This window comes from Sorex araneus, chromosome 2 (assembly GCF_027595985.1).
Source record: "Sorex araneus isolate mSorAra2 chromosome 2, mSorAra2.pri, whole genome shotgun sequence".
Lineage (NCBI taxonomy): Eukaryota > Metazoa > Chordata > Mammalia > Eulipotyphla > Soricidae > Sorex > Sorex araneus.
The window spans coordinates 79,511,619-79,583,707 of NC_073303.1; positions in this window are offsets into that span (position 1 = coordinate 79,511,619).

Consider the following 72,089-nt stretch of genomic DNA (forward strand, 5'->3'; position numbering starts at 1 on the left):
AATTCCATTACCTTCCTATGCTTTAAAAAGGCTAAGATAAGACAATTTTGAAAAGAAATAAGTTCAAGCTATTGAATTTTCCCTGATGAAAAATCATGCCCATTTATAAAATTCTAGTCCATATTAGAGCATTTAGCCAGCACAATTAAAGAAATTATTTGAAAGTATTAGTAGAAGCTATTACCATTTTCAAAAAGGAGTAGCAACAGAGAATTGATCAAAGACTTTTTATCTCTGTGAGAGCTATTACATTTTTTAAAATGTTGACTTATACTTACTAGTTATAATGTTTATAATATACTATTATATAATATATGATATGATATAATATATAATATAATATAATATACTATTTATAACATTTACAAATACTTGCCAGGCTCTGCTGTGCAGGCGAGATACTCTCAGTAGCTTGCCGGGCTCTCTGAGAGGGGAGGAGGAATCGAACTCAGGTCAGCCGCATGAAAGGCAAATGCTCTACCTACTGTGCTATCCCGTTCGAGCAAATCGATGACCAATGGGATTACAGTGATACAGTGATATAAATACTATTTATAACATGTGTAGATACATTTTATTTATTTAATGTACTTTTATTTTATCGTTTGGGGGCCACTCCTGACTGCATTCCGGGCTTACTTCTGACTCTGTGCTCAGGGCCCTGGTGTTGTTCAGGGGATCTTACTTGATACCAGGAATCAAACCTATGGCACCTGTGTACAAGGTAAGTGCCTTACCTGCTGTACTTTTTGGTGATATGTTAAAGGATTTTTTCAAAAAGTTCCTAGAGAAAAGCTCACTTGAAATTAATGGAAAATTTCCCAAGCCTAATATCTATCCAGGTATGTGCCACTAAAACCACTTGTCAATGACAAGAGTTAAGTGGACCTTTTGTATCTCTTTTAGAAGATAATCTTTTAGGATCAAGAACCTACTGAGCAAAAATGACACTCTTATTTCTTTGCAACATATCATATTACTATACCATTAGAATCACTCAAGTTTTAGTTCTGTAAATATATACCCATTTCTCAAACCTTACTCTTAATAATTACTCTTTAGTTAAGGGGAAATTAAATTATTATAGCAGAATTGACTAAAACTCCCATGTTACTGTAAGAATAGTATGCCAACTGCCAGATGTCTTCAGCACCACTGCTCTTATTGAACAGTTCCTTATAGTTCATTTAGGTTTGTCTTTGCAGAGCTGCAGGACCAAGCAAACAGGAGCTTCCTGTCAGAGACAGTTTTTATCCACTGCTCAGCGCTGGATAAAAACGTTTAGCTTCTGATTGCACTTGCCCTCATGCCGCTGTTCTCCAAAAGTCTCTGAAAGGCTGTGTTGTCTGTCAATCGTGCCTTCTGTGTTCTCTGCATTGCAGTCCTCTTCTTGTGTATGGCTGCGGACATGTGTTGTCTGTCCAAGTTGTCTGTCCATGCTAACTGCCAAGATTGTCTCTCTCTCCAGTCACACTGTCTGCCAGTCAGCATCATCCGTTTGCACCATCTGCAGAGCTCAAAAACCTTCTTTCCCTGTTGATCTGCTTGATCTTTGGTCTTGTTATCTGATTGATGTCCTATGTGCAGGTCAATGTTTATACAGACTACCTCTCCCCAGACTTTGGTATTTCTGCTGATTGGTCTTTTAAAAAGCAAGGCTTAACATAACCAATCAGATGGTCTTGGTTGTCTGCCACCACCACCCCTTGCCTTTGCTGCCATTTTTGCATTTTCAAATTCTGTGGTGCTAATGACTTTCACAATGTTGCAAAAGCAATTTCTGTGTCCAAAAGCTTTTCAAAATCACCGCAACAAGGGCTGAAGCAATAGTACAGGGGGTGAGGCGCTAGCCTTGCACACGGCTGACCCAGTTTTAATTCTGGCAACCAATATGATCCCAAGTCCTGCCAGGAGTGATCCCTGAGCCCAGAGCCAGAAGTAAGCCCTGATTGTGGCCCCCCAAATTCTTTCAGTACCTGTGTTGCAAACCATAATAAGGAGAGAGAGACAGAAAGAGAGAGAGAGAGAGACAAAAGAGAGAGAGAGCCTGCCTTAGAGACAGGCTTGTGGAGTTGGGTGGCAGGAGTGAAACTGGGGACATCAGTGGTGGGAAATGTATTCTGGTGAAGAGACAGGTGTTGGAATATTACATGACTGAAAGCAATCATGAGCAACTTTGTAACTGTGCATCTCATGGGAATTCAATTAATAAAAGAAAACACCATAAATGTGGAATTATTCTCTATGTCTTTTTTCACTTAGCATGACATTTTAAAGGATCACCCATGTTGTAGCAGCATGTATTGTAACTTTATTCCTCTTTATGATTTAAAACTTACCCATTTAAAAATAAACCTAAGAGACTAGGATACCCACCTATGGATGGATTAGAGGGGAGGGGGAGAGGGGAACAAATACTAAGAAGTAACCTGAGAATGTAAGTGGGAGGTCTCTAGCACATGTACTATGTTAAGAGCAGTACAATAGGACAGAACTATAATAGGACAGAAACCATAATTGTTAATTAAAAATGGGGATAGCGGTAGGAGGGAAAGAAATCGATAGAAGTGGATACAGGGATGGACAGGGAGGGTTATGGGCAATTCGGTAGCAGGGAGTCAGCAGCATACTTAACATCAATATCAACAATTTAAACACTATCATAGCCCTGTTACTTATGCTCTAATAATAATAGTAAAATAATAATAATATAATAATAATAATAATAATAATAATTGCATGTATGTACCTCACCTTATTTTCTGTTCCACCATTGATAGATACTTTGGTTGTTTCCACAATAAGACTGCAATGAACACTGTGAGTATCAAGTACAAGTATTGTTTGAGCCTATTTTAAAAATGTATTTATTATTATTGTTTTGGGACCACACCTAGCAGTATTTACTTCAGTCAGGGCTTACTACTGGGTGTGCTCAGAGATCACTCGTGGAGGTTTCAGGGAACCAAATGTGGTGCTGGGGTGCAAGGCAAATGCCCCATCTCTGAACTATCTCTGTGGTCTGAGCCTCAGTTTGAAAGATTTGGGACCTATACTTAGGAATGCAATTTCTGGATCTTTCCATAAATCTAGATTTTTTTTAGGAACCATACCGCTCTCTTACACAGAAATTGTGCTAATTAACATTAATAGGAATTGTTTTGGTGAGATTGTGGAGAGGGCAAGACACTTGCCTTGTATGTGGCTTATCCAGATCTGCTCCCCAGTGTGACATATGGCCCCCCACTTTAAGGAGTGATGCTTAAGCAGAAATAAAGAATCGTCATTCCATTTTGATCATAGCACCGTAGCACTGTCGTCCCATTGTTCACCAATTTGCCTGAGTGGACACCAGTAACATATCCATTGTGAGACCTGTTGTTACTGTTTTTGGCATATCAAATACGTCACGGAGAGTTTGCCAAGCTCTGGCGTGCGGGCGGGATACTCTCGGTAGCTTGCCTGACTTTCCAAGAGGGACAGCCTGGGACGGCCTCGCGCTAGCAAATACCCTACCCGCTGTGCTATCTCTCCAGTCCATAATGACTAGTAATGTTAAGCATCTTTTTATCTGTTTATACATAAAATATATTTGGTGCCCATTTTTGCTAGGTAAATATATTTTTATTACCTTTACATTTATTTTTGTTGCAAATATTTGTGTGTGAGAATGTAAGTGTTCATATGTTTACAAATACAATGTGACCTCATCTACCACACTCGTGTCATTATCTCTCCATTGTAGCTTTTATGACTTTTGGATCTTCCCCCAACCACTGCCAATCCATGGATTTATTGAGGAAGAAGAAGCTCAGGGGCTATTCGTAACTCTGCTCAGAAGTGATGCTTGTGTATCCTGGATATTAATACCCTATCTGACGGGTATTGGATAAATTTTCTTTCCCGTTCCATGGGCTGTCTCTGTATTTTGGTCACTGTTTTATTTGAGATGCAGAAGATTCTTACTTTAATGTAGTCCCATTTGTTTATGTTTGTTTCCACATGCTTGGTCAGTGGGTTTCATCCTTAAAGATGCTTTTAGCTTCAATGTCATGGAGGGTTCTGCTACATTTTCCTCCATGTACCTTATGGATTCAGGTCTGATATTGAGGTATTTAATCTACTTTGATCTGACTTTTGTACTTGGCATTAGACAGAGGTTAGAGTTAATTTTTTTTTTGGCAGGTAGCTGTCCAGTTTTCCCAGTACAACTTGTTGAAGAGGTTTTTCTTGTTCCATTTCCCATTTCTTGCTCCTTTATCAAAGATTAGGTGATCATATATTTGAGAGTCTGTGACAAAATATTCAACTCTGTCCCATTGATCTGCGGGTCTGTTTCTAGCCCAATACCATGCTGTTTTAATTACTACTGCTTTGTAGTACAGTTTGAAGTTGGGGAAGGTGATGCTACCCATTTTATTTTTCCCAAGGATTTCTTCAGCTATTTGTGAGGGGTTTATTGTTCTATATGAATTTCAGGAGTATTTTGTCTATTTCTTTGAAAAATTCCATGGGCATCCTGATAGGGATCTCATTAAATTTATATAGTGCTTTGGGGAGTATTGCCATTTTGATACTGTAAATCCTCCCTATCCATGAGTAGGGGATGAGTATCCATTTCCTATTGTTCTATTTTATTTCTTGAAATAGTGCTTTGTAATTTTCCTTGTATATGCCTTTCACCACTTTAAGTTAAGTTGATTCCGAGGTACTTGATTTTCTGAGGTACTGTTGTGAAAGAGACTTTTTAAAATATCTCTTTCTTCTCTTTCTTTATTTTCATATAGGAAAACCATGGACTTTTGGGTGTTGATTTTGTAGCCTAAAACTTTACTATATAAACCAATTGTTTCTAGGAGTTATTTTACAGAGTCTTTAGGATTTTCTAAGTATGGTATCATATTGTCTGCAAATAGTGATAGCTTGACCTTTACCTTACCTATCTGTATAACCGGGATATCTTTTGTTGCCTAATTGCTATGGCCAGATCTTCCAGTACTATATTGAATAGGAGTGGTAAGAGCAGGCGACCTGTCTTGTCCCCTATCTTAGAGAGAAGACTTTTAGTTTCTCCCCATTGAGAATGATGCTTGCCTTGGGTTTGTGGTAGATGGCTTTGACTATATTAAGGAAAGTTCCTTGAATTATACAAGAAAAAAATCTCCAATCCCATTATAAAATGGGGAAGAAATGAACAGAAGCATCTTCAAAAAAGAAATACAGTGCTACAGTGCTATGACTGAAACTCAAACATGAAAGTTTTGTAACTGTATTTCAGAATGATTCAAAAAAATGAAAAAGAAGTGATGCTTACAGAGCTGTATGCAGTGCCAAAGATCAAACCACTGCATGCAAAACAAATGCAAAACACCCCTGTACTATGTCTTCTGACCCTATTTTTGAAGATTATGACAAAGTTTGGAGAATGAGAGTGAGGTTTCTCCCAAACACAGAAAAAAAATATCTCTATTCAGTGGGATGTCTAGGGTTAATCAAAACTGGAGATAAAGAGAGTAATAAAGTGGAAAAGTTAAGAATGCTAGCTCCTTTCTCATGCAAATGACTAAATATAAATTGGAAATTTCGGTCTGCTAAAACTTTCATTCCCTGATACTGATAACATACCATTTTCCTTATATTTGTTAAAATGCTTTAAGCTGAAGAGTCAAGGACAAGAAGAGAGATTTTAGACCAGGGAGGGTCCCAGAGAAAGGAGTTCTATACTCACCTGCCAGATGATTTCTAGTAAATAATTTTACTAGACAGATGATTTTATAAATTGTTTATAAATTTATAAAGTTATTATATAACTTTATAAATTCATAAAGTATTATACTAGACAGATTATTTTATTTTTAGACAGGCTATTTTATATTAATGGTATTTGAAAGTAGAGAGGAGAAAAATATTCTTCCTGACTGTAAACCCCTCGGAAAGTTTCAGCTACCCTCATAATGAAAAATAGTGCACACATGACTGTATAGAGTATCATATATGTATACATATGGGTCAGAGAGGAGTCCCAGAAATATTTTCTAAGTCTTCTACACATAAGGCATGGGAAGCTGTCAAACTTCTTTACATAATACAGTGCCAATTATCTTGTGAATGAAGTTTCTGCTATAATTACTTTGAAATCAAGCTCAAAATTATTCAGTACAATAATTCAACAGAGAGCTCTTATATTATTCTTGCATGCAAAGAAAATAAAGAGAGTTCTATATTCCTCTTATCTAACTCTGTGACCAGAAGCTCATAAAACCCACTACTCCCCCCAGATTTGGAGGATTAACCAAATAAAATCATTCTACAGTACCTGGTAACTAAATGCTGCTGCATGCATTGGTAAAGAATTGTGTTTTAGAATACCAATATTTTCATATGATGCTTTTATACTCATAATATTACTTGAGGCTATTTTATTAAAAAAAAACTCTAATCTGCCTTTCCATCTCCAAAGCAATTTGACACAAAGATACAGACAAGAGTGAGGGATGAGAGGCTAAGAAAAATTTGGCAACTGTTAGAAGTCTCACAGGTCACATCATAGGTTTATGGATGTCAAGATAAAAGGACAGGACCTGGTCTGTACTCTCACTTCAAAGAAGCCCAGACATTAATTCTCTAGTACTCAGAGGTCTTTGGCACAAGGTTTATGAAGATAGGAGAATGACTCCCAGGGGAGGAAAGGTGATTTTCTCCACAACAACACAAATCATTGTGATAGATCTTAACAAGTCCAATATGAGGGAAAAGTATGTCAAGATAATGTAGAAAATGCTGCAACGTACTGAGGAGGATGAAAGCAGAATGCAGAGTTGAGCATTCCCTTTGGAAGGCATTTGAAAGAAAAGTCAGAGGTGAGATCTCCTTCTGTGCTTGTAGAAACTAATTATATTTTCAAATTCAAAGGCGAAACTGACAGGTTTTGAATCATTGTTTTTGTCTTTTAAAAAGGTACTAGTACAAGGGTGGTGGAGCTAGCTCAGAGGGCTAGTGTGCATGCTCTGCGTGAGGGAGGCCTTGGGTTGATGCCTCCATACCATGTGCACCACCGGGAGCCACTGCTGAACACCATAAAAAGTCCCCGAACACCAACTGGTATGGACTAAGCCCCCCAAACCTCAGAAGGAAAGGACTAGTGCAGAATATAATTTTATAATTAACAGTATTTCTCTGCAGTCAAGAGATAGGCAAAGAAGCAAAACAATCCCTACTGTAAGATGTAACTTGACAAATGTCCAAGTGTTTTCTTATTAAATAACCAGCAGATGACAATATAGTTAGTTGTCATTCAGCACAATAACTGCACACCAAGCATGTACTGTGTGTCGGAAACTAAACTTTTTGTTTTATCCCACCAAATTCCTGCCAGAACAAGAGACAGCTCCCTTGCAGAAAGGAGACAGAAAGATCCCATCACCACGAATGAACCTCACTGTGGGACAACTTTGCAATGGGAAGAGATTTTTAGGTTGCAGATATTTACTCTGAGGAGCAGGAAGAGTGAGTTTGCTGAACAGCTATCCAGTTCTAATACTACAACCCAGCACAGTGGAGATGAACCCTGGCCTGAAGTAAGGGATTCAAGAAAGATTAAGTAGGCACTAAGATCCAGCCCTCAACGAATCTCTAAGCACTGACAGGGTCCCAAAGCATTGACAGACAACTCTCTAGTGTCAAAACACAGAAGAAGTAATTCTGGATCCTCTACTTATTCCACAACTGGAACTGGAGCAATCAATGGCACATCAGCAACTGCCTTTACTGGTGGAGGCTACATTGGAACCATCTTTCACACTAAGACTTTCAGGAAAAATCCCTGATTACCTCAACCGACTGCTAGCAGACAGTTGATCTAGCCAGGGCCTGAGAGACAACTATGGGGTATATTTCTACCTTCTAGACAAACAGATCTCTCTTATTCTAAATAGTCACCATCTGCCTGCCAGGAAGCAAAACTTCCATACAGCCAGTAAGAAGACAGAGGAGCACCCAAAAACACAGCTACTTAGGAAGGGCACTCCATAGTCCACGGTGCGCTCCTGCAGGGCTGTGCACTTGGCATTGCTTCTGGCAGCATGGTATATCTCCAACTGAAAGTGAAGCCCCATGTGATCTCCAGACCCTCCCTCAACTCCTGTTCACTCCTACAACCTAGCTGGGTTTCCCTGCCACCATCCAGGCCCCTGTGACTATGACACTTTTCCTATGATGATGGTGATTAACCAAGGCATCACAGCCAGGTCCTCACAATTGTGGCCCCAGATCTGACATCCAGACAATGTTATCTTGGTATCATTTGTCTGTCTCAAATTTGTCTGTCTCAGATCTCAGTCTTGGCCCTGGTTCACTTGACCTTGGTAGTGTAGACACTGCCATGCCTATTCAATGTTTCAGGGGTGCTTCCAGGCATTCAGTATTGTGAATTCCTGCTGCTCCTAATATTTCTCAGTTATAGACCTACAGCCCCCACTAGGCTTTTGTAGAACATCAGACATAATGATGAGACAGAGAAGCTCACCAACACTAATAAATCAAGATGGAGTACTGCAAAAATCCCTAACACAGGGATGGAGAGATTGTACCACTGAAATAGAAGACCAATGAAAGAGTATTTCAACAACAAAATTATTAAAGTTCAAACAAATTATGAATATAAATATATAATAGATAAACTAAAAGCCATATTAGAAGGACTCAAATTTAAACTAGCAGAAGCAATTTTGATTTTAATAAAGATAAAATCAGTAGGATTAAGGATAAGAAAGATAATCATGCAAGGAGACCAGCAAAAAGGAAAAAATAATGGAAAAAATAAGATGACATAAAAGAGTTGTGGGATAATAATAAAAGATATATGATTGGGTTTTGAAATAAGGCATGAGATAAAGGGAAAAATTCTTTCTAAAGAAAAAAATATCTGACAATTTGATAATATCTGATAACCTTTGCAAACTTGGAAGAAGACAGACACAATCTCAAAAAATTCAAAGTGCACACCAGTACATTCTAATTAAATGGTAAAAATAAAAGGTAATGAGAGAACCTTGAAGGCACAGCAACGTAAAGATTAAATATAAGAGAACCATCATAAAACTATCAGCAGGTTTTTCACAGAAACTCTACAAGTTAGAAGAAAATTCCATGATATATTTAAAGTACTGAATGAAAGACAGCTCTAACCAATAATTTCTACTGAGATATCATTTATATTTGAAGCAGCGATAAAGTGAATTTTCTAACAAAATAGTTAAAATATTTTATTCAGCTGGTTATGTTAAAGGGACTTAATAAAAGGAAAACAAATCCTACTAGAAATCAGCAAGATACCTAAAAAACAAAGTATAACAGAGAATGAGAGTAAAAAATGGAAACATGGGGCTGGAGCGGTAGCACAATGGGTAGGGCGTTTGCCTTGTACTCGGCTGACCCGGGTTCGAATCCCAGCATCCCATATGGTCCCCTGAGCACCGCCAGTAGCAATTCCTGAGTGAAGAGCCAGGAGTAACCCCTGAGAATTGCCGGGTGTGACCCAAAAAACAACAAAAAAGAAACATTTAGGTAATTTGCAATTTACATGCATTTCATGTAAAATAAAACTTGAGCTTAAAACCTTAGATGCAAGCCTCATCTTAACAACTAAATTAAAATACCTAAAAGAAAAAAGAAGAAGAAAATTGGGGCTGGATAGTGGGGAAGACATTTTGCCTTGCATGGGACCGACCCAGGTTCAATTCCCAGCATCCCATATGGTCCCCCGTGCATTGCCATGAGTAATTCCTGAGTGCAAGTCCAGGGGTAACCCTTTTGCATCACTAAGATTGACCCCAAGAGCCAAATAAATAGAATAAATTGAATTTGACCTATATACAAAAAACAGATGACCAATATATGCGAAGATAGTATGAGAAGATAGTAAGAGAAATGCTAAAACATAAAGACCCAAACCTTATCACCTAAAAAACCAATCACCTAAAGAACCAACACCAATGTAGAATACATGTAGAGAAATAGTATAGCAGGTAGCACATTTGCCTTGCACACTATCTACCCAGGTTTTATCCCTTGGATCCCATATGGTCCTCGTAGGTGAGCCTGACAGAAGTGATCCCTGAGCACAGAGCCAGGAATAAGGCCTGAAAACCACCAGGTGTTACCCCAAAACAAAAACAAAAACAAATTCACTATGTGAATAACATGAATTAATCAACCTCGAGACACAGAGTGATTCAAGGGATTAGAAAACAAAGTTTTAACATTTGTTTTTTCTATGACACACTTGTGCTCCAATAATAAACACAAAATAAAATGCTCACAGTAAAAATAAAGAAGATTTCATATAGGAAGTTGATAGTATAAAAAAGTATGATGGTCATACTTACTGAAATAGACTTCAACTTATAGAGACACATTTGATGATAATGAAGATCTCAATATATTAGGAGGAATTAATACTCATAAATATATACGCAACAAAGGAGCATTGAAATACATCAATGAGAGACATAGACAGAAACCTAATAGAAATTGAGAAACTAACAACTTTCACACACCAGTGGCTATTCAACCACAAAGAAAATTAACAAGATTTCACTGGGGCAACTCAGAGGAGGAAGGGTGAATTTCCCTCCCTTGTCCAACAGAGTTCCGGCAGCCAAAAACCTCTGGAATTCAATCAGTGCCATGCTCACAGCCACTCTCCAGAGGTTCAGATTAGCCTCACCTATGAGTTAATCTGCTGTATAATTATTCTAAATTTTAGAATTCCTGGAGCTCTCATACTCTACACCATTGATGGAAAGAGTAGCGCATACAAGGGCTTAATGGCTCCAGGATAAAACACAACAATCTCCACATACTTTCCTCTAAGGAAATTATTTTGGGAACATTTTTAGCAGATTATTCATAACAAGCAGTACAAAATTAATTGTTTCAGTTATGCTTTGGAGGGCAAGTTTTTGGATTTGGGCTGGAAATATTCGAAATATGGTGGTGGGAAGATGCAATAGTGGTGGTATTGGTGTTCGAATGTTAAATGTAATGAATTACTGAAAACAACTTTATAAAAATAAAAATAACCCATTTCTCCACGCCCGCACCCCCAGAATGACTGACGAAGAGGATGGAGCTGCTTGGGACACCGGCAGCCCACCAGCAACCTGCAGTATGTGACTTGAGAGTTTCCGCCAGGTCCCCCGAGCGGGGGCCTGGCGTTTCTCTTTTTTTTTTTTTTCTTTAATCTGTCTCTCTTCCCCTCAACCTCTGGGCACAGCACAGCATCTACCCCACTTCTGAGCACAAAATGGAGAGACGCACCCAAGTGCGCTGCGCGGCTGGCGGGGGATCCAGGGCGGGGAAGTACCGGTCTCCGCCCACATCGGACACTTAAAGACAGTGCAGCCACGTGGGCTTTCCCATTTCTCCGCGCCCGCACCCCCAGAATGACTGACGAAGAGGATGGAGCTGCTTGGGACACCGGCAGCCCACCAGCAACCTGCAGTATGTGGCTTGAGAGTTTCCGCCAGGTCCCCCATGCGGAAATCTCTCTCTCTCTCCTTCAACTTTTTCCCTGGACTTTAGACAGAAACCCAGAATGGCCTCGAGACCTAATGTCATCTTAGTATCAGCAGTATGTAATGGTTCCTTCTTAATGGGTCGGACTTTTGTGGGTGATCCTAACAAGAATAGTAAGTATTTTGTTGAAATATTGAAGGCAATCAAAGTGGTAGCCATCTCTCTAGACTGAACTAAGCTATATCCCCACGCCGGCTGAGAAGAAATATCCTTCTTTCTCGGGAAGAAACGTGGCGTGGTGTCAAACATAGTGTGATGTCCATTAAGCAAACAGACCTGGTGGCGTGGGAATGGGAAATAAGGGGAATAATTAGGTACATGGACCAGCGGGACGCTGGTGGTATCTCGAGCCGGAGCCGATATCAGCGCAAGAGCTTTGGTTCCAGAAACTGCTTCCAGACACTCTACTAGACTATCAACTAAGCCAGAGCCCCACGCCGGCTGATGACGGGAAATAACCATCCTCTTCGGTTTTTTTCCCTTTGTCAGACAGCGTGGCGATTACTAAACAGGCGTGAACTCGGTGGCGCGGGGCAAGGGGGAAAAAGAAAAGTTATGTAACAAACAGCAGGACTTAATATCTCTATATGCTTAGTAATGGAGAATTATCAAATGCCTCATTGGCAATAGGACTGTCTTTTTCTTTTTGGGGGGAAACCCCAGCAACGGTAGTGAGTTGTGTGTTGAAACATGGAATGTAATCGAGATAAGCGCAAATGAAGTGAAACTTATCACGTACAAGGGTGGGGACTAGGGAGGTGGGAGGGGGCGGCAGATATACTGGGGGGGTTGGGGATGGAAGATGGGCACTGGTGAAGGGAGGGGTGTTTGAATATTGTATAACTGACATAATCCTGAGAACTTTGTAACCCTCCACTTGGTGATTCAATAAAAAAAAAAAATTTAAAAACAGAAAAAAAAATAATAAAAAAAAATAATAAAAATAAATTTTAAAAAATTAACAAGGCAATAATGGACTTAAGTGAGAAATTGGACCATATTGGCTTAATAGACATTTACAAGCCTCTCCACTACAAACAGGTCAAACACAGATTCTTCTCAAGTGTATTTGGAATATAACCCTCTACAGATTACATGGGGTGGGGGCTGGAGTGATAGCATAGCGGGTAGGGCATTTGCCTTGCACGAGCTGACCCGGGTTTGATTCCTAGCATCCCATATGGTCTCCCGAGTATTGCCAGGAATGATTCCTTAGTACAAAGCCAGGAGTAACCCCTGAGTATTGCAGGGTATGACCCAAAAAGCAAAAAACAAACAAAAAAAGTGGACACAAAGGAAATTTCAATAAATTAATAAAAATTTTAATCCTATCAACTATATTTTCAGATCATAATATTATAAATTTAAAAATCAGCTATAAAAATTTAGAAAATCCTCAAATATATGAAAACTTAACATATTTCTGGTTCAACAAAAATATCAAAAAGGAAAAAAATTTTTAATTCCTGGAAAGAAAACAACAGTGAAAGCATATACTATCAGGATGTATGAGATACAGCAAAAACAGCACTGAGAGAAAAGTTCATAGCTATACAGGCTTAATCAGAAGATAAGATTTCAGACAATTCCATCAACTTAACATCTGACAGAATTAGAAAAAAAAGACAAGTAAAGGCCAAAGTCAAAAGGAAAAAAATGATAAAAATTAGAGCAGAAATAAGTGAAGTAGAAATCATAAAGGAAAATAAATGATTAGTGAAACCAATAGTTTGTTCTTTGAAAGAATAAAGAAAATTGACAAATCTCTAGATAGGTTCATTAAAAAGAAAGAGGGAAAATCTACCAAAGATAGGATCAAAAATGAAAGAGGAAAAGTTTCAACAAATACTTGATTTGTACTTAAACATTTGCATTCAACAAAATGCAAAAGTTTATAAGACTTACCTTGAGTAACATTATGCCATAAACTTAGAAAAATTTGAATAAATGGACAGATTGTTAAAATTTTTCAACCTACTAGGACTAAGTCAGGTGAAGGTACAAAACCTAAACAAAGGAAATAGAAACAGTAATCAAAAATCTCTGCAAAAGCAAAAATCTAGGTCCACTTGGTTTTACTATGTGTTGTACCAACCCTTCCAGGATGCTGTATTTATAATCCTTGCAACAATTTGAATAGAATGGAATTTAAACACATCCACACATCAACAGTGGTGCTCAAGGCTTATTCCTACTTCTATGGTCAGGCACCATTCCTGGTGGTGCTCAGAGAACTATATGTATTGGTGAGGATAAAACTTGGATCAGCTGAAAAGGCACATGAGAAAATGCTCTACATCACTAATCATCAGGGAGATGCAGATTGAAACAACAATGAGACATCATCTCACACCACAGAGACTGGCCACATCCAAAAGAACAAAAGCAACCTGTGTTGGCACAGAAGTGGGGAGAAAGGGACTCTCCTTCACTGCTGGTGGGAATGCCAACTGGTTCAGCCCTTTTGGAAAACAATATGAATGATTCTCAAAAAATTAGAAATTGAGCTTCTATTTGACCCAGCAATACTACTCCTGGAAATATATCTGGGAGAGGAAAAAGGTATAGTAGAAATTTCATCTGTACTTGTATGTTCATTGCAGCACTGTTTACAAAAGCCAAAATCTGGAAAAAAAACCAGAGTGCCCAAAAACGGATGACTGGTTAAAGAAACTTTGGTACATCTACACAATGGAATACTGTGCAGCTGTTAGAAAAGATGAAGTCATGAAATTTGCATGTAAGTGGATCAACATGGAAAGTATCATGTTATGTGAAATGAGTCAGAAAGAGAGAGGCAGACATAGAAAGATCGCACTCATCTGTGGAATACAAAGTAATAGAGTGGGAGACTAACACCCAAGAATAGTAGAGATAAGGACCAGGAGGTCTGCCCCACAGCTTGGAAACTGGCCTCACATGCTGGGGGAAAATCCAGCTGAGATAGAGAAGGGAACACCAAGAAGATGATGTTGGGAGGACCCATTCAGTTTGGGAGATGCGTGCCGAAAGTAGTCTATAGACAGAACATGATGGCCACTCAATACCTCTATTGCAAACTACAACACCCAAAAGGAGAGAGAACAAAAGGGAATGCCCTGCAGCAGAGGCAGGGTGGGGTGTTGGGAGTTGGGGTAGGGGTGGTGGGAGGGATACTGGGAACATTGGTGGAGGAGAATGGGCACTGGAGGAGGGATTTAAATGATCACTGTATGATTGAAATGCAAACATGAAAGTTCATAAGTTTGTAACAGTACCTCTCGGTGATTCACTAATAAAAAATTAAAAAAAAAACTTGGGTCAGCTGCATGGAAGTTAAGTACCTTATTTCCCTGTGCTTTCTCTCCATTCTTTTCCAAAGATGTTTTATGAGACCAACATTACTCTGATACCAAAAGCTGACAGACATGACAAAAAATACCTGACCCATATCTTCCTGGGGGAATTAAAAGAAAACAACCATAGAGCAACATTCTTGGTGAACATAAGATAAAAGGATCTACAAGAAAAATTGTAGGAAACCAAATTCACAATACATTAAAAAAAATCACATGCTATATTGTAGGAATCAGATAGCTGAAGAGTACAAGGTTGATTTAACATATGCAAATAAATTAATGAAATATACCACATCAAGAAAAGATAAAATTAAATGATGTCAATAGACTAAATAAGACATTTAACAAAATTTGATGTCCTTTTTATGATTAAAAACTCAATAAAATGAGGATAGAGAAAACATAACTCAAAGTAGGAAGGATCATTTATAATAGATATTAGTGCTAAACTAAAAGCTTTTCCTTTTAGATCAAGCACAAGATACAGATGTCCACTCACAGCACTATGATTAAAAATAGTATTGAATATCTTAGCCACAACAGTAATCAAGAAAATAAATAAAATGTATCTAAGTATAAAACTATTAATAACTTATATTAAGATTATAAAATGATATCAAGAATACTTAAATCTTAAAACTCCACTGAAATATTAGAAAAGACCAATATATTAAAGTTGCAGGCAACAAAACAAATGGATGAAAACTGTTACATTTCTGTTTGCAAGTAATGGATTAGAGGAGAAAGATATCTAGGAAACCATACCGTATACATATAATCAGATAGGAACAAGTATCAGGGAATAAATTTTGCAAAGGAAATGAAAGACCTACATTAAAAATGATGTAGCTGTCAAAAATATGAAATATGGCACTATGAATGGAAAGGTAACTTAGGGTGTGACTTGGAAGACTTAGCAATGTTAAAATGACCATTCTATTGAAGCAATATATAAGTATATCATGCAATATCTATCAAAATTCCAAAGATAGTTTTCCAGGACATAGAGGAAATACTAATAAATTTGTATAGTCTCACAAGTGAGTTCAAACAGCCAAAACAACTCTTAGGGGTGAAAAAAATTAAGACTTGACTTCAAACTTCTACAAAGCTATAGAAATTAAGTCAGACCCACAGATAAATGAAATAGAAATGAGAAACAGAAACACTTACTGAATATTTAGGTTTTCTAAAAGTATGAGCAGTGGATTTAGAGTTGATCCCTAGATACTTTCTATTTGGAGAAAAAGGCACATACATAAAGCCTTTTCATTTAGTTTCCCCAAATGGCTGTAGTTGGGTACACTGGAAAAACGGAGGCAGATTGTAGTCTCAAAAGAAACTGGGAGCTCATCCTGCTTGTGCACTTTTAAAAGGTGGATTTCTAGAGGAGCACTGAGTGATTTGTTTCTTTATTTCTTCCCTTTCCGAAAACAGAGTCTGTGGTCAGTCAAACAAGTTTGAGAACTTCAGTAGATTGTTAAGTTCAGATCTGATTTTACAAGTTACAAATTGGCTTAACAAAGTTTCCTGGATGTTTAACAGAAGACAAGAGATACTACATCAGTAATAAAGACCACATTCACTGCTCAGCAATCAGAAGTTAGAGAAGTCACTTTTTTTTTCTCTCAAAAAAAAAGCAAGTTTGGAGTCAGAGAGATAGAACAGGCATTAAGGTGTATCCCTGGTGCCACGTATGGTCCCCTGAGCACTGCCAGGAGTGATCCCTGAGCACAGAGTCAAGAGTAAGTCCTGAGCACTTACTGGGTGTGGCCTAACTTCCCTCCCCAAATTAATTAAATTTTTTAAAAGTGAAGAAAAATACAAGCTAGCCTACTTTTTTTTCAAGGATAGCATCACCTCATGTTACCAGTTACCAGCTGAACAAACAAACATGATAAATTGCCCAAGTGAGTAAAACAGTCTTGGAGTCTGAGCACTATCAAGCAATCAAGAAAAAATTGGAAGAAACCAAAAAGTCTAAGTTAGACTATCTCTTCCTTAATAGGTAGAAAATAAAATAATCAACATAGGTGCCAACACCATTGGTGTTTGAAGATCAGAAGTAACTGGATTCTCACAACTTAAATGGAGAATTGATGGCAACATTAAGTACGCCTTTCCTCAAATAAGATTGCTTCCTGATTATAGTTAGATGTTATTACTGACCTCTATATTCAGAAATGAGTTTCTCACAAGAGAAAAAAAGGCAAGAGTAGGAAGAATTGGGAAATTTTAATCATTGTTAACAGTGACGAGATTGGGTAACTACACTGAGAAATGCAATGCAAATCTGCCATTCTGAACCTTCATCTAGAACATTAGAAACAGAACTTTGATGATGCTTAGGGAATTGAAACATCTCCATCCAGACGTTTTTACATATTTTCTATTAAAAATTTCTCCAAAGCACAATAGAAACATTGAGAGTGGTGCCAGTGTTATAAGTTTCAATTAGCTGGATAGTGGTTGAGAGAAATATGGGCGTTTTAAACCCTTTATGCTTTCATCAGATATTAGATAAAAATCAGTGACATGTAAGTCATCATTATTCATCTGCATGAGGCTAAGTAAATAAGTGGCAGACCAGTTCCCGCTCCACACCCATTTCTGTTTGGCCCAATTCCCTTTTTGAGTTTCAGAGCCTGACCGAGGTTTCAGTCAATAGTGACCTTTTGTACCAGAAGCTCCACTGATTTTTGCAGGAAATTGGGTTTCCTCCTCTTGGTTCCAGAGGACACTGTACATGACCTTAGAGTATTTTGTGATCTGATTATAAAGCTAACAGCAACATGGCAGTAATATTCCCCAGAACGAAAGTAGTTGACTTCAAGTGGACACAAGAAATCATGAAGCAGGCTGTGAGTTCCTGCTTTGGGGAAGAGAAACTTAGTACTGCTATAACTTAGTACTGCCTCCCTCAACCTCATAACTTTGTGGAAAATGGAAATTCAGAAGGTTTATTGACTAGCATAAATTATTATTCAGTATTTAAAAGAGGTCCAAGTAAATAAGTGAAAATTTATTTTTAAAGTAATAACTATAATCAGGTTTCATTCATAGCATACATGGAGACTGATCATGAGAACATTCTGTGTCTCTATGTGTCTGTATGGTTCTCTCAGAAACTTAAGAATTCATTTGCTCAAGTCTTAAAAATCAAAACTGCATTTGAGTAGAAAAATGTCTTTTCAACTGTATATTGAAGAGATTAATCTTTGGGAGACGTTAGTGTCACCTAATTCAAAGAGGTCTTATCTAATCCCTACATTTGCCTCTTCCCTCATATTTTATGGAATTATCTCAATTCCTGTTCACAGTCTGTCCTAGCTTACTCAACACCTAAATCTTGGTTTATTCATGATTTTCAAGTATACTCCACAAAGTGCTGTGACACATTCATGCTCTAAAAGAGGAAAATTTTATTTCAATAAAAGGAAGCTGACCGTTACCAACAATGGATTTTTGTAGGATTGTCTTCTAGGGAAGAAAATTTTCTCCTTATTCTAGCTCTATAAAGCATTTAACAAAATCTGCTTCTGCATAATTTTATCTCTGGTGCATTTCACCAAACAGAGGATCTCTATGCCTAAACTCAGAATAGATCCTTGATTTAGACTTATTTATGGACAATGCTAAATAGCCAATGAAAAAAAATCCTATTCCAGCAGTTTGATCAGCTGTTTTGCCTGCTACTAAACATCCAGGCACTATTTGAGAACACATGAACATTTGATTGAGTTTTTCATTTGTCATCTGGATATTTGGCACAAAATATACCCCGTCTTTAGAAATCACAGAAGGAACTCATTCTCTAGGCATTTCGTGTCATCTGCCCTACAATGTTATCTTCTGTTCTAAAAGAAAGTTCTACTGTCCATTTCTAGAGGCAGCAGCATGGAAATCTGTCAAGCAGAAAACTCAGATATGTAGGCATCTGTTTTGATCTTGGTGGGAAGCCCATGCCCGTCAGGAGCTATAGCTGCTCCCTTTATCAATCATGGCAGGCTAACTTTGGCTGTGATAACTCAAATGTTCCAAATTGCAGAGGCATAAAAAGCCAAGGTTTATATTTCACTTACTTGCATGTCCAACATGAAAATGGGAGATGATAGGAATGTGTGTGCATGAGTGTGTATGTGAGTGTGTGTGTGCATGCATGCATGTGTGCGTGTGTGTATGTGTGTTTCTGAGGAGGGATCAGGGATGAGAATTAGAGAGTCTCTGTTCATGTCACTAGGAACTCATGTGTACCATCTCAGTAAACTTTTCTGCATTGGTCTCATAAAGAAGAAGAGAACTGGTGGGTATTTCCTTACATTTTGCAAAATAACACGTTGGAAAAGATTTTGGTCTATTAGAACTAGTTGCATGAACACACTCAATTTCAAACATTCAGGAAAACACAAACCCTCTACATGTGCCCTGGAAGAAGAATGGAACCAATTATCAGTGAAAAGTGAATCAGTATTTGTCACATCTGCTCAGGCTTGAGTTAATTTTTTCCTCAACATCAAGCAATGGTTTAAAATTCTGACTATGAGGGAAATCTAGAATGAGCTCACAGATGTCTTTGAATTGGCCTCTGTTTCTTGTAGAAACAATGTTTATCACTGTGTTTGAAAATCCAGATCATGCCAGACAAGCTGATCATGCCACAATATGACTGAAAGTTAGCATTCTCTTACATCCAAACTTCCCCATTACACAGAACAGAATGGCTTTGGCATGTTCATTAGAGACCATTACCCCTCAATATTCTCAGCCAGGACAACTTCTATTTAAGGTCAAGAGTGGTTAATTTGAGCAGGGTTACCCTTTACAGCAAAAATTGACTGATATAAATATTTTAGACCATGTCTGGGAACTATGAAAGAAGAGTTGTTTACCAGAGAATTGGGTCAGCTCGGAGCTCCAGCATATAGTCATGCATGTGGTACACTGCAAACTGTAAGCCATTCTCAGCATAACCTACAAGATGATTTTTAAAAACGTGTTACTTTAAAAATGATTTTATTAGTATTATTGACACATAAAGAAGTATGCAGATTTATGTGTACAACTGAGTCCGGACATAAATATGCACCTGCAAAATTGTTACCAATATCAAGGCTTTATATATGTCCACAGTCTTCTAAGCTTTCTTCTCAACCCCCTTTATTATTTTTACTGGTTTCTCCATAATTCTTCTACTAACCAGCTTCACAAACTATGTAGATTTATTATTAAGCCACAGATTAAATTATGAAACATTTTTGGCAACTTTAACACAATACCTATTAACTGAAAGACAGTAAACAATTGTTAGTTTCTTTTCATTTCTTTCTATTTTCTTCTTTCTTTTTGAAATTGTGCATTCAATTAACAGCTATAAAAGCACATTTTTTTCTAGAGTTTTCTAATTGAGGTATCACTCCATCATAAGAATCAAAACTAAGGAGCAGCCACAGTTACTTGCATTTATGAATGCCCCAAGAACGATATCTCATGATTATTTTTTCATAAATCTATTCAATAATTCATGTCTTTCATCTAGGGTCTTCCAACAATCATGGTTGTTTGCACTAACTATTTGAATTCATGTAGGGGTATTTGGAGTTAGTTATCCAGAGTTGACATGTAAAAGAATAGGTCAATATAAGTAGGTTTTCTAATTTAAAATGCTGCCTCTTGAGAGAAGCACCTACAACCATACTATTATGTATTCCCCACACTCTTCCAATCTATTGACACACAGGAAGTATCATCAATTATCACTGAGCAAATGCTGCAGCTGGTAGAGCAGATTGGTAGGACCTCCTCTCTTCTTAGTTTTACCAGGCCCATGTTTTAATTTATTTTTTTATTTAAAAATATTTTTTTATTAGTGAATCACCATGAGATACAGTTACAAACTTATGAACGTTCGTGTTTGCATTTCAGTCATACAGTGATCATTTACCCAACCCTCCACCAGTGCCCAGTCTCCTCCACCAATGTTCCCAGTATCCTTCCCACCGCCCCCACCCCTACCCCACCACCCAACCCTGCCTCTGCGGGAGGGCATTCTTTTTTTTTTTTTTTTTTTTTGGATTTCAAAGTAATGTATTTAAATAAACTTAAAGCAAACATTGGATGCTCACATTTATAGACTCAGGATTCTTGCTATGGAAAATATTTCTATGTTCCTCAAAGGCAATACTCACAAACTAGTATTTCAAAAGTTTCCATGAAGTATAATTAGCAAGTAAAAATCTTCTAGAAAATGAACAATTTCTTTGTCAAACAATAAACAATGGGATTTTTTTTAAAATTTTATTTATTTTTAATTAGAGAATCACCGTGAGGGTACAGTTACAGATTTATACACTTTTGTGCTTATACTTCCCTCATACAAAGTTCGGGAACCCATCCCTTCACCAGTGCCCATTCTCCACCACCCGTAAACCCAGCATCCCTCCCACCCTCCCCAATCCCATCTCCCCCCCACCCCACCCTGCCACTGTGGCAAGGCATTCCCTTCTGTTCTCTCTCTCTAATTAGCTGTTGTGGTTTGCAATAAAGGTGTTGAGTGGCCGCTGTGCTCAGTCTCTAGCCCTCATTCAGCCCGAAACTCCCTTCCCCCACATGGCCTTCGACTACAATGTAGTTGGTGATCGCTTCTCTGAGTTGACCTTTCCCCGGAACGTGAGGCCAGCCTCGAAGCCATGGAGTCAACCTCCTGGTACTTATTTCTACAGTTCTTGGGTGATAGTCTCCCACTCTGTTATTCTATATACCATAGATGAGTGCAATCTTTCTATGTCTGTCTCTCTCTTTCTGACTCATTTCACTCAGCATGAAACTTTTCATGCCCATCCACTTGACTACAAAATTCTTGACTTCCTTTTTTCTAACAGCTGCATAGTATTCCATTGTATAGATGTACCAAAGTTTCCTCAACCAGTCATCCGTTCTGGGGCATTCGGGTTTTTTCCAGATTCTGGCTATTGTAAACAGTGCTGCGATGAACATACATGTGCAGATGTTGTTTCGATTGTACTTTTTTGCCTCTCTGGGATATATTCCCAGCAGTGGTATTGCTGGGTCAAATGGGAATTCAATATCTAATTTTTTGAGAATCGTCCAAATTGTTTTCCAGAAGGGCTGAACCAGTCGGCATTCCCACCAGCAGTGAAGAAGGGTCCCTTTCTCCCCACATCCTCTCCAACAGCGGTTGCTTTTGTTCTTTTGGATGTGTGCTAGTCTCTGTGGTGTGGGGTGGTATCTCATGGTTGTTTTGATCTGCATCTCTCTGATGATTAGTGATGCAGAGCACTTTTTCATGTGCCTTTTGGCCATTCGTATTTCTTCCTTGGTAAAGTTTCTGTTCATTTCTTCGCCCCATTTTTTGATGGGGTTGGATGTTTTCTTCTTGTAGAGTTCAACCAGTGCTTTATATACCATTGATATCAACCCCTTATCTGATGGGTATTGTGTAAATATCCTTTCCCATTCTGTGGATAGTCTTTGGATTCTGGTCAATGTATCTCTTGCGGTGCAGAAGCTTTTTAGTTTAATGTAGTCCCATTTGTTGATCTCTGTTTTTACTAGATTGCTTAGTTCCGTGCCACCTTTGAAGATACCTTTATCTTCAATATCGTGGAGGGTTTCGCCGACATTGTCTTCAATGTACCTTATGGTTTGTGGTCTAATGTTGAGGTCTTTAATCCATTTTGATCTGACTTTTGTGCATGGTGTCAGGTCAAGGTCTAAACCCATTTTTTTGCATGTGGTTGTCCAGTTGTGTGAGGGCATTCTTTTTTGTTCTCTCTCCTTTTGAGTGTTATAGTTTGCAATAGAGGTAGTGAGTGGCCATCATGTTCGGCCTATGGTCTACTTGCGGCACACATCTTTCAACCTGAATGGGTCCTTCCAACATCCTCTACTTGGTGTTCCCTTCTCTAGCTCAGCTGGATTTTCCCCCAGCATGTGAGGCCAGTTTCCAAGCTGTGGGGCAGGCCTCCTGGTCTTTATCTCTACTATTCTCTCTCTTTCTGACCCATTTCACTTAACATGATACTTTCCATGTTGATCCACTTATAGGCAAATTTCATGACTTCATCTTTTCTAACAGCTGCACAGTATTCCATTGTGTAGATGTACCAAAGTTTCTTTAACCAGTCATCTGTTTTGGGGCACTCTGTTTCCAGATTTTGGCTATTGTAAACAGTGCTGCAATTAACAAACAAGTGCAGTTGTAATTTCTACTATACCTTTTTGCCTCTCTGGGATATATTCCCAGGAGTGGTATTGCTGGGTCAAATGGGAGCTCAATTTCTAATGTTTTGAGAATCATTCATATTGCTTTCCAAAAGGGCTGAACCAGTTGGCATTCCCACCAGCAGTGAAGGAGAGTCCCTTTCTCCCCACATCTGTGCCAACGCGGGTTGCTTTTGTTCTTTTGCATATGAGTCAGTCTCTGTGGTGTAAGATGATATCTCATTGTTGTTTCAATCTGCATCTCCCTGATGATTAGTGATGTAGAGCATTTTCTCATGTGTCTTTTAGCCATTCGTATTTCTTCTTTGAGAAAGTTTCTGTTTATTTCATCACCCCATTTTTTGATGGGGCTGGATGTTTTTATTTTTATATATTTATTTTTGGTTTGGGACCACACCTGGACCATATTTGGTGCTGGAGAATGAACCTGGATCTGCTGCATGAAAGGTGAGTGCTTTGCCTGCCCTGGTCCCTGATCTCATGTTTTTTAAAGGGACTGGACTTGTCAAAGCTGCTGCTCCTCAGAATTCTAATAGAACAGACCAGATGAGGGGTGAGAAAAAGCAGGAATCCTACTTTTTATTCATGTCCGTTCAATTTTTAGTGTCTATTATAGTGTCCAAGATAAAGACTAAGAGGTGAATCTCAAAGTAGGCATTCTGAGCCTAGTAAAGAACAGCAACTTAAGTGCCGCTTCTTCTGTAGAGTTGCCAAGCAACCATGTGCAAGATGTTAATGATTTGATTGCAGGGGGAAAAAAACAAAAACAGAAGATGAAGGAAAATTGATCCTGCTTAAGCAAGTACTTAGGCACCATTAGTACCCATCTGTCAGTATCTCTAAGAGCCTTACTACATAAAGACTTTACCAGTATCACACCCATCAAGAGTCCTGAGGACATTCACCCTATCCCATCAAAATCAAAATAAAAAAATGAAAAAAAACTTTATAATTTAGCTTCTCTTCTAGAGCATGAAAAGGATCTAATTGTAAATTCAAACAATGGAAAAACAAATCTACTTGTCTCCTGGCAAAGCATTACCATTTAAGAACCTGTTCCTTGCTTTTTAATCATATCTTCAGAGGTAATTACTGTTCAAATGTGGAATAGAATTAGCTTTCATATGCATAGGCAAGCATGCATTTGTTTTGATAAAATATAGATCTTAATCTACACTTTTATAACCCACTTTTTAAATATCTAGTGTTATTTTTAATCATTTTATAACTTTTTGAAACAAATTCAATAGCTACATAAATTAAATTTAAAAACCCAGAATTTAAAATATTTCCTTTGGGGTTTTCCAGTTGCTCTGCATATGTATTTATACTTACTTATGTGATGATTTGGTGGTTATGTATTGTGTAGCCAAATTGTAATTGTAGCCAAGTCTTGTTTTTATTTTTGACTTAGCAGTGACTGACAGATAGTGAGTGGGCCATAGCTCTGCACTTTGACCCAAATTGGTGCCATTCACAAAGAATTTCTATTCTTATCTCAGCTATACTTCTAAATAGTGACTCCTTCAAAAATGTTCCCACAGCTGTTTTATCTTGTTTTTAATTTTCATAACTCCTTTGAGTCAGAGTTCAAGACTGAACTCTTCATCGGGCTATTGAACACATGGGTAGTTACCAGGTGAATTTGGCTACTGGTTCATTTTCCAAAATTGGGGGACAGAGAGGGATTGCAGAACCAAAAGCATCTACGACCCCAGAAACTGCTCTGTCTTGGGGTGACCTCATGGTGCTCACATTTGCCTTCTGGAAGTATAATGTCATTGAAACTAGAAGTAATTACGGGTACTGATAACGGAATGTTGAGGGGGGCAAAGCTTAGGTTTCTCTGAGTATGTGGAGTAGATAGCATCAGAATACAAGGCAGCTATTATACACCTGTGTAACTCAAAGGTATAAATCTATATTCCCCTTTAAGTTAGATAACATTAAATATCAGCACACACAAGGTTTTAATTTAGGGTTTAGAATTCTTTGGGTTTGGGGAGTGATGTCTTTGTGAGTCCTGGTCTGGGCTGTTAGCAAACAGAGCCATTCCCGATTCCCATTGCTAGGCGAGGAAGGGTTGATGTTATGTGTCAACCAGCCAGCAGCTTGCTCTCCTTGGTGCTCAAAGTAATAAGAGGCAGGAACACCCTTTTGTAGGTCTGTACTTCAAGGATTTTAATGGGTAGCAAGGAGCTGCTTTGTGAGCAGTGATGAATCTGCTACTGAAAAGTAAATCAGAACTGGAAGTAGGGCATGTTCTTTCCCACTGGCCTGACACTGAATAACTTGGAGGGACACTGGGGAGGCAATAATGAGTCTTTTGTGATGTAAACTGGTAACTACTCGAGGCTGTAGGGTCTGAGGTTTGTAATTATACATTGCCAGGTTTATGAAAGCTTAAAATCAATCCAATAATTAAGATGTTGACTAACAGCTATTTGCTGAGAGATTTTGTGTGTGGGGTTTTTCTAATCATTTTTTTCTTTTTAGTCTGAGAAATAAAGTGAGGAGAAGAAGAGAAGGAAACCCCGATGGGCATCAAGGCCATCAATTATTAAAAAAAATATCATTATAGCATTATTTTGACTCACTGTTCATATAAAATTGAACTTAAGTTCTAATTTTTAGTGTACAAATTGCTAAATTGTTGCTAAAGGTTTATACTTTATACTTTTATTTATACATTTATACTTTAATGAGAAAACTTTGGCATAGGATTCAAAGATTTAGTTTCAGACCTCATTCCATCAATTGCTCTTTATTTTTCTTTAAAAATGGGAGTGATAGTATTGAGGGTAGGGGGCTCACCTTGCACACGGGTGGCCCAGCACCACCAGGAATGGCCCAAGAAAACAAAAACAAAAATTAAAAAATGGAAAAGGCAGCCAAATGAACATATATTATTTACAATCCACGGGAAACAGAGATGGGATCTGCCTTGTGCATGGCCATATTTCTAAGATTTAGAATGGCATAAAGTTAGTCTCAATACCAATTAGATAAGTTATTTTCCTAATTTTTATCACCTTGCTTCAAACTTCTAAGCAAAACAATATCAGCAACTTCTTTTGAAGCAGCTCTGATGAGTACCATACCAGTTTCCTTTGTAGGTTACATATTTATTTTAAGTCACCATATCATTCATATAGACTCATCATCATCATCATCATCATCATCATCATCATCATCATCATCATCATCATCATCATCATCATCATCATCATCATCATCCCGTTGATCGTTTAATTTCTTGAGCGGTCTCAGAAACGTCTCCATTAGTCCAAGTCCTGAGATTTCAGAAGTCTCTCTCTACTCATCCTTCCAATGATGCCGTACTGGAGTTTCTTTCAGAGTCAGGGGAATGAGACCCAGTTTGTTACTGGTTTTGGCATATTAATACACCATGGGGACCTTGCAAGGCTCTCCCATGTGGGTAAAAGAAGTAAATGAAAATAAATAATGAGCTGTGGACATATTTAATCAATATTCCAATGATGCCAGGCATTCAGACTCATTTGTAGAGCAGATTTAGGTTCAAAGCAAAATTGAAAGGACCAAGGACATCACATTTCCACCCCTGCAATATTCTCCCTCATACTAGCACAGCCCATGATAATAGTGCATTTATTAAAATTATAAAATTTTATTATTTTCACTTGAAGTGCACAGTTGAAATTGGTTTTAACTCTTGGTGTTGTGCATTTAATGGACTTGAACAAAACTATAACACATATCCTCCACCGTAGCATCATACAGACTAGTTTCACTGCATTAAAATCCTTTACACTGCACCTGTTCATCTCTCTTACCTCCCAACTCTTAAACATTTTACTACCTTCATAATTCTGTATATTTTAAAAAATCATTGTAATCATATGATACATAACCTTTTCAGATTGACTTCTTTAATTTTTAATATTCATTTGAGTTCTTCCCATGTCATTTCATGGCTTGATAATATATTTCTCTGTAGAGCTCAATAATTTTTCATATCTGAGTGTGCTGCAATTATTTAAACATGTACCTACTGAAAGACATCAATAATGTTTGCCATAGTTTTGATAATTATGAGTAAAGCTACTAAGAAATCTTATGGAAGGTTTTGTTTGTGCATAAGTTTTTGCCTGCTTTAAGTAAATACCAGAGTATACAATAAGATTATGTTTGTTATAAAAGGAACCACCAGTCTTCCAAAATGGATACAGCATTTTTAATTTCCAATAGAAATTGAGCAGAATTCTAATTGCTGGATATCCTGCCAACATTTGCTGTTAACAGTAGGGGGTTGTAGCCATTCTAATGGGTACATAGTGGTAGCTCATTATTGCTTTAATTTGCATTTCCTTGATGACATGTGATATGGAGCATCTTTCATTTTCCCTCTGCATACTTTTTGGTGAGTTATCCATTCTTTCTAACCTATTAAAACAGTTAAACCTTGTTTTGAAATTTTTAGAATTATTTATATATTTCAAGCATCAGTGAACTTATTCTTCAACACATCATCATAAAGGGAAATATATATATATATAATAGATATCATCATCATCATCATCATCATCATCATCATCCCGTTGATTGTTGATTTTCTCAAGCTGTCTCAGTAACGTCTCCATTTGTCCTAACCCTGAGATTTTGGAAGCCTCTCTTTACTCATCCTTTCCAATGATGCCACATTGGAGGCTCTTTTAGGGTCAGGGGAATGACACCCATCATTGTTACTGGTTTTGGCATATAAATATGCCATGGGGAGTTTGCGAGGCTCTCCCATGGGGACAGGAAACTCTCAGTAGTTTGACAGGTTCTCCCAGAGGGAGAACTAGGTTATAAGATGTCTTCTGGGAGCTAAGTACTGAAAACTAACGGGACATTTTCTGGTGGTGGTAACTCAGAAAAGTCCCTAAGAATGCTAATTTTCTATACTTCATAAGCATAGTGTTCAATCACAGCAACATTGAACTACCAATTTAATCATAAGACAAATCATATGTAAAAGTGATATTGACTCTCACCCACAAAATTTCAGAAAGCTTTAGTGAATACCAAAGGGCTTTTTCTCAACTCTTCTAATTAAAATACCAACGACAATAATAATACTGTCTGCTTTACATCACTTGGATCAGGATTCCCACGGGAAATATTCGTAAACACGAAATTAAATTTTAATCTAGGTAACATCATATTTCCTTCCAATTGTTTTTGTTATATATATATACATACATATATATATATGTACTTACTCTCAGAGAGTCCAACAAGCTACCGTGAGTATCCCGCCCACATGAAGAGCCTGGCAAGCTCCCTGTGGCATGTTCTATATGCCAAATACAGTATATTACAGGTCTTATTCCCCTAACCCTGAAAAGAGCCTCCAATTGTTGGGAAAAACAAGAAAGGAGAGGCTGCTAAAATCTCAGGCCTGGGACGAATGGAGATGTTACTGGCGCCCGCTCGAGTAAATCGATGAACAAAGGGATGACAGTGATACAGTGATTTATATATTTCACATATTAGTTCTTTATATGTATATCTTTTATATTTTATTGGAGTCTGTTGCATCTATTTTCACTCTTTCTCTCTAAAGAATTTTTTGAAGACCAGAAGAGTGTTTCAACTAAAACTTTTCTTTTTTCCTTTTTTTATCACTGGTTTACAATAGTAATGGAAGTTCACAGGTAAAGTTTCTACCCCTGTGAATGGGGAATTGTCAGCACTAAAACCACCAAAGTTCCGCTACTCATCTTTCCATCTTTCTACCTTTCCCTCTATTAACTTCCATAGTTTAACCTAGTCTATGAGTTAGTTTTGTTGCTTTTTGCCAGTTTGTTTGCTTTAGTAGTACCCCTTCCTCGTCTGACTAAAGCTATTCTGCAATTGCCTTCTAATTCTTGACTTACTTCACTTAGCACAATCACCTCAAGTTCCATTCACAGAGCATGTGTGGCATATTTTTATCCAGTTGTCTGTGAATGGGCAGTTTCCGTGTTTTAATACTGTTATGTAGTTATGTTATGTTATGTTATGTTATGTTATGTTATGTTATGTTGTGCCCATGTTTTAATACTATTATGAAAATTAGAGTGCAAATATCCTCTTGGATTAGTCTTTTTATATTCTTCACATAAAGACTAAGGAATGATACTGAATTATGTGGAACTCTCATTTTTATTTTATTTTATTTAAGAAATCTTCATACCACTTTCCATTAGTGGTGGCATTAATTTCTCTTCAACAATGTGCCAGAGTTCCCCCTTCTCCAAATTCTTGTCAATACACATTTCCAGTGCTTTTGATCTAGGCTGTTCTCACTAGGGTGAAGTGATATTTTACTGTGGTTTTGATTTATATTTCTTTAATAAGTGGTATCGAGCATTTCTTCCACATGTCTGTGGATCATCTACAAGTCTTTTTTGAAGTACTGTCTATTTTTGAGCTTTGGACTTTCTTCATTGAGTTGCTTGTTTTTTTATTGTTGAGTTGTGGGAATTCTCTCTTTTTTTGGATTAACACCTTTCTAGTCAGAAATATATGATTCACAATCATAATTCACAATCATATATAATTCACAATCATATATTCACAATATATGATTGATGCACAAATAATTTTTTCCCAATTTCTATTTGACTTTTTGTCTCAGTGTTAGTTTGCTTTCTGTGATTTGATGCACTCTGATGTTTATTCCTGCTTTTGTTTCTCTCATCAATAGAACTTGATATCTAATTTGATACATCTCTGATGTTAAGGTCCAAAGGTGTATGAGGTCTTTAGATCTGTATTTTCTTCTCTGAAATTTTAGTTTGGGATATTATATCTTAGTGTTATTTTTGTAGGGTCTTTATTTGGTGTGTGTTGGGTAGGGAGTGTTATTTGGGCCAAACACAGCTACACTCAGAACTCTTACTCCTGGTTCTGTGACTCAGAATCATTCCTGGTCATGCTCAGGGAACCATATGCTATGCTGGGGATCAAATTGGGATTGTCCATATGCAAGACAATTGCCTTATTCCCTGTACTATCTGTCCAGCCCTATTATCTAAGTTTTTGATACATATTTGCTGCTGTATTATCCAAACATAATTTTTATGTTTAATAGTGATTAAGGGGCCCTGGATCTGGGTTAGTGAAAGAGTACACTTCTTTTATGAGCGAGCCCATGGTTAGATCTCTGGCAATGTAAAAATAATAATCAAGTTTTATCTTTATTAAAGTAATAGTTCAGTTTTCCATCACCATTTTTTTGGAAAAAGTTTTCTTTCCTCCATTGCATGACCTGGATTCCTTAACCATCAATTAAAAGCCAAAATATATGTGGGTTATTTATGGACTCTATTATATTCCTTTGATCTGTTGTATGTTTTTGTTTTAACACCAAACTATTTTATTTAATATTGTTTTATACCATATTCTGAAGTCAGGAAGTATAATATCTTTTTCCACATTTTTCTCAATTTCTTATCTATTTAGGTTAATTCCTTAGTTAATTCCTTATAATTTTATGTGGATTTTAGAATTGCTTATTATTTTTATATACTCTGCCAGTATGTCTGTCCTATACAGAGAGATATTCTATTATTTCATATAAGGTCTCATGTTTAAAAGGTGACTCTATGTGGCTAGAAGAAATGAGGATACAACTGTAAAAGCCTTTTTAGGAAGTCATCAATAATTCAGTGGCACTGGACCTCCTACAGCAGAAATAATGGAGAAAATAATCAATTTCACTATTCATAGCTACATTCTTTAAACATTTTATGAGCACTAAACTAGTGAATACCAAGGCATGGCTCTTAGGAAGAAATATGGAACAAGTTTCTGGCAGCCTCTTGGCAAAATTTTATCAACTGAAATGCAATTTGCACTAGGTTAATTTGGGAATTTTCTTAAACAAACCTTTATTATCATTTAAAATTTTCTCTTACATGACATGCTTCCTGTATAACATTTAGCAGGTATTTAAAAATCTATTTATAGCTCCCTGATTCTTTCAGTCAGTATCTTGAATAGTATTCAAGATAAAAGTGACTGAAGTAATGTGACTTCCCAGTATTTACCGTGAATACTGGGAAGTCACATTATTCATGTTTTTTAGTAAATAAATATTATTCTATTAAATATAGTACTTGAGTTTTCAGCTGGAGCAATTAGGCAAGAAGAAGAGAGAAATCTATGTTGGAAATAAATAAGTAGAGTTATCTGAGTTTGCAGATGACATCAACTTACATGTTCAGAAAACAAAGGTTTCACCAAAAAGTACCTGTTAAAACTAATCAACAAATCTGCAGAACACAAAGTCAGCACACAAATTACTATGTAACTATTATGCTTCTATACACTGCTAATAAAAGATTCAAAACAACTAAGAAAACAATTCCATTAATAAAAATGTCATAAAGAATAAATTTAACAAAAATGGTAAAAGACTTGTATACTAAAAATTAGAAAAGGTGGCTGAAGGAAATTAAAATCATACACACCAAATGAAAAGATGTGCCATATTCATTAACTGAAAGATTTAACCTTTCTAAGATGTCACTTCCCAGGGACCAAAGAAATAGTACAGGGGTTAAAGTGCTTGACTAGTATGTGACCCCGAGCACTCCCAGGAATGATCCCAGAGCTAGGACTAAGCCCTGAGCACTTTTGGATGTTACCTAACCCCCACCCCTCCACCAAATATCACTATACATAGAGACTATGGGGTTTAATGTGTAGTTCCTATCAAAATCCTAATGACTTTTTTTTGGGGGGGAGTAAAAAAATCATACCTAAATTCATTTACAATCTCAAAGGACCCTGAATATACTTTTCAAAACAATTTTGAAAGTAAAAGGAACTTAGATCTATTTCACAATTTCTGATTTCAAAAATATTATAAATCTGTAAGTAATCAAAACAGTATGGCAATGGCACAAAACATATCCAAAGGATAGAATGAGAAACTCAGAGAGAAACTCTTACATATATAGCAAATGATCTTCAACAGGGATATCAAAATCATCCAGATTTTGATGAATGACAATATGGATTGTCTTCAAGAAAAGCTAAATTAAACAAACTAGATGCAAAAGAACAAATATAATATTGTATAATTCTACTTAAATGAGGTACCCACAATAGTTCTAGTCTCAGAGAAAATAGAAATGGTGAATTCATATCTAATAGGATGAAATTTCAATTTGAGATAATGAAAAAGTTCTCAAGATGGCTAATGGCGATAACTGCACAAAATGCTAATGAGTTTAATGTTATTTATCACTTAAACGTGGCCAGAAGGGTAAATTTTATTCCTTATATCAATTTTACCACAATAAAAGTAAAGAAAACACAATTGTCCACATATATCATAGTCCTCAAAGTTCAAACATTTCAACATTGATGATGAGAATTTATATGTGTAAATCACAAAATGCTAATAGTGCATAATGGTATCTGCTATATGAAAATAGAAAATCAATACAATAAAAATTAAAACTCAAAAGTTTTAGATATTAGATATTTTAATTGTATCACATTAAATTTAGCCATATAAATATTATAGATATTTTATCAATCTATATACTTTATAATGTTTTATTCACCCTTTTGCAGACATTTAAATATTCTTCACATAGTCATTAGAAAAAGAAACACTAATACCAATGTGCTCTCTCTTACTGTATTTAAAATTGAAACATTCATTTTCTTTTTAAGGCTCTCAAAAGCACATAAAACTATAACTAAAGTTTTGAAATGATCATATCCTCTGAAAACATGAGAATTGGAAGCCAATTCAGAATTCAATTCAATATCAAAATATCCTAAAGTTATGTGAAAATCTCATTCTGAACACAAAATATATCAAGATGTATGCTGAAAAATTTAAATTATGTTCTGTGGATTTATTTTTATGTTCCCTTGCCATTACTATTTTTACTCAATGGTAGATTTTTTTTTTCTCTGTTCCTACACAGTTCAATTTTCAGTGGCATTTCTAATCAAAACAAATTCAAGCTAGGAAATATTGTTAAAAGGCTTTCATTTTTTTGGATTTCACACTACAGTATAAAACAGAAAGCTAAATAAATAATAACAAACTCTAACTCATTTAAGTCATTAGGACATTAAGACACAGACTTCTTTTAATATTTTCACTGAAGGTAAATTAGATACTGTAATAACTAATTAGTGAAAAGACAGAAGTACAGAATTAAGGATACCTATTGAACTAGACCCCATGCAGCAGAGCCTGGCAAGCTACCCATGGTGTACTTGATATGCCAAAACCAGTAACAATAATGGTCCTCATTCCCCTAATCCTGAAAGAGCCCCCAATACGCCATTGGGCTACACTAGCACATGACAGGGACAAATGGAGCTGTTACTTGAGCAAATCGATGAACAATGGGATGACAGTGATACAGTGATTGAACTAGAAAAATTAAAGTCAGGGGAGATGTCCTGCAACTTTCTCAGCATCTCAATGACACAATAATTGGTACAAGCATTTGTAGAAAATTTATCCTTGGCTCTTCCAAATGAAATATTACTCAGTTTTTTCTATTTCTTTTTTTAGATCTCATCTGATGTACAAAAATTAAAAATATGCCTTATAAATCAATAATTACAATAGAAAATTTCTAATCTTATTTGATTTACATGATGATTTACATCACATCATGATTTACAATATTATTAATCATAGAGTTTTATGCATACAACATGCCAATGCTATAATGAAATGAGTAAGTACTAATTTATGACAGACAAAGGTGTATATTTTTCCTTATACCATACAAAATTAACCTTCAATAAGTGAAAGATCAAACTGCAAAATGAAATACATGAATACTAACCATAAAAGAATAATTTTGTGCACTGAGGAAAATTATTAAAAATAGAATTTATGAGATATACCAAAACATAAGTTTTTACTTAAAAGTGCTTAAAACTTAAAAAATTAAATTAAGATATTCTTTGAAAAAATAAGGCCAGGAAGCATATATAAATAGATTATTAGTGCTACAGATAAGCAAACACTCTCCTTTTGACCTACTAGCTCCACTTTCAAGCAAATTACAACAAGTAAATGAGTGAATATAGTTACATAAATATTCACCCAAGTATATTCTTAATAGTTTTAGGATAACAGTGAAAAAGCCAAAAGGCATATCTTTGGAAGAATGGACAAACTGTGTTACCCTTCTACATGGAGGAGTCTTTAGCAAAAGAAACTAACAAGTTATGAATACATAAAAACCATAAATCTCCAAAGTATTATGTTGGACAATATAATAGAGGTATATGCTATCTATATGCATCCACACAGAATATATATATATTTCTATCATATATATAGAAACAATATGTAAAATAGTTCAAAATAATTAAGCATGACACTATTTGTATTCCTAATCAAGAATAGGACAAGCATATATGGTGATAAATATTAGAACAGCTCTTACCTGTAGACTGGGGGTAAACCAGTGAGAGAACTGACAGCATAGGTGATTTTCTGAAGTGATAGATCTTGTATCTTGAACTAAAGAATTATTACAAAAGTCAGCACACAGCTATCTCTCACTTTTCAAAAGTTTGCCTCATATCTCTTTGCTTTTACAGCAGAACTATATCAGTACCTGTTATTGCTAGCTGAAGGAAATTTGAACAGGACTACTGCATTTATGGCCAGTCATAATGTACAACGTGTTTTGCTCAGTGAGAGAGGCCCTGCCAACTTCCTTCCCCAGGAAATACTTTACACTGTCTATATATGTATCCTGTCATTTCTGCTTTTACAGTATGTTGGTGTTAGTTTAGGTTTGATGTAACAATTGATATTACATGCTATGTTGTTTTGAAGACCTGAGAATATAAGGTTTTTTTTTTTCTACATAAATTCATGATGATGTTTTCATTGCTTCAAGGAGTATTCTTAGAAAAGGTTGCATAACTACTTTCAGTAGCATGAAAATCTGGATATAAATACAGATATACATACATTTCTTTAGATGTATATTCAAACATTGGGTATCTTCTACTTTATTGTATATAAATAATATTTCAATAAAGTAACATGGAAGAAAACTATGGTGTTGGAAATTATACCTGCTTTTTTCCCTCCTGACTCTAAGGCTGGTTAACTGGCTTTTAAATTTTTACAGTTGTTTGGTTTTTTTGGTTTGTTTGTTTTTGGACCAACTCCAGTGGTGCTTAGGACTTGGTTCTACGCTCAAGGATCACTTTTTGATGTGATGGCAGAGTTTAGGGGCCATATAGAGTGCCAGGGGTTGAATCCAGGCCATCCATATGCAAAGCAAGTGACTTACCTGTTGTACTATCTGCCCAGACTCCCAAATCTTACAGTTTTAGTTTCTTCAATGGTATCAAAGATGTGAGGATTAAATGAGCAAATACACACTGTTTGTTAGCCCTGAGGTGGGCAAAAGATCTAAAAATAATATCTTTATATAAATTAGAATTTCTGAAGTGTGAGTTTAGACTGGGAATGGGAGATGAAACATTGAGGACCCTGTTATTCACTCCCACAGTGGATGCGACGTTGGGTGTCACATTGTGACTATTTTGACTGATCTCATGGTTGCATAGAAAGTTGAATATTATCTCCTATGATATGTGATGGCACAAGATGAATAGCATCCCTGCTTGACCCACAAGGCCTTGAGGAGGCTGACATCAGTCACACATTCCAGAGGCAGCAAAGTCCAAATATTCTCACACACTGAGTTTCAGTGATATGCTTTTTGATGTCTTTTGGAGAAAGACTGACTGATCTACCAAGTACCAAGGCAATTGATCTCAGACCCCAGTATATATTTCCCAGTGCAGAAAAAAAAGGAAAATGGAGAAAGATAAAGAGAGATTTGCCTTGAATCTGAGCTATATTTTTGCTTTTGAATTGTTTTTATTCCATTATCGATTTACAATATCAAAAATGATAACAACTAAGGTTATATTTTAAGGCTACAAACAATATTAATTTAATTATAAAAACTGTGACAATCTTAACTATAATTTTGTATTTTCAGACTTTTTCTTCCTTACATGTCAGTGAGGTGATCTCACTTTTTTGCTGCAAATTATAGCTAATTTATTATGTTGACATTATAAGAAAAATATCTGAAAAACAATACCGGAATTATCTAAGCTGCTCTTTATAAACGTCATGCCTTTACTAAGCAATCCTTTAATAAATTTATGGATAAATATTAATTTATTTGTGGCACCTTAAGACAAAGAATTTTAATGCGGTATCATTAAAATTTTGTTGCATATCACTAAATTTGGGGTGTCTTATTTACAGAAATAGCAATTAGGATAAAAAATCATTAATGGAAGTAATTCCCAATTTTACTTTTATTTTCTTCTAATATGTTCTTGGTTTAATATATTTTATTTATTTATATTGGTATGGCGGCCACACCTAGCTGTGTCCAGAGCTTAATCTTAGCTCTGTGCTCAAGGGTCACTCCTATAGGTACTTGGATGATCATATGTAGTTCTGGTGATTGAACTCAAGTCAGCCACATGCAGTGTGGAAGTGGGAGTTTTGAATTATTCTATTTATGTTTATTGTTAATTTTTTCTTTATTGGGGAGTATGTAGAGAGATGGTCCCCAACTACAAGACCCAGATGACTACCCTCCGACGTCCTGATGGATCTATTACATATTCCAGACAATGGAGAGGATTATTCACAATTTCTACTCATATCTCTTTGACAGCCTGCCCACATACCAAATTCCCAAAGGACGGACATGTTGTTGCCAACGTCCTCCCTTCTGAAATCCGACTTGCCATTTTGTCAGTAAAGATGGTTACAGCACCCAGTCCAGACAAGGTCAGACCCAAACACCTGAAGAATCTGCCACCAGTACTCATCAATACAGTGGCTTGGCTCTTCACATGCTACCTGTCCGTATGCAAGGTTCCATCCCAGTGGAAAAAACCAGCAGGACTGTTCTGTTGTACAAGAGGGAGAGATCCATGACATCGGCAATTATCGCCCAATCTGCCTGTTGTCCATCGTCTACAAGTTGTTCACTCTAGTCATCCTGAATAGAATAGGCAGAAAACTAGAGGAAGGACAACCATTGGGCAAGTTGGGTTCTGAACAGGATTCAGCACAATCGACCATATTCACACAGTGACCAAACTCATTGAGGTTTTGAGAGAGTTTAAGATGCCGCTCTGTCTAATGTTCATCAATTTAAAGAAGGCCTTTGATTCTGTTGGGACGGAAGCGGTCATCGAAGGCCTAGCCAAACAGGGTGTTCAAACTGAGTACGTCAAGATCCTCCATGAGCTCTATTACGGATTCACCACCAGGATCTCACCATTCTATGAGGAAGTGATCATTGACATAAAGAGAGGGGTTTGGCAAGGTGATACCATTTCACTGAAACTCTTCAGTGCCACCCTTGAGAACATCATGTGATGACTGAAATGAAAAGGAATGGGAGTGAAGATAGATGGTCAGCAACTACACCACCTCCACCTCACTGATGACATCATTCTAATAACATCAAGCATTAGCCAAGCAGCACAAATGCTGGCTGACTTTGACCTCGAGTGTGGAAAGGTCGGACTGCAGCTGAATCTCAGCAAAACAATGTTCATGAAAAAGAAACTAGTCCCTGATGTTCCATTTGCTCTCCATAGAACGAACATTTACAAAATGTAGCAGCTATCTGTACGTGGGTCCAGAACTCAACATGAGGAATTACTTGGCACCAGAACTGCACAGGAGGAAGAGAGTACCGTGGAATGCCTTCAAGAGCATCAAAGAAGTGGTTAAGAGGTCAAAGAACCTCTGGCTCCCGGCACATCTTTTCTACTCCACCATTCTTCCTGCACTAACTTAAGTCTCAGAGACCTGGGCCCTACGAAAATAGGATGAGAACACAATTCAGGTATCCCAAAGAGGAATCAAAAGAGCTATGCTTGGAGTATCACGTTTCACTGAAGTGTGAGAGAAGGTATCTGGAGTTCCAACCTCTGTCCACGGTCAAGAATCAGGGACACTGTCATCAAGATGTCAAAAATCAGATGGGCCAGGCATGTAATGCGATTTAGAGATGACCGCTGTACTAGAGCTGTTACCAACTGGATTCCATGTCCAAGACCGCGTGGCCACCCACCAACGAGATGGTAAGACTTCTTCGTCAAAACCTTGAATGAGCGGTTTGAGGCTCTTAGTATTCCTGGAGCGAGCAGATATCATTGGGCTACTCTAGCATGTGACAGGGATGAATGGAGATGTTACTGGTGCCCGCTCAAGCAAATTGAAGATCAACAGGATGACAAGTGATACAAGTGATACAAGTGATGTAGAGAGATCTGAAATTGTTGGCCATCATTAAACTCTAGACTACCAATTGCATTCTTAAACTTCAAAAATTGTTTTCTTTAGTCTTTTTCATGGCAACTTACTTATTTATGGATCAATATATTTCCAATTATAGCATGAGATTAGTAATATTTTTAGCCTGTTTTTACCCTAGTCTTTTATCTTATTAGCTGTCATGTTTTCTGTTTTTACTGTTCTTGATAATGTTGGTTATTGATTGTCCATTTTCATTCATGGATAAAGTGTTGAGTTACAATAAAGGCAAAATAGATAATTATGTCATATATGTATGGTCCTTTCACACAAAATCCTCTACCTGAAAGGGAAGAATGATCATAATCCTCTTGTAATCTTGCTGTCAGTAGTCAAGGCAGGACCTCTAGACACCCCCATGCTTATCCCTACAGTAACCAAGTAAAAGGGTTGTGCTTTAAAATACCCACATCCACAATCTGAGATCTAGATCCTCACATAAAACAGCTGATGTTCTTAGGATTCATTGCTCCAGTTAATTGCTGAAACTATCTGATAATGTATTTAGAAGATGAAAGCAATGAAAATGAAAGTATAAATTCAAAACTAATCCGAAGAAAAAAGTTCTCACATAACTCTTTAATTAACTCTAACTTCTCTCTATTTCCCAGCTATTTATCTCTTAATCTTTTTATGGCCATTACACTACCGCAACTGTATATAGTTTATGGATATTCTTTGAAATTTGGTTTATGCTCTAAGTACCTTTGATATCCCTTTGGCTTTCCATCTTCAAGAAACTTTTCTTTTTTGCTTTAACAAAGGAACAAAGGGAATTAAATAGAAGAAAGCCTCTTCAACAAAATGTGTTGGAAAAACTGTTAAGTCACATTAATAAAATAAATTTAGACCCCTTTCTCACACACATCAACTCAAAATGGATAAAAGATCTTGTTATCAGCTTTGAATCCATAAATTACATCAAGGAAGCATAGGCATAACCTTTAATGATATTGAATCTAGAGGCATCTTCAGTGATGCAATCCCATTGCCCAAACAAATGGAAACAAAGATAAACAAATTGGACTACATCAAATTACAAATATTCTGAACAAAAAGAAATTATGACCAGTATAAGAAGACACTCTCCAAATTGAGAGAAAATATTTACCCACCACTCTTCTGGTGTAAATGTCTAAGACATATAAAACACTTGTAAAATTGAACAAGAAAAACCTACCACGCCAATCAAAAACTGAGGAAAAGAGATTAACAGAAACTTCCTTAATGAAAACATACCAAAAGACTGATAAGTATATGATAAAATGCTCCAAATCACTTATCACAAGGGAAATGCAAAGCAAAACAATGAGATATCATATTGACATACATCAAAAAGAACAAAACGACCCGGTAGATGTAGGGAAAAAGTGACATTCACTGCCATTGAGAATGTCAACTAGTGCAAATCTTTGGGGAAACAATATGGATACTTCTTAATAAAAAACATCAATTCCAGGCCAAAAGGCACATGAAAAAGTGCTCTGCATCACTAATCATCAGAGAGATGCAGATCAAAACAACTTTGAGATACCACCTCACACCACAGAGACTAGCACACATCCAAAAGAACAAAAGCAACCGCTGTTGGAGAGGATGTGGGGAGAAAGGGACCCTTCTTCACTGCTGGTGGGAATGCCGACTGGTTCAGCCCTTCTGGAAAACAATTTGGACGACTCTCAAAAAATTAGATATTGAATTCCCATTTGACCCAGCAATACCACTGCTGGGAATATATCCCAGAGAGGCAAAAAAGTACAATCGAAACAACATCTGCACATGTATGTTCATCGCAGCACTGTTTACAATAGCCAGAATCTGGAAAAAACCCGAATGCCCCAGAACGGATGACTGGTTGAGGAAACTTTGGTACATCTATACAATGGAATACTATGCAGCTGTTAGAAAAAAGGAGGTCAAGAATTTTGTAGTCAAGTGGATGGGCATGAAAAGTTTCATGCTGAGTGAAATGAGTCAGAAAGAGAGAGACAGACATAGAAAGATTGCACTCATCTATGGTATATAGAATAACAGAGTGGGAGACTAACACCCAAGAACTGTAGAAATAAGTACCAGGAGGTTGACTCCATGGCTTCGAGGCTTGCCTCACGTTCCGGGGAAAGGTCAACTCAGAGAAGCGATCACCAACTACATTGTAGTCGAAGGCCATGTGGGGGAAGGGAGTTGCGGGCTGAATGAGGGCTAGAGACTGAGCACAGCGGCCACTCAACACCTTTATTGCAAACCACAACAGCTAATTAGAGAGAGAAAACAGAAGGGAATGCCTTGCCACAGTGGCAGGGTGGGGTGGGGGGGAGATGGGATTGGGGAGGGTGGGAGGGACACTGGGTTTACGGGTGGTGGAGAATGGGCACTGGTGAAGGGATGGGTTCCCGAACTTTGTATGAGGGAAGTATAAGCACAAAAGTGTATAAATCTGTAACTGTACCCTCACGGTGATTCTCTAATTAAAAATAAATAAATTTAAAAAAAATTTAGAAAAAAAAAAAAAACATCAATTCCACTTCTATGCATCTGCCCTAAGGGTGAAAAAAATCTATTCAGAAAAGACATTTGCACTTCTATGTTCACTGCAGCACTATAAACAAGTCAAAAACCAACCCAAGTATCCAAGAACAGATTACTGGGTAAAGAAGCTATGTATATATATATATATATGTATATATATATATATATATATACACAATTGACTACTACTCAGGTGTAAGAGAGGAGAAAATGATGCAATTTGCTGCTATGTAGATGGAACTGAAGAATATCATGCAGAATGAAGTTAGAAGGAGACAGCTACAGAATGATCTCTCTCACATGTGAGATATACATCACTCATTTGTGGGGATATAGTCTCATGTGTGGGACTGTATTTTAAGTTTCCCTAGTAAAGATATAATAAATGGTCTAAGGCAACACAGCCCGAGATATGGTTTACATAGTGGGAGAATTGGAGGAGAATGATTTTGGAGGGATCCTGTGATCATGGAGGAGGAAGCAGACACTCTTATGGAGGATGTGGTGATAAAGCATTAGACACTATCATTAACAATACTGTAAATCTTGGTGCCAAAAATAATAGATAGTTAATAATAAAAGAAACTTATTTTCAATTTTATTTATTTTTTTATTGAATCACCATGAGCTACACTTACGAAGCTTTCATATTTGAGTTTCAATCATGTAATGATCGAACACCCATTCTTCTACCAGTGTAACTTTCCACTGCTAATGTCCCCAACATCCCTCTCCCTATCCCAGTCCCACTCCTCCCCTTTCCCCTATGGCAGACAGTTTCCCTCTTAGTCTCTCTCTACTTATGGGCATTATGGTTTCCAATACAGATAATGAGAAGCCATCATCTTTGGTCCTTTATCTGCTTTCAGCACACATCTCCCATCCCAAGCAATCCCTCCAGCCATCATTGATTTAGTGATCCCTTCTCTATTTTAGCTGCCTTCTTCCCCAGCTCATGAGACCGGCTGCCAACTATGGTTCAATCCTTCTGGTACTGTCTCTGCTGTCCTTGGGTGTTAGTCTCATATTATGATATTTTATATTCCACAAATAAGTGCAGTTATTCTATGTCTGTTCCTCTCTTCCTAACTCATTCCACTTAGCATGATACTCTGTGATCATCCACTTTTAAGCAAATTTCATGACTTCATCTTTTCTAACAGCTGCATAGTATTCCATTGTGTAGAAACTTACTTTTTAAATCTACAATCTTTCCCTGTTCTCTCATCTCAGGGCTATCATGAATTGATTCTATTTTGAATTTTCTTATATTAATTTCAATGAATAGAGGAAAATGCTATGTGAATACTCTCTTGGACAATTTTATATAATATTTTTATCATAAAAATTATGATGGAATTATATAATGATGCAATCTGCATAGCTACTGTGGGATGAGATGATACTGCTTGTGCTAAGGGTTAATGTGCACCTGAAACTGTGCTTTCCAACAATGATGCTGTAAATTCAACTATAGACTCTGTATGTAAGCCTTTGAAGGTAAACAGCTAATGGTGTAAATAAAATTGGGATTAATTGCCAAGATTGTCCCAGATATTACTAGTAGAAAGTTTAATGTTCAAGCAAATTTACCTCTATATATTACAGTAATTCAACTTAACATTCTAGAGCATAGAAACTTTGTATAATGTAAGACTTTACAAGATACCAAAACTATAGTTCCTAGCTTTTTCACCTTTTAATGTTTTAATATAGAGATAACATCTGAAAGTTCTACTTATCTCACTCCAGTACAAGAACAATCATCCATATTTTAAAATTTTAGAGATAAAGTCTTCTAGATTTAAAAACCCTCAAGATTCAAATACTAAGAATAACTATACTGCTTTGTCTATTTATATGATGCTTCTGCTCACGGCCATTTTATAACCCATGGAATTAAGTTCTATTTCTAAATGTCTTTATTATATTGTGAAGGCTGAATACTTCTCAAAGAGAAATCTGCCTTCTCAAAGAGTACCTACCTTTTAAAATTAACCTTTAAGTATTTCATGTTGAATAATTTCATTTTTTTACTCTTAGTTTGAAAAAAGGAAAGATCCAGGAAAATCAAAACATGCTTCTCACAACCACAGGAAGAGATTTCAACATTTTATAATAATCAAAACTCATTTCATTGACCTATCCTGAACTCACTATACAAAGACAATTGGAGAAAAATGAGTCCTCCTCAGACTTTCCTGCAGGTTTTTATTTCTACATATTGAGTCATGCTGATTATAGTAATGAACCATTATTAGTCCATCTTCCAATTCATATTTCATTTTTAAAAATCCCTGCATAAAGTGTCTAAATACTAATTTCCTTATCACCTTTCTTCATTAAGCTTATTTTCTCCTCCTGCTTTGCAGATATTTCATTAATGATTTTCCTTTTTTTCTTTCTTTTTTTTGTTGAATCACCATGAGATATAGTTACAAGCTTTCATGTTTGAGTTACAATCACACAATGATCAAACACCCATCCCTCCACCAGTGCACATTCCCCTCATTAATGATTTTACATAAAACGTTTGCTGTAAAGAATCTCAATCTCAGGTTGAGGATCATTTTTCTTTCTCAGGAATCTCAATTGCATTCTTCCTATTCAAAGTATTTTTGAAAAAAAAATCTGTGATATGTCATACATTGACTTGGATTCACACATAGAAAAAAGACTTATTACTGTCATAGTCATACTTCAAAAAATGTTCTATAGAAAGGATCTCAAGCATGAGTTTCTAATATTATTTAAAGTTTGCTTCAACTGTCTTCTTTTTTTTATTTTTTTTTAAATTTTATTTTATTTTATTAAATCACCGTGTGGAAGATTACAATGCTTTCGGGCTTATCAACTGTCTTCTTTACTTTCTTTGCAGTTAATGCATACTGGGACACACCTGGATATATTCAGTGCTTACTGTTAGCTTTGAGCTCAGGGGTCACTGTTGGTGGGCCTCAGAGGACCATAGTGTACTGGGGATCGAATCTTTGCAACTTATTAATTAGTCAGTTTGCTTTCAGGGTGAGTTTGTTTGTTTGTTTGTATGTTGTTTAAAAAAAATCTAAGAAGAGATACTACCTTAAAGTTTACAGGACCTCACAATATGCCAGTGGATTAAAACTACTGCGGCTACTCTGCATGCAGATTGAAATACCAGTGCCCACCACAGATCTGTCTATCCTTTGAGCCTTTTAACAACTTCTCATAATATCTATCTAGGCTTCCAGTGCCCTCATTGTCTCACTGTTACTAAACGAAGTTTTCCTCTTCCTTTACATCCATTAATGCATATATTGCATCCGTTTTTCTATATCCTTTATTTTATGAGCTTCTTATAACTTTAATGGGTAGATTCATTTTCTGCCATAATGAATAACACAAACTTGTTTGTTTATAAAACCGGTTGAGAGGCTGGGAGATAGCTCAAAGGGTTGGAGTACAAACAAGAGACCCCCAAGTTCCATTTCTTGCAATGCATGGCTGCCCCAAGTATCACAGAGTGTTTCCCTGGAGAACCTTAAGGATGGCTGTGTGTGGCCCTGGAGTTCTCAGTACCACCGGACCAACAGCACATAAGCTATCTGATATGTTGGGCCTGTTTGGCAAGAGTAGCCCCTGTACCCTCTAAGCATTGCTTAAAATAAGTTCAGTTGAGAAAAAGGCATTTTGGGGGACTGAAAGTCTAAAACAAAGCTATAGGTGGAATTGGTTCCTTTTGCAGAACAATTATAATTTGTCTCCTCGCCTCCTATTAGATTTTTGGCAGTCCTTGATATTTCTTGATCATTATGATCATTCTGATATCTACTCCACCTTTTGATAGTGTGTTTATATAGTGTTTATAATGTGTTCCTACTTTTCTGTTTTTCTTATAAAAACACCAGCTTTTGGATTACTATCAGCTTATTGATTTAATTTGAACTTAATTGTGTCTGTAATGAAATTTTTCCCTACTAATGTCATATTGTAGAAGTTTCTTAAGAACATAGTCATTTTTTTTATTTACCTTGGTTTTGCCTTTAGAAACAATGTTATATTGAACTTTTAAATATTTCTCTGTGTCCTTTCTTAGTATCCTTTTTTGTTCAATTCTAAGAAATCAGGAATGAACCTTAAAATTATTAACAGGACTGGACATATGGGTTAAATGACAGAGCATTTAACTCCTCGGATGTTTTGGGTCCTAGGTTTGAGTCCCCAGTGGGGCTGGAGCAATAGCACAGGGGGTAGGGCGTTTGCCTTGCATTCTTCTGTCCTTCTCAGAGAGCCCAGCAAGCTACTGAGAGTATCCCACCCGCATGGCAGAGCCTTGCAAGTTACCCGTGGTGTATTCGATATGCTAAAAAGAGTAACAACAAGTCTCACGATGGAGATGTTACTGGTGCCTGCTCGAGCAAATCGATGAACAACGGGATGACAGTGATGATACAGTGATTGCATCCATAAAGCTCCTCTTCAGAGTAAGCTAAACAGGAACTTCTGGGCAATGATCTTTACTTAGTAATACTTCTGAAACCTGCCTATTTGTTCTTAAAAGTCATTAAAATCCTCCACCCTGCATGCTCAAGGAAACTAAGTTAAAATAATTCTCTATTTAGTAACTTACTAAATAGCCTCTACATATTTTGTGACATCAGATCTGTTTTTCTATTTAAAAATCTCCCAAAACATAAAGTTATTTACTACATGGCATTTTATGAATTTATTAATTTTATGAATTTTATTAATTTTATGAAGCCAGAGAGATAACTCAAATGGCAGAACACATATCTCACACATACAAGGCACTTGGTTGGACCCCAGCACTGCATATGCCAAACACCCTCAAAATACCCTGCATCACTTGAAAGTGGCATCAGGTTCTTAAGCACTGCCAAATGTGGTTCTTAATAAATGAGCTATACATATATATATACATGTATGCATATATGTACATATCTATCACTGTATCACTGTCATCCCATTGCTAATCGATTTGCTCAAGCGGGCACCAGTAACATCTCCATTGTGAGACTTGTTGTTACTGTTTTTAGCATATCAAATACGCCACAAGGAGCTTGCCAGGCTCTTCTGTGCGGGCGAGAAACTCTTGGTAGCTTGACGGGCTCCCTGAGAAGGGCGGAGGAATCGAAACTGGGTCGGCAGCATGCAAGGCAAACGCCCTACCCTCTGTGCTATCGCTCCAGCACATACATATATATGTAAGCATAACATATTTACATCTGAATGTTACAAATATTTTCATATAGTAGGATGTCACCTGCCAATGTGTATCATAGGGTTCCAAAGAAAAAGAGATAGTGAAACCAAGAACATATAATAAAGTGACAACGTCAAACTTCATCTGAGCCTCTTTCTGGAGAACAGTGGCAGTCAATAAACTTTCCTGGAGCTGGAGCAATAGCACAGAGGGTAGGGTGTTTGCCTTGTAAGCGGCCAACCCAGGTTCGATTCCCAGCATCTCATATGGTCCCGTGAGCACCACCAAGGGTAATTCAGAGCCAGGAGTAACTCCTTTGCATCGCTGGGTGTGACCCAAAAACCAAACAAACAAAAAATAAACTTTCCTATCTGCTAAAAACATTTCTCATGCTTGAGAAATGACAAAATCGTTAAGCAGCTAAGCAATAAATTGCAGAAGGTCAGCAAGTCTCTGTATATTGGGTAGATAAAGCCATCCTTCTCCACCCTTTCTCAATGACTATGTTATGTGAAACCTCAAGTTAGCTTTCTTTTCTTTGAGATACTTATCACTAATGAATGGTCTATTTGCATTAGCCTCAGTAAAATCATCCCCTTGATTGTCTGGTGTTTTTTGACTTTTCCCCGCCTTGACTCTAATGGTATTGGGCTTTCCTAAAGATTCTCTTTGCCCCTGGCAAATAATGAGGTCCCTTGGAACCCTTCATGCTCCATCCATGAGGTGATCCAGGGACCAATTATGATGTCAGCTCTGGATCCTATGTTCCAGACACTTGTCTATCCATAGCAGAGGGAAAAATTGATTTGTTTTCTTCCAAGTACCTGCTTCATATCTGATACTAGTTTCGTCTGGTTTCAAGATATTATACTTCTGTGATTTCTGTAAAGGTATTAATCAATTATAGAGATTTGTTTCTTTTGGTTCAAAAACAACAGAGAGTTTGTAAATTAATCTTCTCTGCTTATATTTTTGCATACTTTGAGATCAAATTAATTAGAAACTTGTGTCCATGGGTACAAAATAATCTTTTACTTAGGCCAGTGAGATTTTTAATTCTGTGTTTATGTTTGACCCATGCTGAAATTTTAAAAATAAAGCTTCAGGCTCTCTATTTGTATCTGTTTATATGTATATTTATGCAATTCGTACAGTTCTTTATGTTCTACCATTTGTGGTATTAATAAATTAAATTGCAAAATCTTTTAAATGTTCCTGATTCTGATTGACTTAATGGTAAAAAGCATGTAAGTGAAGTGTTCCTAAAATTTCCAGACTTATGAACCCCAAGTCTTAAATATTTTCATAGAAAAAAGTGTTGTAATCCTTGTGGAATTGAATTTAGAGATGTTTTAAAAATTCAGATTCACATAATTTAGGTAAATACTTGGCAAAGTTTTTTTCAATTATTGCATTTGATAAAAAAATCTATGAACCTTCTATTAGATTACTGCTAAATATAATATTCATATAGACTTGACATGCAAATTTACTGACTGAAAAATCTAGTATTACTTCTATTGAATGTTTAACATTATGAAAGGTGTAAAAATGCTTTGCAAAAATTATATCACTATTCTGATGAATTTCATTGTAGCAGCATTGTAGATACTCTGTAAAAAAAGAATGCATACCCACACAAAATGTGGTTCAAATTGGAGAATTGAATACATCGTAAAAACTCCAAAAAGGAAGGAAAAGGCTTATTATTTATATAAGAAAGCCCTTGAAGAAAGCACAGCAGGCCTCCCAAATAGTCCAAAATGACTTGAAAGAGAATCTATTTTCTTGCCTTTTAAAATGTGTAGAGGTTGCCTGATTTATGGCCATTCCATCTTTGAAAGTAAAGCAAGTTAATTTTTTTCACATTATTCTGATATAAGCTCTTTAACCTCCTCATTTTTAGCATTTAAATGATCATTTGGATTATAATAAGATTATATGTAATTCAAGAGAATCTTAGAATCTATAATTCAAGAGATTCTCTTGAATTATTTTCAGGTTAGATTATTGCTTTCCCTAATTCTGCTAAGGCCCAACCATCATTACCATCATTACCTCTTCCATGTAGCAGAGCATTTACTGATCCTAGGGATTTGAAAGTACACATTTTGAAGAGAACATTATTTTGCCTACTACAATGAGATTATTTATTACTTTTTAAAGGAGATTCTATGTCAAGCATTGTCACTGTCACTGTCATCCTGTTGTTCATCAATTTACTCCAGTGGGCACCAGTAACGTCTCTATTACACTCAGCCTGAGATTTTAGCAGCCTCTCCTTATTCATCTTCCCAACAATTGGAGGCTCTTTCAGGGTAAAAAAAAAAAAGGAATGAGACCTACCGTTACTGTTTTTGGCATATTGAATATGCCACAGGTAGCTTGCCAGTCTCCTCCGTGCAGGTGGAATACTCTCGGTAGCATACAGGGCTCTCTGAGAGGTATGTATATATCTTTTATTGTATTTGGGATATGAATACGACAGGGGGAGCTTGCAAGGCTCTCTTGTTCAGGCAATAGACTCTTGGTAGCTTGTCAGGTTCTCTAAAAGGGAGAAGAAGGCTATTAGATGTCGCACAGCCACCTTGCTTCTGGGAGGTTGGTTTTATAGTCTCTGGATGTTGATCGTTGGTGGGATTACACAGCGCCGGGGACAGTTTGTGAGTGTGGCTGCCAAGCTACTGGAGAATGGGGGGTGTGGATGGAGAAGGCTCAGTCCCAATCTGAGAAGGCTTGGAGATCTCAGCCCCGCGTCCCGCACACCTGGATATCTCTGCCTTCATGTGTGAGGCTCGTCCGAATGTGTGGAGAGTGGCCTTGAACATGTAATATCAAGCATTATACTACATAAAAATTAGAACTTGATCTCTCCATTAAATTGAAACTTTTTTCCCTTGGTTTGTTGTCTTGCTCTGAAAAGTGGTTGGTTGTAAGATGTTATTTGTGTTTTCTGTATAATCTAATTTAGATAATTTCCAGAACTCAATCAGAACACTAAATTCCCTAAGAATGCCCCCAAGCCCCAGATAACTTGAAGCCCTGCAAGATAAACACCTAGAACATGAAATAAATTTCACTGCATACCTACATTGCAACATGCTTAGACAAAGTTTCCTTTCGGATGATAAGAGAGAACTCTGATTGGGCCATTAATGACGTTCATGTGAAAACGTGAAATTTTCAGTGCATGCATATGAGGTCACTTGAATTGACTTTCAAGCTCCAAAGTTTAAAGAAACTGAACTGGTCCTGCTATCAATAAGATTCCCACCATTTTGGATTTCTTATCTTGGTTATTCAGGCTCTTTTTAATTTTATTTCATTTTTATCACTCTGTTGCTCTATATTTTTTATTCTTATTGAAGTGCCATGATTTATCAAACTGTTAATGATTCTCTCATGTGTATATCATTCCAAAAATTCTAATGTTGCACCCACCACCAGAGTGCCAGCTTCCCTCTACCATTGTCGCAGGAACTCTTCCCATACTCCCTAGCTCCCCACCCTCCAGGTAAGCTTAGTGCTGTAGACCAACTCTCCAATTCAGTTGTCTTTGATAAGTTGTTACTTTGTAATCCACACATGAGAAAGATGATTTTGTATTTGCCTTCTTTCTGATTGACTTCACTGTGTTTTATGATCCCTAGTTCCGTCCACATTATGGCAAAGTGCATGATTTCATTTTTTATCATAACTTAATAGCATTCCTCTGTGTGTGTTTATATACCATAATTTTTTTTATCTTGTCATCTATTTTGGGGAATTTGGTTTGTTTCCAGATCTTGGCTATTATGACGAGAGCTCTTTAGTATAATCTTTGATATTAGTACTTCTTTTTTATTAAATGCTTATCTTTTTAATATATCTGACCCAAAATTTCACAAAATGTTTCTAATCGCCTACTGATAGATACTTCAACTCATTTTACAGCAAGTATCAATATAAGTCCTCTCAGTACTATGTTCTAGCCCCAATTTTTTTCCCACTTGGGAGGTTTATGATTAACTCATGCTCGTTAAGTAATTACATTCAGAATCTTGAATAATAGTAGGAGTGATATTAATCTCAGTTGTATGCTTCTGGAAAATTACAGTTGGATAAAAAAAATTTCTACTGTTCTGTGGCCTTTTGGGCTTCAAAACTGGTGAATCAGCTAACAGCAAAGGATCTTATACACACTGACAGACACAATATATCTCCAGATTTACCCAATAATTCCCTTTTATAATATTCAAAAATTTTCTTTATCTTCTTTGAGATATTTGGTTATGAATATTTTCTGTGTTCCAACAGACTAAATAACGTTTTGTTTTATTTTATTGTCTGGGATATTTATTTTTCACAAAAGCAAAAAGTCATTCTTAAACTACTTTCTTCTGACTTTAGTTTCAGTTGGATGCTCTGCTCTCGAGGAGCTATGTACATTGGTTAGTTGTTCAAACACAGAATCTGGAAGAATTCTCAGATTCTGGCAATGCCACACATACCATGTGGTCTTGGGCACGGGGCTTGATCTTCCCATGTCTCAGTGTATTCATATGCAAACAGAGATGATGATGTCGAAGAAGAGAAGAAGGATAGAGTTTACTTCACAAGGTTTTGCAATATAATCTTATAACAAGTAATTTGTTCAAAGAGCTATGCATATAATTGAGATTATTATTTGAGGAATGACTAAAGCTACTAAGCCCTGATTTGGGGGAGCAGTGCTGGGACACACTCAGCAGTGCCCAGGAATTGGGCTAGAGTGATAGTACAGCAGGTACACTTGCCTTGCAACCACATGTCCAAAGTTTGATTCCTGGCACCATATTTGGTTCCCTGGGCCCTGCCAGCAGTTATTCCTGAGCAAAAAGTGAGGAGTAGGCCTTCAGCACAGCCAGGGGTGGCCCCTAATTTTTCTTAAATGTTCACGCTTTATTCCTGGATCTGTACTTAAGAATGGCCCCTGGTGATTTTTGTGGCACCATGTAGTGCCAGGGTCAAGCAGAGCTGGTGGCATGCCCATGAAAGACTAAAGCTTTCCCTCCTGTACTCTCTCTTCCCAGCCCCAAGTACTAATATTACTTAAAAGAAGTGAGGGAGATAATGTTGATTTACAGGACTGCAAGCTGTACAAAGCTCTCCAAATATGAAAATGCCAATATCCCTTTTCCAAAGTCCATTATATTCTTGCATATCAGTTCCCCTGATCATAGATTAACTTTTATGTTCAGATTCAAGGTTTTGGTTCTTTCAGTTTCACCTATTTCCTTGCTTTGATTTTTTATATGTCACATATGAATGAAGTTATCCAGCATTTGTCTTATTTCACTTAGAAAAATATCTTTCAGTTCCTTTCACGTAACAAAAAGCAAGACATCGTCTTTCTTTGTAGCTGAGTAGTATTCCACTGTGCAGGTGTCTCACAGCTTCTTTATTCATCTGCTGGTTGCCTCTTGGGCTGTTTCCAAATCATGGCTATTGCAGTGCTTCAATGAATCTAAAAGTGCTTTTAACATTTCAGAAGTGTTTTTCTTTTTTTGTTTAATCAGTTTCTTACTGTGTTAGCATAGGTTTATAAGACCATAAATGTTTATGTGATTTAGAGGTAAAATGTTATCACAGCATGCCCACAATCAAACTGCTAATATTGGATTAGCATTTTTAAAAATTTTCAGCTAAATATCCACTGGTGGATTTTCTGGATTATATAAGAGATCTGTTTTAAATATTCTGAGAAATCTTCATATTCTTTTTAAAGAAGACAAACCAGTTTGCAGGTATGGACATTCCTTTCTTTTCCACATCCTTATCTTGCTTATAAACTTCTGTCCTTAATATAGGACCCTCTCATCTCAAATGTCACTGTAGTTTTGATTTGTGTTTCCATGATAATAAGTTCTAATGAACTTGTTTTTCATGTCCCTGTTGGCTACACACACATACACACACACACACACACACACACACACATATTGGTGAAGTGTCTGTCCAGTTTTACACATTTTTTGATGGGGATACTGGGTTTTTGTTATTGAGTTTTATGCATTCTTTGCATATCTTGAATATCAGTCCTTAATGGATAGATTATGCATAAATATATTTGCTTCCATTCAATATAATGTCTTTTGGTTTATTAATTAGCTAAGTTAATTAATTTGGTTCTGAGGCTATAGCTGGCACTGCTCAGGAACTATCTGTACTCTGCTCAGGAGTGACCCCTGGCGGTGCTGAGAATTGAACCAGGAGTTAACACCATGCAAGATGAGCACTTTGACCCCTGTGTTTTTCTCTCAGACCTCTGTCTAATTTTTTAATTGCCCTTCCATTTCCTCCTTTCCTTAATTGTTATTGTTGCTAGGGGTTGGTCACACATCAGGTACTGGTGCTTGCACAGACAGTGTCTTTGTTTTAATAATAGTTTCTTTTACTGTGCAGAAGTTTTATTTTGACATAGTTGTTCTCATTTCTTTACTTTGCTATTGTTTTCCCTTACTGTTGGAGTTGACTCCGTGAAGACACACTGAAGCCAATATTGTGTAGTGCGTTGCATATATTTCTCCCATGTATCAAGAACTGCTGTTCTGAGATTTCCTTTCCTATTCCATTCTCTGAACTGAAATTTCATCCTCATCTTTCAGTTGCAGGGTTTACAGATCACACATATTGTAAGAGAACAAAAAATATTGAGTAAATTAATGGAAAAATGGGTAAATATATAGGTGAATAAAGGAAAGAAGAAAATATAGATGAAAACACATATATGTGTCTGTGTCTATATATATGTGTGTGTGCGTGTGTACATATATGTATATATATAAGCAAAGATGGCTTTTCTTAATCAAAAATATTTCCACAGTTAAATGAACAAATTGAAATCTAAACTTTGTTTTACAGATATGTCTTTAACATCCACAAATCAAATGGAATGCTTCTCATTGAGAAACTGGGTGTTATTCAGGCAACAAATTTAATTCAGAATAATTGTGTTCAGTGTCAGGGTCAATGCATGTGAATCAATGTGATCTAACTTCAATTAACAACAGCTGCCTTTGGAAACCTGGTTTCTTTCCATAGGGAAACAAAATATAAATTAAATCTAGTCAGATTAAAATTCATCGCTGTTTAATGACTGTAGCAACTTGTATTTTCACATTTTATCAGTAAGATGAAAATGCTTTTAACATATAATTAGTCCCACCATTCATCATACCAAATGGAAATACACAGAATTTTTTAACAGTAAGTGCGGGAAATCTTTCTATGTTTTGAAATAGACAATAGGACTGTAAGTCATTTTTAAAAATCAAGCTGTAGTATTATCAGTATATGTGCTGAAACAATCAATGTTCTAGGTTACCAGTCATAATTCTTACTATATACTGCCCTCCAGTGGATTCCTGTCAAACATAGTCTCTGTGAACTATTTTAAATAACCTCTACATAAGAAAGTTCAAATTTTACTTAAGCTTTAAATATTCATCAGCAGATGCTAAACAATAATCATTAAAACTATTACTCCCTCCAAACAATCTTATATCAAGATTATAACTCTCAATAGCTCACCGCTGTGTTAGCTTATTTCCAATTGGCACATCTCATTAATGGATTCTGTGCCCATTACTACTCCTAACTAAATTCTTTAGCGAAACTACTTTATCCTTGTCAACATAAGTCTAAATAGCTTCTTTAAATGCTTCCTTAATAGTACTGGGGAAGCAAACAACTGTTCCTATTCCACAAATTGTATGTGCTGAGCAGAACAATTCCAACTTTCCTCTGGATTCTTTTCTGACTAGTTGCGGGGAAAAATTAGCATCAGACATACTAGTAGGAGAAAAAGGCAAAACATAATTACATGCATAGGATGAAAATATTGTGTAATTGTGACAAAAGGAGGGTTAATATTCAGAACTTAGAAATGGGATAAAATGGGACATGAGCATGTGGCCAGAAAACAATCCAGCAGTATGGCGGAAGAGATGCTGGCAGGCAACGCATCCCCACTAAAGTACAATTATAAATCAACTAGCTATCACCGGGGAAGTCTCATCCATTCACAGCTTGGATTGTGTTAGTCATGCACTTGCACGGCGTTTGTACAACTGAAGGCTCAAAATGTAATCAGGGGACAGGACTGATAGGTGACACCGGTCCCCTACTGGCATGGGGCATACATACAAGTTGCCATTTTGTTGACCCAGCAGGAGTGGGACCGGGACTGTGGAAACAATAGTCTACTTTTCAGTTAGAGATTAAAGACTGTGTTGATGGCAAAAATAAAAGCAAGGGGACAAAACAAAACTAAGGCCTGGTGTGTTTGACTGGCAGTAGGTGAACCGGCAGATGCTCTTCTCCTTTCCACCAGGGAATAGCACAGACGCTGCGATTTGGGATTCTGAAGCTGACCACTGGCCCGACTCCGTGAGGGAGGGGCCTTTGAAGCAGAAGGGTGTTCTCCGAGGGGGCATATTACAAAAGTTTTATTTTGTGAATGTGGAATTCAAAGAATCGTTTTCTATATACATGTGCATTGACAGAGCCAACACATGAAAGATGATTGTTTTGAGGTCTATACTTTTCCTTCTTTTTAAAATTTTGACGTCTTTTGGGGAGGCACCGACCCCTCCCACCACCGAGATGTGATCCCGGGGGCCACACGCATGTGCGGCCTCTCCGCAGCTGCATGAGTCTGAATCCAGACCCAGCAAAACCTCTTTCGGCATGGGCAACTCCTCGCAGAATGTCTCCAGCCTGAGAACTAAGCCTCGGCCCCGTGCCCGCCCAGGAGGGGAAAGGTCTCTCTCTCTCTCTCTCTCTCTCTCTCTCTCTCTCTCTCTCTCTCTCTCTCTCTCTCTCTCTCTCTCTCTCTCTCTCTCTCTCTCCTCTCTCTCTCTCTCTCTCTCTCTCTCTCTCTCTCTCCTCTCTCTCTCTCTCTCTCTCTCTCTCTCTCTCTCTCTCTCTCTCTCTCTCTCTCTCTCTCTCTCTCTCTCTCTCTCTCTCTCTCTCTCTCTCTCTCTCTCTCCCCCCCCCCACCCCCCCGGGGATGAAGGGCGCGGTGTCCGCCATATTATGACGATTGGATTGGAAAATCCACAGATTGGATTTTCAAGCCTGCAATGATCTAATATCTGGAAGAAATCTCCCTGGACTTAGTTATTAAAGTACGGAAATTCAAAACCGGCCGCGCGACCTCTTTTGTCTTCACAGTAGGTCTGAATCTAGTGGGGTACTCCTAACAACAATAGTGATGTTTGTGGTGAAATATTGAATTTAACCAAAGTAAACAGAAAGTAAAATGAAACTTATCAGTTACAAGGCGGGGGGTGGGGGGCGGGATGGGAGGTGTACTGTGTGTTTGGTTTTTTTTTTTTTTTGGTGGTGGTATATGGGTGCTGGTGAAGGGATGGTTGTTTCTGCATTGTATAACTGAGTCCTAAGCCTGAAAGCATTGTAATCTTCCACATGGTGATTTAATAAAATAAAATTTTTATTTAAAAAAAAAATTTGACGTCTTTTAATGACTATTTCAACAGATTTATTTTGTAAATACAGGCTTCATATGACTAATTCCTTCAGACATCCAATGTTTATCTTTTTTTTTTTTCTCTTTGGGTCACACCCGGCGATGCACAGGGGTTACTCCTGGCTCTGCACTCAGAAATTACTCCTGGAGGTGCTCAGGGGACTATATGGGATGCTGGGAATCGAACCCAGGTCAGCCGTGTGCAAGGCAAATGCCCTACCCGCTATGCTATCGCTCCAGCCCCAGGAAGTGGAAAAGTTTCTTTTTTTTTTTGCATTTGGGTCACACCCAGCGATGCTCAGGGGTTACTCCTGGCTTTGCACTCAGGAATTACTCCTGGCGGTGCTTGGGGGACCATATGGGATGCCGGGGATCGAACCCGGGTCGGCCGCGTGCAAGGTAAACGCCCTACCCGCTGTGCTATCTCTCCAGCCCCTATCTTTATTCTTTAAGTTAACATGAGGGGGAAAATATGGGAAGTAGACCCTGGTCAAAGATGTAAAGAGGTCTTCAGGTTTAACGCCGCATATAAATTTTGTTTGACATCTTTTTCTGTTTGCATTGTTATTCTCTAAGGCATATTCCATTTTTTGTTATGGGAATATAATATATACTTCCCCTTGACTAGTAGTTAAAGGAAATCGATTATGAAAATTTTAATTTAAAAAGACATAATTTTAAAAACTGTATGTAAAATTATGTACATATAATTTGAGGACATTATAACAGGATTCAGTTGGATGAATTACGCACTACCTCTTAACAATTGTGTAGCTCCTATGCATCCTAAAAACTAAAGTTTGACTCCTTATGGTTTTATCTGCTAGTATGTTCTTTGGCAGAAAATTATGATAGTATTTACTGAATTGAAAATCTCAATTAATAAAATATTAAAAATTGATTTGTGTTGATTGTTAAGTCCATCAAATAAAACACATGTGCGCTAAAGGTAGGTAAAGGACCAAACATGATGGCCTCTCAGAATCTATATTACAAAACATAATGCCCCCAAATTGACAGAGTGTTAGAAGGAAATTGTCTACCAAAGAGGCAGGGGGGTGGGGTGGGGAGGGGTGGTGGGAGGGATACTGGGGACATTATCACTGTGATCACTGTTATCCCGTTGCTCATCGATTTACTCGAGTGGGCACCAGTAACGTCTCCATTCATCCCAGCCCTGAGATGTTAGCATCCTTTCCTTACTTGTCTTTCCCAATGATTGGAGGTTCTTTCAGGGTCAAGGGAATGAGACCTGTTATTGTTACTATTTTTGGCATATCGAATACACCATGGGGAGCTTGCCAGTCTCTGCCATGCTTGCCGAGCTCTCTGAAAGGCATATGGTCACTGTCACTGTCATTGTCACTATCATCCCATTGCTCATCAATTTGCTTGAGCAGGCATCAGTAACATCTCCATTGTGAGACTTGTTGTTACTGTTTTGGGCATATGGAATACGCCACGGGTAGCTTGCCAGGCTCTGCTATGTGGGAGAGATAATCTTGGTAACGTGCCCGGCTCTCCAAGAGGGGTGGAGGATTCGAACCCAGGTTGGCAGCATGCAAGGCAAATGCTCTACCCGCTGTGCTATTGCTCCAGCCTTATATTTCCCATGGTAGAAAATGTACACTGGTGGAGGCATGGTGTTCAATCATTGAATAACTGAAACTCAGGCATGAAAGCTTGGTAACTGAATTTCAATGTGATTCAAATAAAAAGTATATTTTAAAAATTAAAAAATAAAAGAGAGAGAGAGAAGAAGGGCAGAGCCTTCCCTCTGGGTTACTCCTTCCATTCTCTCTGTGAACTGAGGTTCTTGCAGTTGTTTGTTTAGGGGCTTTGTGGGGAAGCACAGAAGGTGGTGCTCAGGAATTACTCTTGGCTCTGTTTAGAGATCACTTTTGCTGACTGTGCAGTGACAGGGATCAAATACAGATCACTTCTTGCAGGCCAGTGCTTTAACCCCTGCACTGTCTTTCCTGCTCTCAAACAAGTTTTTTTAAAATTCTTCTCATTGCCATAGACCTCCCACTCCCTATCCTGGTCCTAGAAATAAAGAATTTCAACACTAAAGCCAGAGCATCACCTGTGGGAAGGCAAAAGATGTTAAATAGATATGTAAGCTTTAAAAAATCTTCAAGCAACCACTATGAAATAAGACAAAATTCCTCTTGACAGAGACAAGAAGGCAAATTTAAAGACAAAATTAGAGGATGCAAGAGATAAATAATGGAGAAGAGTCACCATAGCAAAACTTAATTAAGTACAGAGAAGCAAGTCCAAGCTATTAAAAAATTGAAAAGAAAAAAGAGATGCATGAGCCAAGAAATGCTTCACCAAAAAGAATGAAAACATCCACACACACACACACAAAATCCAAACAGGAGCCAGGAACACATCCAAGAGGGCGGCAGTGCATACTTTGCATGTAGGAGCTCCAAGTTCTATCCCTAGCAACACGGCATCAAGCACAGAGCTGGGAGTAGCCCCCCACACATCAATGTGGCCCTGGAGCAACAAAACCAAAAAATTTCAAACAGATGCTGAGTAAATAAAGACTAAATTAATGAAATTCAATTTAATATGTAAAGCATATCAAACAAGCTCAATATCACAGGGAAAGTACATCAGAAATTAAAGATTAAAAATCACAGCAATAAATCATGATAAGAAAATCAAAACACTGAATAAATTAATTTATGAGAAATATCACCCAGAAAGATAAGCACCCCAATTATGAGTGTCAGAAGGTGAAAAGTAAGAGAAGGGAGCAGAGACCTATTAAAAAAAAATGAAAACTCAGACTGAAGTACCGGAATTTAAGTGCTTCACTTGCATGTACCTGAGCCCGTCTCCATCCTAGCCACCTGGTAGCTTTTGAGCACCACCAGGAGGAATCTCTGAGCATGGAACCAGGAGTGAACCCTGAGCACAACCAGGTGTGGAAAAAATCCTAAATAAATAAACACATTAAAAAATAAAGACAGAACTTCTGAAACCTAAGAAAAACACTAAGCATAGATGTCTAGGGAACTGAGAGATACCCCTGTAGTTTCCCACTTTTTTGTAGGGGAAAAGCCTACACCTGGCGCTGCTCAGGACTTATACCTGGTTCTGCACTCAGGGATCACTACTGGAGAGGCTCTGGGGACCATGTGCTGTACTAGGGATCCAACCTGAGTAGGCCAACTGTGTGCAAGTTCAGAGCTATACTCTCCCCTAAATTTTTTTTTTTTTGCTTTTTGGGTCACACCCGGCGATGCACAGGGTTACTCCTGGCTCTGCACTCAGGAATTACTCCTGGCTGTGCTCAGGGGACCATATGGGATGCTGGGAATCGAACCTGGGTCGACCGCGTGCAAGGCAAATGCCCTACCCGCTGTGCTATTGCTCCAGCCCCTCCCCTAAATTTTTAACCCAGAATGACCTATAACATTTGATTGTCAATTTTCAAAATAATCAATAATAAAGAAAAAAGAATTCTATGCTTCTAGGGAAAAATAAAAGGGAAATTGCAAAGGCATCTCCAAAGATCTTTCATGAAACTTCTCAAAAGTAAAGACCAAAAGAGAGAGTAATGACAGATTCACACTACGAACAGACCAGTACTGCCAGGCAAGAATGCTTTACCTACCAACTTTATCATTCAAATATGATTACAAAAAATAAAGGAATCTAAAAGTTTCAGCCAGTTTTTCTCTTTTCAACCATGGCCTCCTTTGGACCTTGTTTCCTATCTGTTCCCCACCCCCACTCCGCCTACCAGTTGGTCTTCTAGACTTTTCTTATGGGTCCCCATTTATGCAATTCTCACACATGGCCTTCTTGGAATATTTTAAGTGCACTTAGAACATTCTCCATAAAATGGAACGTATACTGTTTGTGGGGAAGCAGAAGAAGTCTTAATATGCACACGGATATTGAAATCATATTAGACACCACATGCAATCATATGATTGTTGAAAAATATCAAACACCTTTTCCAATCAAAATCGAACTCACAATCTAGTGTAACACTAGAAATTAACAAAATTAACACAAAAAGAAAGAGGAAACACCCAAATATGTGAAGTATATGTTTCAGAATAACACTTGAATCATGGAGAAATTAATGAAAAAATTTTAAAAATACACGGGGGAAAATGACAAAGAAATGAACTATCGGATCTTATGAGACAGAAAAAAAAATCAGCATTAAGAAGGATTTCATCACCCTACAGCCCCCTCTAAACAAAACAAGTCTCAAATAAAAATTCTAACATAATACCTGAAGTAGAAAAGAATGAACAAACTGAGATAAGAGTGAACAGAACAAAGGAAGTAATAAAAATCAAGGTGAGTGGAGCCAGAGTGCCACAGGCTGAGAGTATGCTGCACAGGTGGGAGGTCTGGGTTCGATCCCTGACTCTGCATGAACCTCTGAGATCTGCCAAGAAAGCATCCAAGTACAGAGTCAGTAATATTTCATGAGTATGAACAGGTATGACCTCCCCCAACAAACAAAAGATTAGAGTCAAAACAAGTGAAACAGAAACCAAAAAGAGGCTACAAAATATCAATAAGACCAAGAGCTAATATTTTGAGAGGATCAACAAAATCGATGACTTCCTTGCTAAGATCATCAAAATAAAAGGAGAAGGGAAAAATAACCTGACAAAAAGAATTATAAATTAAAAAGGTAAAGTTACGCTAGTACAGAAGAATGAGAGAGAATTAAAGAAGACTGTACTGTGAATACATGGAAACAAATTGGACAACCCAGAAGACAGGAATATATTTTTAGAATCATATACTCTTTTAAGAGTCAACCAAGAAGAAACAAAAATTTTAAAATCCAGTCACAAATACAGAAATAGAAAAAGTAATTAGAATTCTCTCAAGACCAAAAGCCCAAGACAATACCACTGAATTCTATGACACTTTCAAAACACATATATTTATCCTGCTCAAAGTGTTCCCCAAAATAGAAGAGAGTGGAATACTTCCAAACATATTCAGTGAGACAAATAACATGTTAATCCCTAAATCAGGAAAGGAGAACACAAAAAAGAAAATTACAGACCAATATCTCTAATGAAAGTAAATTAAAAGCCTCAACAAAATCTTAGAAAATTGAATCCAACAACACTTTAAGAAACTCATTCATCATGATCAAATAGGATTCACCCCAGATATTCAAGAATGGTTCAACATGTGCATATCAACAAATATAAAACACATCAAAAAGAAATATTGTTTAAAAAGAAATATTGTCTGATCATATTAATAATGAAAAATTTTGACAATACCCAAAATTCATTTATAATAAAAATGTTCAATAAATTCAAAATTGAGAGAACAGACCTCAATACAATAAAGCCTCTCTCAATTTATCAACATATTTTCTCTGTTGTATGAGGTTTAGAAAACTTTGTAAGTAAGATCAATGGGTTCATTGCTGAGAGCTCATCCTTGCATTAAATGAGAAATGAGGAATCTAGATTCCTAATGCAGATTAAAGCCACCATAGCACTTTGAATTCTCCATGTGTAAAATATACAATTCTATATAGTTGCAAAGTCTCAATATGTGGGGAGAATGTAGCAAAAGGGATATAACCCCCCCATGCTAAGAACTACATAGTCCAAATTATAAGTGCGTTGAATTGAGAAAACCTTATCTAATTGAAGCCATGATTGTGTTGAACTTTTTTTTATAGCAGGAGAACCTGTAGCTTCATTAATTCCAGTATGCAATTAAAATCTCTAATATCCCTTTATAGGACTGGAGCGATAGCACAGCCAGTAGGGTGTTTGCCTTCCAAGCAGCCGACTGGGTTCAATTGCTCGGTCCCTCTCAGAGAGTCTGGCAAGCTACCGAGAATATCCTGCCTGAATGGCAGAGCCTGGCAAGCTACCCATGGCGTATTCAATTTTTATGCCCAAAACAGTAACAACAAGTCTCACAATGGAGATGTTACTGGTGCCTGCCAGAGCAAATTGATGAACAACAGGATGATAGTGCGACAATGCGACCCCTTTATAGAAAAACAAATATATAAGTACACTCTTAATATCTACATGAATTTATATAGGGACATATAGTAAGCTGTATTTAAAATTAAGTTTTGGAGAAAACTATTATATCAAGGGTTCTTAGCAGTTTTTACTTTCAAATCACACATTTCTTGAAATCTCTAAGTACTACCTGGGCAATGGAAGAGGTAATTTACCAAGTGACAAGAGAGGTCTAAAAGAGTTAATGCTCTTCTAGAAAATGAGTAACTCACTCCTGCCCAGAGTCTTATATTGGGAGCAAGAGGTGAGACCGTTAATATTTCTCCTCCAAGAAAGTAATAGACCCGAAGATCTCCCTGTAATTTCCTCCTGAAATTACGGCCAGGATGTTATTGAACTTGACCAAGAGAGTTCCTTTGGTCACAAAGAAGTAAAAATGAATTTCACAAAACTGTCCACTGGGGAAATAAAAATGTTGACAAAGATAAAGAAATGGAAATTCGATCTATCTTTGAATTTTCTGTTGAAATAAAACAAAATTTTTATTTTCATTATAATATCAAAGTCAAACAGGAAAAAGTAAGAAATACACTCCACTGTTTATGAACAGGAAAGATGAAGAGACTGCTGATCTCTAGAAGGCAAATTAATTGTTATTAAGATGAGTCTGAGTTTTTAATTAAGAAAGTGTACATGCTCTATAGTAACTTTTTTTCCTCATACACTGAATAATAAAATATATATTGCTTGTCTTGCGTAGAAGTAGGACTTCCACTGCCTCATAAGTACCACACTTTTCCAGACACTTTTTTGAGTACTTTTATGAAGTGGTTTGTTCTTTTTAACATCTTAAGTATAAAATAATTTTCTCCAACTAACTTAAAAATATCTTGTTTTCTTTCATTTTTACCTTCATTTAAGATTCTCATTAAAATTGAAAACAGTTTTCACTATAAAAAATTACAGCCTAAATATGGCCACTAAAATGGTTTGAGAAGTCAAAAAATACTCAAAGTGCCAATTAAGGGAAAATTTAATCAGAATGACTGATTTTGAAAGATCTAGAATACACTTGTGTTCATTTTTATTCTAAATTCTCTCATGAGTACTTGAATTGGTTGTCACTGTGGTATTGTATCTTTTTATTTCAGTTTCTATACATTTGTGTAGGAAATTTTATGACTATCACCTAATATTTAGAATGAGTTCTAATTAATAACTCTGATGTGTTTTCCTGCCCTTAATTTTTAGCATGACAATTTTATGTGGGTTAATAAAAATGTCAGCATAGTTGATTTATGAAATATGCTAATTTCCCGTGTCAGCAACTGGTGGCCTTTCATAAATTAATAAGACCCTTGACATCCTTATTGTGGACATTAATTTTAAGAGTGAGATTACCTAACCTATGGCCCGCAGGTACCAAAAGCGCTAATGAACGTAAAAGTATCATGTCACCAAGAAAACCTTGAAATTTACCACATTAAAATATACAGATTAGTATTTTAAATATGACTACAAATTATAATAGACCAACAAAAATCATTTATTCAACTTATTTACCGAACCCAAAATAACACATATGCAAATATAATTTAAACGATTACTATATTCATGAGTAAATATTTTTATTATTTATACACACCACCTCATTATAATTTCTTAAGACACATATATGTAAATGTAGTGTTTATGATGAGCAAATACAAATAATCATTTAGTATGAATTCAAGAATAAAATTAAAAATATGAAGCAAATCACCTTACTTTCCCTTAAATAAACTTATAACCCTCAGTCATATTATTAGATTCTTATTTTATTTTATTGTGTGGGGTAGGGGGTGTGGAGGACCATGTTTCACAGTATTCAGGGACTTTTCTTGGCTCTGTGCTCGGGGATCATCTCTGGCAATGTTTGGGAGATCATATGCCACACAAGTGCTTGAACTGGGGTCCAGCGCATGCAAGGTAAGGCCTTAACCACTCTACTAGCTCCCTGGCTTCTTGGTAGTCATGCTTCAGCTTAGAAATTTTTACTGGATTTTTTTTGTTTTTAAAAAATTATTTTAAAATTAAAATTGTTTCCCCCTGGCAATTTATTCATAAGTCCTCTGTGAAGGAATGACCACTGATAGTCAACATATACTACAATAACAATAATGAAGTTGTGCTCTTTCACAAATGTTTGAATTTCATATCAACAAACCAAATGAAGCCAGGATGCCACAGATTTCGCTTCTGCAGAAATCCAGGCTCTCCTTTCTCCAATGAGGAGCTGAGATTTTGAAGCAGCTGACCAGTCAGAAAGTGACTTTCACATGTGCAGGTACACACAGAGTGCTCCTGTAGCAAGATCTTGTTCATGGATGTGCACTAGAATCAACCAAGATGATTTGTACAAAAGCAGATGAGTCTATTCTACTTGTGCCTCCTTTCACAACCAGATGAAGTCTTCAGACTCCCTGGGGTGTCTGTAAATTGAAGGACCCTCAATGCCTGAATTGTCACTTGGAGAAAGGTGCCTTTTAATTGTGAACATACAAAACTTTGCCTGTACGAGGTTTGGTTTTCATTTGTTTAATATAGAAAATAAAATTAATTATAGACTTTAAAAATTTATTTATTGGGGCCACCTCCAAAATGATCCAGGAAAACCTGAGGAAACTTCAGGTGATGCACTGTCCAGGAGTTTTTGGGGGCCACCAGAGTCATATCCAGTGGCTCTCAGGAGCAGAATATGGGTTGGTGTAGTAACAGGGATCTAACCCAGGACCTCACATATACAAGATATATTCAAGCTACTTCCAAGTCCTACTCACACTTTTTAAAAAAAATATTGGTCTAATGTACTATTATAATGATAATATTCAATGTTTTGTACTATTATCTTATTTATTATTTACATTATTTATTGAAAGAAGCCTCTAATCATTGAGAAAGATGAGTAAGGACAGACTGCTAAAATCTCAGAACTGGGACAAATGGAGACGTTACTGGAACCCACTTGAGTAAATCGATGAACAATGTGATGACAGTGATACCGGGACAGTGATTTTTAAAAATCATGATTTTCAATGAATGTTATAGTTAATGATACTGTTAATTTCAGCATAAGGTTTCTACCAAAATAGAAATGTTGCACACTAAAATTCATCTTTTCTTGGACCGTAGTGATAGTCTAGTTGGTAAGGCACTTGCTTTGCATTCTGCTGGCATAGGTTCAATCTCTGACAACAATCCCTTGATCCCTATATGGACACTATAAGTTCTCCTCAAGTCCCACCAGAAATTATAACATAACTCAGTTAGGAGATGTCCCTGAGCACTTCCAGGTATAGCCCTAGAACAAAAGTAAAATGAAGCTCATCATTCTTTAATTATGTAGTACAGAATTTTGATATACACAAAAGGTTTAATAACAGCTAGTGTGAATGTTTCTGCTTTCTTTCTGTCCTTTCTTTTGAAATGCATTACAAATATACTCCACGTAGCAAGATGCTTCACAGAAATTTTCACAAGCTTGACGTTGCTAGTTAATTTCATGTGTAGTTAATTTCATTGGCTACCTAGAACAAACACTCATGGGTGTGTTTAGAAGGATATTTCCTGATAAATTTAGCACTTAATTTGGTGGACTCAATAAAACAAAATGTCTGTCTTCCCCTGTATGAGCAGGCTATTCTACACTGGGAGTAGAATAGACCAAAAGGTGTCTTACTACTTAAAGTAGTTGAAAGAGTAATTAAAAGTCTCCCCCAAATCAAAAGCCCGTGAACAGGTGGTTTCACTAATGAATTCTACCCAAACTACAAAGATGACCTATTACCTATATTAACTTTTCTTTTTTCAAGCCTTTTTAATTGATTGTGGTTCTGTTATTTACAATACTGTTAACTATGGTTTCCCATGCACATAATTCCAACACCACACCCACCACCAGTATACCCACTTCCTTCTCCCCAAGGACACCAACACCCCTCTTTTCAACTCCTTATCTAAATCTTCTTAAACGCTACAAAAAGTTAAGTGTTGGAACACTGTATGACTGAAACCTAATCATGAACAACTTTAGAAGAGACTATCTCACATTGATGCAATAAAAAAAATTAAAAGCATACAAAAAATATAATGTTGGCCTTATTGAAAAAAAAGTTAAAAGTTAAGTAAAAGGGAATTCTTCCTAAGACATTTTCTGAGACTAACATTACATTCTTACCAAAAACAAACAGCAACATTACAGAAAAAGAAAACTGCAGACCAATATTCCTGATGAACTTAAAATTTAATTCAGCAAACTGAATTAAATAATACATTAAAAAGGATAAGGAAAAATACTTTTGAAAAAGTGCAATCTCTTCCAGGGATGTGAGGATGATTTAACATATACAAATAAAACAATATAATTTATCACACCAACATAAGATAAATATCACATGATCACCTCAATAGACAGAGAAAACTTTTGGCAACATTCAACATCCATTTTCCTAAGAGTTACATATTTTCTAAAATTATGTTATAATATGTGATTTGTGATCGTGATGTTATAATTCAATACCTGCATAATATTGGCAATTGATCTTTCCTGGTTATTTAAATTAGAACTTCTTCAGTCAATTATAGGGTTAAACTTATGAAGCTACATTTACTTATTTGTTCATTTGTGAATGTTCTGTTCTTGGTGCTAAATTTCCTATTTTCCTATTTGGATCATTTTATCTATTTTTGCTCTTATTGAGTTATATGAGCTTTTTTCCTAGTTTCAGGACATTAAGCTTCAGTTTGATATATATATTTTAATCTCCTTTCACCACCTCAAGTTTTATATCTGAATTTTATTTTATTTTATTTTTTTTTTATTGCTTTTTGGGTCACACCCAGCGATGCTCAGGGGTTACTCCTGGCTTTGCACTCAGGAATTACTCCTGGCGGTGCTTGGGGGACCATATGGGATGCCGGGGATCAAACCCGGGTCGGCCGCGTGCAAGGCAAACGCCCTACCCGCTGTGCTATCGCTCCGGCCCCTATATCTGAATTTTATTTACAGAGTTTTGGCATGCATAAGCTCTGTAGTTTTAGTAGTATATTAAGCTACCTGTTTCTTTTATGAATTCAACTTTTGTATAAATGACTTCCGGTCATTCTTATAATCACACTTTTAAAGTTTTTGATATATGGGAATTTACTTAATTGCTTTGTATCAGATTGTGTTGGGGAGAATGTTCTATAATTAAAATGACTGTGAGGGTCAGGAGATGACCCAGTGGCTAAAAAAATCCGTTTTGAAAGTGGGAGGCCAAGAGTTCAAAACCACTGTGATGCCTGGGGCTACTAAATGCAATCTTGGTGGCTCTGCTGTGTGTGATCCCAGATTTCCAGCCTCACCATAGCCAGTGTTTGACTGCAACTAAGGAACGTGACCCTTGGCAAGCCTTGTGACCACAGGAGTGATCCCTACTATGTCAAGCACTTGCAGATCACGGCAGCAGTGAATCCCAGCAGAAACTACAACCAGAATGTGCACAGCACCAGAAAGGAAGTAGTGTGCCACCCCCAAGTTTGCAGGTATCACAATCTGCTTTACTCTGCACTGCCTCCCCCTGTGACCACCACAAGTAAAATGTGCGAGCACAACCAAGTGTGCATGTAACCCACAAAATCAATATTTTTTAAAAAAGAGATGAAAAGGGAGAGGATCAAAAATCAATACAATGATGATGAAAAATGACCTGTCAATCTTCTATCTCATGTTCCTGTCTCTGCCCTTCTCATAGTGGCACACTGTTTCTGGACAAGTGCCCCAGCCCACCGTTGATCCCAGCTGCACATTTTAGTGGCTCACAGAATCATTGTTATTCTGCCGAAGGTTGCTGCCTTTAAGTCATTTTTTGGATTATAAAATGAGGAACATTAGTTTAGCAAACTGGACCTCTTTGTGTGAAGATAGAGAAAGAATCGACATAATTTATTCTGAAAGGTGATCTTGCCGGAGAGAAATGATAATGACTGAAATAAAAGACCTCTCTCACATCTCCTGTGGGCCCTCAGCACATTTTAATCCTAATTAAAGAAGAAATCCATGAGAGCCATTCCAGAAGGAGCTGATTATAACCACAGCTCCATATGGAACACATTGAAGGTTACCATTGCAGCTGTTGAGCATTATAGCATGAGATACACACTTAAAATTTCCCCGTTTGAAGCATACATTGAAAAAATGATTTATTAAACTTGGCTCTATTAGAGTTCTTTAGTGGTTTTAATACCACAGGAGTGTTTTTTATACCATGACGCTCCCTTATTCCTTTAAGCCTGTTATGCATTTCCAGGCACAGATATTGCATGAAGCCTTTTGAATTATTAGAGTGTACTGGTTTTATTTCTGATAGGAAGCAAGGTGGTGGTCAGTTTAGATCTTTACCTAGAGGCAGTAGGATCAGAAGATTATTTTCTGGGGGAAGACAGAAAATGGATGTTCATTGGTTTCTAGGTCACTAATTTCTGAGGGTTAAGGCTAGTAGCTGTCTTGAAAGAAGTGCAACGAACAAAAGGTCACTGGGAATGAACCTGAGTTTCCTCACTGTCCATACCAGAATAAATTGGTCAGCTACTGGTATTCACAATAGAAAGAGCAGGACCCATACCTCTAGAAAGTCTAGAGATATGATTCTATTTGAAAATGAAAGTTGGATTTTATAGTGTGAAATTTATATCCAAAGCCAAGGAAAACGGGCCAGGAGGACTGGTTAATGGTTAGAAATTACCACAAGGGTGTGTGTGTGGTGGTATGGGATGGGGGGAGATAGTTAAGGTGGTGGAACGTTCATTATAACAACATTAGTTGGAAATGTTCACTCTGCAACTGAGTGTTGAAAGTAGGTAAAGGGATATACATGATAACCTTCCAGCATCTCTATTATAAACCATAATGACTAAAGTGAGTGGGAGAGAGAGAAAGAAAGAGAGAGGGTGAGAGAGAGAGAGAAAGAGAGAGAGAGAAGAGAGGTGCCTGCCATAGAGGCAGGCAGGGATAGGATGTGGCTTTAAGGGATGGCAGGGAAACTGGGAACACTGGTGCTGGGTAATTGCACAGTGAAGGGATGGGTATTGGAACATTCTATGACTGAAAACCACTTATAAACAGCTTTGTAATGCTCTATCCTATGGTGATTCAATAAAATAAAAATAATAATAATATTAAAAGAAAGAAAATAGAATTTTGGTGTTTCCTGGGAAGGAAAATGTGAAAGTTTTATAGTTATTTTTCCTATTCAATAATCTTTAATTTACACACAACTTTGCCCCAGTAGTAACCATGTAAAGGTCAGTAGAAACTAGATTTATTTTCAGACAAAAGAGAGAACTACTCCATCTACAGTGCAGCAGGATGTGCATGGTGCCTTGGGGCTGTGCACTATGGTGACTTCACTTGCTCCAAGTTAAAGAAGTCCTTCCACAGCTCATGCAGATAATGGTACTACCAGTGGGTCCAATCAAAGAGACAGCAGTAATCCAAAGTCTGCATAGAAATTGGAAGCAAAAATACGAAAGCTATTTGCCTACTTTAAAAAAATAAAGCACTGTTTCATATATGTAGATGTAATATAACCCTTGAAGCCCAAAATATATTGGAAAATCATGCAGGAAAAGAAAATATACACAAGAGAAAGAACACTGTCTTAAAATAAGCATTGTGGAATCAAAAGATGACACTGAAAGGAACAAATAGTTTACAGATCCTGAGTACTCACTCACCTGTTTCTTATCCATGTATTTCTTTCCTTCCTTCTTGCCCAGGGTCCAGGTTCATTCACAGCCTTTTATGAAGAAAGCAAAGGAACATTCCTACTCTTGCAGAGAAAGAGAAACATTTGGCGAAACCAGGCAACTATAAGCAACAATTTTTTTTGAAGTAAAAGATTTTATTTAGGGGCTTTTGAGGGAAGAAGGAAGGGATAAGTGGAAGAGAGAATAGGAAGAGTAACGCACTCAAGAGAGAACACGGGCTTCTCCAAGTGTGGAGAGAGCCCCTACACATATCCGAGCTTTAAACACAAAAGTATGAAAGTACACATCTCAAGAGGGGAGATGCGGGCGACACGTGCTCGGCCACGTGGGCACAAGCAGCACTTGGGCTCAGGCAGCATATGTGCCAACAACAATTTTTTTCTCTAAATCAAATAATCAGAATCAGCAGAGCATGGTGGACATATTGGCACTTGGGTGGTGGGTGGGTTTGGCAACATTGTACTCCTAAACTCACACTCTTGTACATAATAATTATGTCAATAAAAATAAATTTAAAATTCTGGTTCAAAAATCAGAGAGGGGCAGAATTCTGTGTTTTCAAAATCTCTCTGGCGTGCTAAAATTTAATAATTGATCTAACCCACAACACTTTTTTCTCATTGTCTGAATCGAAGCAGGTGAGTTCACAAGGACACCATCTCAATAGCATCTTGTAAAAACCTCCCTGCTCATTTATCTTTATTAACTTTGCTTATATGAGGCTATATCTCACTTGCTTTATGTAATATATTAAATTAGTGAAAGTAACATTACTTTTGGTATAGCTGTGTGTAGGGTTCTAGTCAGACAAATGAGGAATAAACAAAATAAACTAAAGCACAAGGTCCTTGATATTTCAAATATGCTTTTCAATATCTAGAGTATTGATTAACAGGAGAGCTATCAATCAATAGCTTCTATAATCTGTTAGAATCCAACATATTCACATACATATACTCTGTTTTCACCCCTCATTACAATAGCATAATAACCTCTACTAATAATTAATTCAACCCAATGATAAAGCAAACCTGTATTTTAATTTTTTAACTTTCAAAACTACAGCCCAGAAAGTTAAATAATCATTGGATCTTTGTCCCATAGCTGTGGCATTTGCTAATAAGTTTGATTTTTACATTGTGTACATGACAGAGGTCTGTCAATCTTCAATGCACATTTTTTATATAAGGGTAAGAAGATCAGGTATTTATTAATTAAAGTTGAAATAATTTTCCAAAAGAGGTAGTGCCACATTGATAGATTGTTGCACTGCTAAATTCTGCTTTGATTAAACGAATGTCCTACAGTCTATGCAATCAGAGTCACGAGAGAACTCATTTATCCATGAGAGTTTTTTGCTTCTGTTCTGATGGCATTTGCTACAGAAAGCAATCTCCAGTTAAGCCTAGCAGGTTGCAAGGGATGGCATAACTCACAGACTCTGCCCTTGGGGAAAACTGCTTATTTGGCATGGGAATGGCTTTTTGTTTCAACACAGGAACAAAACATGTGGCTCTGTGTGCTTTTCTTCCAAAAAAAAGTGCTTTTCTAACTAAAACCTGGAGGCACAGGACTGCTTTTACAACTGGCTCTTGTGGCGAGAATGGAAAACTATTTTAAAAGTTCTCCAGAGAAATACATGTTCGACAATAATAGCTCATAATTTTGATTTGGGGTATGAAAGCCCAGTCTATTTCCACCATGTGTCAGATACTGAACGGCTGCCTTGCTCTACCAACAAAATGATGGTTCAGTGACTTGTACTATCAGTGGCTGAATTGCTATATCCCTTACATTGTTTTTCAGGGGTTTTGCTGGAGATACTCTGTATCTCCAGAGTACCCTAGTAATCTAATAGTCAAGGGACATTTCTTTGGAATCCCACAGGGAAATTTCAAGGCAATTCTATCCTTCTCTACAAGTTCATGGCAAAATTAAGGAGCATAGATACCAGAGGATTGTTCTCTACTCCTGTTTAAAGGCAGTTTACAATGGGGAGAAGAGGTGAATAGAAACTTCCTCAAAGAAGACATGAAGGTGGCTGATAGTTATATAGGAAAAACGCTCATTAGGGAAATGCAAATCAGAACAACAAAGAAATATCCCCTCACACCAATGAGACTGCCACACATCAAGAAGAACAAAAACAACTAATGTTGGTGTGGATGTGGGGGAAAGGAACCCTCACCCTCTGGTGGTGGGAATGTCAACTGGTTCAACCTGCTGGGAAAACAATATGGACACTTTTCAAGTGAACTTAGAATTGGGCTTTCATATGAACCAGTAATTCTACTTCTTGGCACCTGCCCTAAGGGCCCCAAAAGCCCCTATTCAAAACAGACATTTGCACTCCTATGTTCGTATTCACAAGAGCTAAAATGCTCTCTTTTTTGTTTTGGTTTGGAGGCCACATGCAAGTGGTTCTCAGGACTCACTCCTGGCTCTGAGCTCAAAGATCACTCCTGGCAGGCTCAGGGGACCAAAGAGGGTGCAGTGGGGGTTGAACCCAAATTGTGTG